Source organism: Cetorhinus maximus, chromosome 23, assembly GCF_964194155.1.
Source record: "Cetorhinus maximus chromosome 23, sCetMax3.hap1.1, whole genome shotgun sequence".
Taxonomy (NCBI): Eukaryota; Metazoa; Chordata; class Chondrichthyes; order Lamniformes; family Cetorhinidae; genus Cetorhinus; species Cetorhinus maximus.
Window position 1 is genome coordinate 51,293,005 of NC_135901.1, and position 72,089 is coordinate 51,365,093.

Sequence of the window (72,089 nt, forward strand, 5' to 3'; positions counted from 1 at the left end):
CATGCTCAGTCTGCGGGAAGTGCTATAAAAGTTACCAGGACCTGATCTTGCATCAACGTGTTCACACTGACGAGAGACCGTTCAGGTTCTCTCACTGCAGGACTGGGTTCAGGCGATCATCTGACCTCATTGTACATCAGCGGTCACCCCGGGGAGAGGCCGTTCATCTGTTCCATGTGTGGGAAGGGATTCACTCAGTCATCCAACCTGCTGAGACACCAGTGAATCCACACTGGAGAAGGGGCTGCTCACTCGCCCTGACTGTAGGAAGGGATTCATTAATTCAACCTACCCACTGAAACACCACCGAGTTCACACTGGGGAGAGACCAGTCAGCTAGTCTGTGTGTGGAAAGGGATTCACTCAGTCATTTATGCTGCTGAGACACCAGCGAGTTGACAAGTAACAGTAAGTCCCGTTCACCCTTCAACCCTGTAGCCATTGACCTAAATTGGCTCCTGTTCAATTTTAAAATTCGTAACCTTGTTTACAAATCCCTGCATGGTCACGTCCCTCCCTATCTCTGTAACTTCCAGTCGCACACCCACTGAGATACCTGTGCTATCTCATTCCGTACTCTTTAGCATCCCTGATTTTAATTACTGCACCATTGGTGGCCGTGCCTACGTGCAAAGTTCTGGAATTTCCTCCCGAAACCACTACAGCTCTCTCTCCTGATTAAAGAGGCTTGTTAATATCTGCCTCTCCAATCAAGGTTCTGTCATTGACCCGAATATCTCCCCATGTCACTCGATGTCAAATGTTTCTTTATGAGAGTCCTGTGAAGCACCTTGGCACGTTTTGTTACATTAAACGTGTTTTATAAATACAAGTTGTTTCTGTTTCTTGACAGCCAGTTTGTGCACAGTAAGATTCCACAAACAGCAATCAGACTAACTGATTAATCTAGTATTTTTGGTGCTGTTAGTTAAAGCACGAATGTTGGTCCCACTGCACCAGGAGAACTCCCCTGTGGACAGGATGTGGAATTGTTGAGCTCTCCTGAGCTGAGAGTGGAGCTGATTGAGCTGTCGGGCCTGCAATGTACCTTGAAGAGCCGCTGTCTGGGATCTTTCCTACAAATTCACTGACTCCCAGCTGAAATTGTTGCTGCAGTTAAATAGCTAACTTTGAATATCAATCCCAATTTAATCTTCGGAGCAAAATCTGCAACTTTAAATCAGCTGTAAAAGAGAAAGAAATTTCTTGTGTTCATTTAACATCTTTCACACCCCAGAACATCCCAAAGTGATTCACAGTCAATGATGTATTTTGGATGGAAGAATGAGGAGAAGCAGAATAAAGTAAATGGTACAATTTTAAACAGAGTGCAGCAACAGAGTGACTTAAGAGTGTATGTACATAAATATTTATATGTGACAGGACAAGTTGACCAAGCTGTTTAATAAAAAGCTAATGGGGTCCTCAGTTTATTCATGGAGACATGGAGAACAAAAGCACGAAAGTTATCCTGAATCCTTACAAATCAATGATTATTCCTCAGCTGAAATATTGTGTTCAGTTCTGAGCACCACACTTTAGGAAAGATGTCAAGGCCTTGAAGAGGGTGCGGGGAAAATTTCCCAGAATAGTACCAGTGATAAGGGGTTTCATTTCTGTGGAGAGACTGGAGAAGCCAGGATTATTCTCTTTTGAGCAGAGAAGGTTAAGAGGTGATTTAATTGAAGTGTGGACATTTTTGAGGAGTTTCCCTCCACATAGGGAGAAGTAGTTTTGATTGGCAGGATGGTTGGTAACCGCTGATCACAGCTTTAAAATAACACTGTGTCTCCTGTCAATGTAAAATGTCTGTCTGCACATGCTCAGTGGTCCATGCAGATGTCACTCTGCCGCTCCCAGTCTGTCAGAAAGCCTCTAAATAGAAACATGTGTATCCATCAGAAAGAGCAGCTTCCCACTTTGTTACACAGCACAAGGGAGGAAAAATAGAGAGTGTGGAGTGAGAGACAGTTTCAGAGTGAGTCAGGGCTGAGTCACAGATGGTCAGACAAAGTATCGGTTCCAGAAAACCCTGTAAAGCCTGGTTTCGCCTAGAAAACCTCTATTGGAGAGACAGAAGATGCAGTCTCATCTCTGACTGATATTGTATCAGAGACAAACATAGTCAGGGACAGGGCCAGCCAGTGATAAAATGTCCCATATTTGACCCTCTCTTACCTGTTGTAATACCTGCTGATTTCGGAAAGAAAGGTATTTCATTCACAAATCCAAACCTGCGCTAGACATGGCCCCTCCCCCACTCTCTGCAAAAAACAGAGGGAATGTCCCTGTCTCTTCGGAACCCGGGATGTGTCCGGGTGCAGTCAAAGTTTCTGTTCATTTCCTTTTTCGCAGATTCAGGGTGAGAGTCTGCAAAACAGTGAACATGGTGGAGAAACAGTGCATATGCGGCATTGGCAGCAAACACAGCCTTAAAATAACTGGCAATAAATCCAGGGTGGAGATGAGGTGAAATGCCTCAGGAAGTGGCCAGACTGACAAATGACATTTGCTTCAGAAGTTCAGGATCAAGGATACGAGCCTGTCCAAGAGAAGGATAGCTTCATCGACACCTTCCTGACTGTTACTGGAATGCCCATGGATGCCAGTTTTTCTTTATTCTTTCATTTTCATCAAGGTCAGCATTTGTTACCCATCCCTAATTGAACTGAATGCCTTGCTCGGGAAGTTAAGCAGCAACCCCATGTAGGCCAGACCAGGTGAGGATGGCAGATTTCTTTCTGAGGACATTAGTGAAGCAGATGGTAGCTGAGACCATTTCCCAGAATCAATTAATTTAAGTTAAATTCCACCAGCTGCTATGTTGGGATTTGAGCCCATGTCCCTAGAGAGATTGTTACTCCAGTGACGTTACCACTGCACCAGTATCTCCCTCGAGGATTGATTTATTCAACTGAGCAACACCCAGGGTAAGTTATTTCAATTCCAAGTTGGTAATGTGATTTTATTCGAAGTGGGGCATCCCATTAATTACCATTCTATCTCATTCATGAGCCCTAGAGGAACCTCACTGATTAATTCAATTTTCAGAGTACTGTTTGAAGATCAGAGACAGAAGTAGTTGCAATCTCCCGTTCTCAAGCACTTTACCTTGAAAGATAACAAATGGAATGAAGCCAAATTTTTAAAGTGGCAAAGTCTGTAGTTTAAATTGTCAACGTACTGTCAATGGAAAGGGTTAACTTCTCTGCTTCTTTGCAAAAGGGTGGATCAAACATTCACAAATATGCACAATTGTGACAACTTTACATAACTTTATTTTCAGGTCAAAGATGAACCAGACACCATTTTAAGCTGCTTTTAAAATCTTTTGCTTTTTTCTCAGCATTTCTTCAGGCATCTTTCCAAGTAAGTGTAAAAAAAAACCTGAAGAAAAGTAGAACTGGAAAAGTTTCCTTTCACAGATAAACAAAAACTTCAACTTTCTGAGACTGAAAAGAGTTAAAGGGGTTGGAGTGTCCCACAGCTTGTGAGCTCCAGATCATAACCTCAAGGCTGAAGCTTATATTTAGGGAATCAAACTCTTCGATGCCTTTTACAATTGTACAAGTTCGTTGTAATTCATACTTAAAGGTTTACTTTCACTCAGTAATTATAACCTTTCACTTTTCTCAGCACAGAAGCTGACAGCATTTTAGATTCAATCCCAATTGTACACTTCTCTTGTAGCTGGCGTATGGAGAAGATCATGTCCACTGTAGATCTGCCAGCACAGAAACCACACTGTGCTTCTGGATACACTCGGTCTGCAAGTAGATGGAGTCTTTTAAGCCTGACCCTAGTGAAGGTCATCCCTGTGATGCTGAGGAGTGAGATGTCCCTGTAGTTGTTGCAATCTCCTCTGTCACTCTTGTTTTTGTATAATGTGAGGATCTTTGCATCATTCGTGTCGTGTGGAATGGATCCTACCTCCCAACAGAGAAGGAGGAGGTTATGAAGCTATGACAGTAGATGGGAGTTTCCGGGTTGGGGCATTTCAGCTGGAATTCCATCCTTGCTGAGTGTCTTTCCGCTTGCTAAACAATCAATGGCCTTTTCGAGCTCAGGTGATGAGGGTTCCTCATCCAACTCAACCTTGCAGGAAGCTGCAAGAGAGAGTCAAATGGAGACTGGGAGATGTCTGTTCGACAGGAACACAGCTCACAGTCGTGTTCACCCCAGTGGACATCTATTTACTTCTGTCAGTGAGAACTTTGCCATCTGCTTATTTCAGGGGCAACTTTGGTGATGGTCGGGCCAAGCGCCCTCCTGATCCCATCATACACAGCACGTAGATTTCCATTGTCACAGGCAGTTTGGATTTCTTTACGTTGGCTGATCCAGTGTTTATTTGTACATATCTCCCTGTCTTTTACACAACTGTCTCAGCTAATTACACAATGCTCTTGCTGTTGGGTTTATGTTGTAATCAGGTAGACTTTGCTTTTTGCTTCAATGACAGATTCATCTCTGCTGAGTAGGTCTCAAGCCAGTCTTTGTTGTGGGTTCCACCTTTACCAAATGTTGCTGCTGCTGGGTCAGAAATGATTAAACTCAGCGACTTCCAAGATTCACCAATATCAATGTTGTTTGATGAAGCTTTTGTCGATGTACCTGTAAATATTTCACTATTTTGTTTATGTTCCTTGATAATTAAGTTTCACCAATATAAAATGCAATATAAAAGTAGGGAAGTTTTACAGCAGCTGTACAGGGCCTTGATGAGCCACGTTTGGAATATTGTGTACAGCTGTGGTCTCCTTATTAGAAATAGATATAATTGCATTGAAAATATTCAGAGAAGGTTCACTCAACTCATCCCTGAATCTTCTGAAGTAAATTTGACCTTTACCCATTGGAGTTTAGAAAAATGAGAGGTGATCATATTGAAACAGATAAAATCCTAAGGGCACAAAAACAAAAAATGCTCACAAAACTCAGCAGGTCTGACAGCATCTGTGGAGAGAAAGACAGAGATAAAGTTTCGAGTCCATATGACTCTTCAAATCCTGAGGGGATTTGATAGGGTAGATAGCAGGAGGATGATTCAGCTTGTGGGACACACTAGAACGAGGGGACACAGTTTAAGAATATGTGGCCTACAATTTAAGATGGAGTTGATGAAAAATGTTCTCTCAAGGGGTCATTGTTATGTGGAATTATTTTCTCCAGAAAGCAATGGGGGCTAAATCATTGAATGTATTCAGAGCTGAGTTAGACACATTATTGATAAACAACAGAGTCAAGACTATGGGGGACAGACAGGAAAGTGGAGTTGATACCACAACCAGATCAGCCATGGTCTAATTGAAGGCTGAAGCAAACTCAAAGAGCTGAATGGCCTCCTTCTGCTCCTCAGTCTTATGTTCCTATTTGTCTCTATAATGGAGGTATCACTGTGAGTAATGTGCAAGTCAGTAAGAATTGTCAGCAAGGATTAATCAGCACTTTCTAATTGGAGATGTTCATCAGTGGAACCTCTCAGACGCTGAATTGTAGAATTTGCACGAAAGATCAATTTAAGATTGAATGACAAGTTCATAACTTTATTGAAACCGAGTTCCTGTCGAGAATTCCTGAATTAAGGGGCGAGATCTCAGATGGTGCTTTCAGAAAGCAACAATGCGGCCCCGAAAATCAATGACATACCCAGAGTATTAAACTCCAGCCAGTTATAGGGTGGATAACGTCAACACAAACAGACCAGTCACACTCAGACTATCAGTCCTGCATGTGATTAAGACCAGCACTAACAACAGAATCCAACCCTTACCCCTGCTGGTGTTTCAGCAGCTGGATAACCAATGGAATCCCTTCCCACACAAACTGCAAGTGAACGGCCTCTCTCCAGTGTGAACTCGCTGGTGGGCTATGAGGTTGCCTGAATGCCTGAACCTCTTTTCACAGGAAGTGCAGCTGAATGGCTTCTCCTCAGTGTGAATTCGCTGGTGATTTACTTGTCGCAGGATTCCTAGCCTCTGACCTGGAATTGCAGCCACAGTATTTATTTGGCTATTCCAGATCAGTCTCTGGTCAAGTTACCCTCAGGATGTTGATAGCGGTGGACTCAGTGATGATAATGCTATTGAACATCAAAGGGCGATGGTTGGATTCTCTCTTGTTGGAGATGATCATTGCCTGGCACTTGTCTGGCACGAATGTTACTTGCCACTTCTCAGCCCAAGCCTGGATATTCTCCTGGTCTTGTGGCATTTGGACATGGACTGCTTCAGCATCTGAGGAGCCACGAATGGTGTGGAACATTGTGCAATCATCAGCGAACATCCCCACTTCTGACCTTATGATGGAAGGAAGGTCATTGATGAAGCTGTTGAAGATGGTTTAGCTGAGGACATTACCCTGAGGAACTCCTGCAGTGATGTCCTGGAACTGAGATGACTCTCCTTCAACAATGGCAATAATCTCCCTTTGTGCTAGGTATGACTCCAAACAGCAGAGTTTTCCCCCTTATTGCATTGACTCCAGTGTTGCTAGGGCTCATTGATGGCATACTCAGTCAAATGCTGCCTTGATGCCAAAGACAGTCACTCTCACCTCATCTTTGGAGCTCAGCTTTTTTCCCCATGTTTGAACCATGGCTGTAATGAGGACAGGAGCTAAGTGGCCCTGGCGGAACCTAAACTGAGCATCAATGAGCAGATTATTGCTGAGCAAGTGCCGCTTGACAACACTATTGATGTCCCCTTCCTGGATGTGACAGGACTGCAGAGCTTAGATCTGATCCATTGGCTGTGGGATTGCCTAGCTTTGCCTATCACTTGCTGCTTATGCTGTTTGGCATGCAAGTAGTCCTGTGTTATAGCTTCACCAGCTTGACACCTCGTTTTTAGGTATGCTCGGTGCTGCTCCTGGCATGCCCTCCTACACTCTTCATTGAACCAGGGTTGATTCCCTGGCTCTATGACAATGTTAGAGAGGGGGATATGCCGGGCCATGAGGTTACAGATTGTGATTCAGTACATTGCTGCTGCCAATGATGGCCCACAGCACTTCATGGCTGCCCAGTCTGTTTGAAATATATTCTATTTAGCATGGTGATAGTGTCACACAACACGATGGAGGGTATTCTCAATGTAAAGACCGGACTTCATCTCCACAAGGACTGTGTGGTGGTTACTCTTACAGGTACTGTCATGGACAGATGCCTCTGCGGTTGACAGGTTGGTGACGATGTATGTTTTTCCCTCCTGTTTGTTCACTCAGCACCAGCCGCAGACCCAGTCTAGCAGCTATGTCCTTTCGGACTCGCCCAGCTCAGTGTGTAGTGGGGCTACTGAGCCACTCTTGGTGATGGACACTGAAGTCCCCCACCCAGAGTACATTCTGCACCCTTGCCACCCTCAGCGCTTTCTCCAAGTGGTGTTCAACATGGAGGAGCACTGATTCATCAGCTGAGGGAGGGTGGTACATGAGAATCAGCAGGAGGTCTCCTTGGCCATGTTTCACCTGATGCCACGAGACTTCATGGGGTGTGGAGTCGATGTTGAGAACTCCCAGGGCAACTCCCTCCCGACTGTATATCACTGTCCTGCCACCTCTGCTAGGTCTGTCCTGCATCTGGGACAGGACAAACCCAGGGATGGTGAGGTGGAATGTGTTTGTGTTTCAGAGCATCTACTTTGATTTAAAATCTCTTTCACAGGCAGAACTTTGAAACGGTTTCTTATCAGAATGAACAGGTTGATGTGTAGTCAAGTGGGATGACTGAGTGAATCTCTCCCACACACGGAACAGGTGAACAGTCTCTCCCCAGTGTGAGTGTGCTGGTAGATACTGAGTTCACATGATCACCTGAACCCAGTTCCACAGCAAGAGCACCTGAACGGTCTCTTGTCAGTGTGAACATGTTGATAGCACGTCAGCTCCAGAGAACCTTTATAACACTTCCCACAATCCAGACGTTTAAAAGATCTTTGGTGAGTGTGAACTCACTGATGTGCCAACAGGTTAGATGAATCTGTGAATCCCTCCCCACACATGGAGCAGGTGAATGACCTCTCCCCAGTGTGAACTCACTGGTGTTGCAGCAGGACGGACAATCACCTGAACCTCTACCCGCAGTGAGAGCAGGTGAATGGAGTGGAACCGGAGAGAATGCACTGGTGAACCATCAATGAATGTGGGTTTTTAAAGCTCTTGATACATCCAAGCATTTAACCCTCTCTCTGCCGTCTGAACTTGCTGAGCATGTGGAGGCTGGATGGAGAAAGATGTGGGTTCAGGGCTCAGACAAGGGGGGAGTTAAGAGACAGTTTGTCTCAGTGGGCTAGTGGAAGGGAGGGAAGCAGCAGAAGCAGCTGATTGGATTGTCTCAATCTTAGTGACAAAGAAGCTCCATGAGCTCCTCACACTTGTTGTTGAGGGTGGAGGAGACAGGAGAGAGGGAGAGCCCTTCAAAAGGAACTAACTTGTGTTAGAGATATTAAAGAGGCTCAACACTGTCTGTTGAACACAAAACTTATTTATTTCATTTTTATTCATAATATTAACACCTATAATTGTGCTGGAGTTTATTAACATCAGCCAAAGCAGACCCCAATGAACATGGGGTTCAGTTCTGCATGTGAGTAAGAGCAAAATCCAATTACTGTTGTTGCTTGTGAACTCGCTGGTGTGTCAGCAGGTGAGATGACTGAGTGAATCCCTTCCCACACTTGGAGCAGGTGAATGGTCTCTCCCCAGTGTGAGTACGCAGATGTACAGTGAGGTGAGATGAATGCCTGAACCCAGCCCCACACTGAGAGCACTTGAATGGTCTCTCGTCAGTGTGAACACGTTGATGGGATATCAATTCCCTGGGACTTTTAAAGCAATTTCCGCAGTCTGGGCATTTAAAAGGTCTCTCAGCAGTATGAACATGCTGGTGTCTCAGCAGGTTAAATGACTGGGTGAATCCTTTCCCACACTCGGAGCAGGAGAATGGTCTCTCCCCAGTGTGAGTTCGCTGGTGCACAGTGAGTTGAGATGGCCACCTGAACCCAGTCCCACACAGAGAGCACCTGAACGGTCTCTCATCAGTGTGAACACGTTGATGAGATATCAGCTCTCCGGAACTCTTAAAACACATTTCGCAGTCTGGACATTGAAAAGGTCTCTCCCCAGTGTGAACTCGCTGGTGTTTCTGTAGGGTGGATGAATCAGTGAATGCATTCCCACACTCAGGGCAGGCGAACTCTCCAGTGTGAACTCGCTGGTGTTTCGACAAGATAGATGAGGTCGTGAATCCCTTTCCGCACTCAGGGCAGGTAAATGGCCTCTCCCCAGCATGAACTCGCTGGTGTTGCAGCAGGGTGGATGACCGAGTGAATCTCTTCCCACATTTGGAGCAGGTGAATGGTGTCTCCCCTGTGTGAACTTGCTGGTGTCTCAGCAGGTTGGATGATCGGGTGAATCCTTTCCCACACTTGGAGCAGGTGAACAGCCTCTCCCCAGTGTGAACTCGCTGGTGTGTCAGCAGGGTGGATAAGTGAATGAATCGCTTCCCACACTCAGAGCAGGTGAACGGCCTCTCCCCGGTGTGACTGCGCTGATGAATTTCCAGCTCCGAAGGGGTTCTGAATCCCTTCCCACAGTCCCCACATTTCCACGGTTTTCCCCTGTTGTGACTGTGCTTATGCCTCAACAGGCCAGATGATTGGCTGAAGCCTCGTCCACACACAGAACACATGTACGGTTTCTCCCCACTGTGAACACTGCTTTTTCCTTCCATGTTCAAAATCCATTGATGTTCAGGATCTGATGAACTAAGTGACTCTGTCAGATTTGGTTGGTGTTTCCTGCCTCAAATTCCAGATCTTCAAAAATCCTGTAAAAAAAAATCATCACTGTAGGTTCAGGATTAAATATTCAGAAGAAACAAACATTACTCCTGGTTTGAATTTGCTGTGTGTAAATCCTCCCCTTCTAACCCCCTGGAAAAGGAGTTTCCAAAATCCATCCCTGTCAGTCCAGGATAGAAATGAACAACATTCTTTCCTCCTGCTACCTGGACTAGATTAACTGCGCATGCGCCCTGCTGCACATTGACCCCTATAAAGATGGCGGCCGTTACCCCGGGCCTGAGACCTGAAGAGTCTCAGTTGTCGTTTTAGCGCAAACGCTGGACCGAAAGTTTCTAATTCGGGTCCGGAGGCCTGCACCGGGTGTTTATAAAGTTTCCGAGTCCACACTGACTCCATTTCTCTCCTGCACTCGGCTGTTACTTACCCTTTCCCGCCTCCTTCCTCCTACAGCTCCCGCACTCCCCGGGCTTCAGGTATAACGACACTGCGCTTGCGCGGGTCGTCAGCTCTCGAGCCCCGCCCCTCGTTCACTCTGATTAGTTGGAGGACTAGCCGCTCCCGCTCGGTCCTCCAGTCCCGCCCCCTTCTTCCTATTGGTCCGGAGCTGCCGTCAATCAGCCGGGCATTGTGACGGTTTCAGATGGTGAGCGCGGCCACAGACTCAGCCTGACTTGCTGATTCTTGGCAGTATTTTCTGTTTGGGAATTAGAGCTAGAGATGGATGGTCAGTTCCCCTCTGTCCGGGGGGGATTCACACTCATTTCCCTAGTGCACTGATTATCACCTTTACTTTACATGAGAAAGTCCCCGGTTCAATCCCGGCTGGAAGCTTTGTGTTTACAATTGTTACTGAGGAGGAACTAACAGTGAGTTTAGTTTCATGTCGAACAGGGGGACAGTTATTGTCTCATTATTTAAAATCCCCTTCTTCACCTTTAAACAGGGAACGGTAATTCAGGGAAAATTGATCCACTGTGACCCTGAAACAAGATACTGCAGATGCTGGAAATCCGACCTCAAAACAGAAAATGTTGGAAACTCTCAGCAGGTCAAACAGCTTCTATGGAGAGGGAAACAGTGAATGTTTCAGGTCACTGACCTTTTATCCAAACTGGAAAAATTTAGAAACGGGGACAATGTGTCAGGAGATGGGGACAGTGTGCCGGGAGATAGGACATATATACTCGACATGTTGTTCATCTTCATAATTCATAACACTATTCCTGATGTTCATGAGCTGCCTCACTTTCTTTCCCATTAATTCCATTTGCTGATCTATCAGTAATGGACTTGCTGCCATCTCAAACAAAACTGTTTTCACCACTAAGGCTCCGCTGGTATTTAATAGTCTTCATGACATCATCGCACTGGGACTGGATGACATCCTAAGAGTCCATTGTTTCTTAATGACCCACATCAATAACAAGAGGAAATATTAATAAACCTGAGCACATTATCTAGGCTGACACTCCAGGGTGACACTGAGGGACTGCTGCACTGTCAGAGACAGCATCCTTCACATGGAACTTGTCGAGGCTCTGGTCACAATCTTCCAATCCTCCTTATATAGTAGTGGTGCCAAAGGACTGACAGATTGTAAATGTTACACCCCTGTTCAAAAACACAGCTATTCCAGGACAATCAGCTTCACATCAATGGTGGGGAAAGGTTGGAGACAACAATCCGGGAGAAAATCAATTGGCACTTGGAAAAGCATGGATTAATAAATGAAAAAAATCCATGGATTTGTTAAAGACAAATAATTTTTGACCAACTTGATGAAGTAATGGGAGGGTGTGTGAGGGGAATGGGGTTGATACCTTTCACATGGGCATTCAAATGATGTTTAATATGGTACCACACAATAGCCTTGTCAGCAAAGCTGAAACCCATGAGTTTCAGCCTGGGTATAAAATTGGCTCAGAGACAGGAAGCAGAAAAGTTTGTTTTTCAGAATGGATGGGAGTTTACAGCAGTGTGACCCCAGGGTCTAGTGTTGGCACTGCTGATCTCTTTGATATATGTTACTGACCTGGACATGGAGATATGGGCAGAATTTCAAATTTGCACATAACACAAAACTGGGAAATACAGGAAACAGTGAGGAAGATAGTAACAAATGTCAGGAGGACATAGAGGGACTGGTGAAAATGGCAGGCACACAGCAGATACAGTATATATACCATGCTGCTTGACACATTCCATATCCTTACCAACTTTGGGAACAATGCCTGAATAGTCAGAATGGAGAGACATAAAGCAGATAGGAAACAGATTTAGAAACAGTAAAGTGAAGAAAATAATAGTGACAATACCAGTGAGAAGTATCCATGGAAATGAGAATGGGATCGGCTGAATGCAGGAGCAATAGAAACAAACTGGGAGACAGGGAAGACTCGTTATTAAGATTGTTGGAAGAAATTTGTCTGGGAGACAATCAGCTCTGAGACATTGGACTAAAATAAATGTATGTGATGTCACTGACATGAAATAGACAAACAATTGCTGTTTATTTTATATTCCTAGCAGGTCAACCAAGGCATGGATCATACTGAGTCAGAGGATCTGTGGTTTTCCAACTGTAAGGTTGTTACACAATGTTATAGAACATTTCTCAGAGCCACTGGTTTATGTCAGTAAAATCTGTGCATTCCTGTTTTTTGTATGGAAATTACAGCAGTCTTTTAGAGATTCAATTGGAGACATGAGCACAGAGTTGTCAAGAAACCATCATGTTAATATGGGGACTGTTACCACTCCTGTGAAGCAGTTTGGGGCATTTTTACTACTGTTAAGGTGCTATGTCAATGCAAGATGTTGAATGTGGGAAGGGACCGAATTCCAGTCTGAGCTGGAAACTCGTGGATCACTCACACTGCAGACTGATCACTCAGCAGCTGGATGTGGGAAGAGATGAAGTCGGTTATCCCATTTACTGACAGAGCAACACAGTCACACTGGAGAGTGACCGCCCCAATATTTCATGTGAGCGAGGGCATCTCCTCGTTTTTCCAATTGTTCACACCCTAATTTTTGGGTTTAGAAGGTGCTCACCAAGTCTTTTTAGACAGCACCTTCCAAAACCATGACTACTACCATCTAGAAAGGCAAAGGCAGCAGACACATGGGAGCACCACCACCTGGAAATTCCCCTCCAAGCCACTCACCATCCTGACTTGGAAATATATCACTGTTCCTTCTCTGTCACTGGGTGTTATAACACAGCAGTTGGTAAAGACTGAGTTGTTTAAATCCGAGAGGGAAACTTGAGCAACTGTCATAACCTATATTTTTAATTGGTATGTTTGAGATGCAGCTCTGAATTCAGGAATAAGACCACTAAGCCTCAAAAGGTTTTTTTATATATAAAACTAAATTAATCATTTATTAATTTAACAAGTTAAACACATACACATGTCTACAAATTACAACCATAATAGTTTTTAAACAAATCCCCAAATTAATCACTCCAGGTAAATCTTCACCAAGGCAACAATAACCCATAGAGTTTAAACAGACAACAGGCAAAGCACATTTGACCTTACAAATTAAATATGAGGTTCCTTTCAATTTGGTTCCTTTGCAGACACAGTTGTAGGCTTACAGGCTGGTTAGATCTTAAATGCCTCTGCCCTACACACACAAATTCCTTTCTGTTTATACCTAGCTTCCCATTTCAATGTAAATTTTCCATTGCATCCTAGGTTTTTAACATCACATCTTCGAACAATAACATTTTCATCCCACTAATTTTATTAGTTATTTAAACACATTGCTTGGCGTCTCCCAGCTAGGTGCAAGGTTTTACTCCCACTCTTGAATGCTGTATTGAACAAATGCAAATTTACACTTTACCTCTTAACTTCCTTACGTTTATCTAATTAACATCTCAAAAGTATTATACATCAAAACACCCAGACTAGCTGTCTTTAAACCCCAACTGTCAGAATGAACATGGTTCAGTCCTGGATGTGATTCACAGCAGCAATAACAGCAAAATCGGACTCCTGCAGTCAGTTGTGAACTCGCTGGTGTTTCAGCAGGTTGGATGACTGAGTGAATCCCTTCCCATACTCGGAGCAGGTGAATGGTCTCTCTCTAGTGTGAACTCGCTGGTGTTTCAGCAAGTTGGATGACTGAGTGAATCCCTTCCCACACTTGGAGCAGGCAAATGGCTTCTCTCCAGTGTGAACCCGCTGGTGTATCAGCAGGTTGAATGACTGAGTGAATCCTTTCTCACACTCGGAGCAGGTGAATGGTCTCTCTCCAGTGTGAACTCGCTGGTGTACTTTGAGGTTGGACCAGGACCTGAATCTCTTTCCACAGGAAGTACAGGGGAATGGCTTCTCCTCAGTGTGAATTCGCTGGTGGTTCAGCAAGTCAGAGGACCCAGTGAAGCCTTTCCCACATACAGGGCAGGTGAACGGCTTCTCCCCAGTGTGAAGCCGCTAGTGAATTAGCAGGTAGGATGACTGAGTGAATCCCTTCCCACACTCAGAGCAGGTGAATGGCCTCTCCCCAGTGTGAACTCTCTGGTGTCTCAGCAGGCTGGATGACCAAGTGAATCCCTTCCCACACTTGGAGCAGGTGAACAGTCTCTCTCCAGTGTGAGTACGTCGGTGGATTTCCAGTGAAGATGGGTAATTGAATCCCTTCCCACAGTCCTCACATTTCCACGGTTTATCCATGGTGTAGGTTTCCCTGTGTCTCTCCAGGTTTGATAATCAGTTGAAGCCTCCTCCACACAGAGAACACGGTATGGTTTCTCCCCGCTGTGAATGGTGTGATGTTTTTTCAGGCTGTGTAACTGGTTAAAGCTCTTTCCACAGTCAGTTCACTGGAACACTCTCACTCGGGTGTGTGTGCGTCTTGGTGCTTTTCCAGTCACACTGATGTATGAAATCTTTTCCCACAGACAGAACAGACAAACATTTCTCCCTTCACATTCAAATTCCGATGATATTCAAGTCCTGATGAATTGAGTGACTGTCAGATCTTGAAGTGATGTTTGGTTTGAGTTTCCCATCTGCAAATTATCCCCTTCTAATTATCTGTAAAAGGAGTTTATAAAAGTCATCACTGTAAGAACAGGATAGAAATTCAGAACAGGCAATTCTAGTTTCTATGGAACATTATTTCCTCTCTTGTTCCCCCAAAGCTGCAAATCCCCGTCCCACACACTCTCCCTCCTCCCTGTGCTGAAATCCAGACAGAGTTTTGGACAATTCTTTCTGTATCTTTTTAACAAATTTGTACAACTGGAGATAACAACTTTTTTGACCATTCATTTCAGTCATTACTTGTGACAAAACATTAATCTGAAACCCCCTGACCGACCAGACAGAATAGCAGACGTTAACCTTGTGTCCAAAACTTACTGTGTGGAGATTTAATGAACGATTATGAAGGTGGTTTCTCCAAATCTCCCAGAGTTTCCTTCCTTCCTTCTCTCCCTCTCTAACTAAGTTAAACCTGGGATCAGTCTCATGGCCCATTCCGGTTCCTGCTTCTCTTCCTGATGATTAATTAACCCCAATTAAACACTGAGAAGTCTGAAGACACTGTTTTCAGTCCCTGCTCCAATCTCCATTTCCAAGATACCAACTCCATCCCTCTCCCTGGGAACAGTCTGAGATTAAACCAGTCTGTTCACAACCTCGGTGTTAAAATTGATTTCGAGATGAGTTTCTGACCTCATATCTGTGCCATCACTAAGATTGCCTGTTTCCCCCTCTGTAACTTCACCCAACCTCACCCTGTCTCAGTGAATCTGCTGCTGAAATCCTCATCGCTGTCATTGTTACCTCCAGACTCGACTATTCCAACACACTCCTGGCTGGTCTCCCACGTTACCCTCTGCAAACTTAACACCATCCAAAAGTCTTCTGTCCATGTCTTCACTCACAGTGAGGCCCATTTCCCTTACATCCCTCTGCTTCCTGACCTGCCTTGGCTCCCAGTCAAGCAACAACTTGATTCTAAAATTCTCATCCTTGTTTTCAATTCCCACCCTGGCATCGCCCCTCCCTATCTCTGTAATCTCCTCCAGCCCCATGACCCTCTGAGATATTTACACTGCTCTAATTCTGGCCTTGTACATTCCCTATTTTAATCGCTCCACCATTAGTGACCGTGCCTTCAGTTCCCTTGTCCCCAAGCTCTGAGATTCTCTCCCTTCACCTCTCCCTCTGTCTACCACACTTTCCCCCTTTAATGCACTTGAGTATTGTTAAAAAAAAGAGACATTCTGTCAAAACATTTAATCTTGTACTCATCAGGACAGACACAAGAACATCAAATTTCAAAGATTATCAGTCAGGCTTGTAAAGTGTCTCACTTACATTTGCTAGAAGCTACATATATACATACACAGGGACCTGTCCTCTGCAGGCAGAAGGAACAAGTCCAGGCATGGCACCTCTTGTTGAATTAAACAAAAGCACATGATGATAACGACCTGGAACATTCTCCATAGCAATGACCAATCAGGACTGACTGGCCAGCCAATCAGCACCCTTTTCTCATGCAGTATAAACTGTTGTTCCCTCTGAAATTTGGTTTATTTTCGGCCCTGCACTCTATTTCCTTTTTGAATGACTCCTACCGCTCTGATGTAGATTTTCCTGCAAGTAGCTGCTCCCAGTCCACTTTGTCCAGATCTTGTCTTATCATATTAAAATCAGCCTTCGCCCAACTCAGAATCTTTATTTCCAGATCATCTTTGGCCTTTTCCATAACTACCTTAAATCTTACTCAATTATGGTTACTATCACCAAAATGCTCCCCCACAGACACTCCTACCACTTGCCCGGCTTCGGACTGCTGCCTCACTCGTAGGACTTCCTTAAAAACCTCTCTTGGGTATATTTTAAGAACTCATCCCCCTCTAAGCCTTTCACACTTTGTTGATCCCAGTTAATATTGGGGAAGTTGAAATCCCCTTCTATTATTACCCTATCATTTTTACACTTCTCTGAGATTTGCCTACATATCTGCCCTTCCATCTCTCACTGTCTGTTTGGGGGTCTATAGTACACTCCCAGCAATGTGATTTCCCCCTTTTTGTTTTTAGGTTCTACCTATATGGCCTCATTTGAGGAACCTTCTAAGATATCATCCCTCCTTATTGCCGTAATTGACTCCTTGATCAATATTGTGATCCCACCTCGTCTTTTACACCCCCACCCCCGTCTCACCCAAAGATTCCACACCACAAAGTATTGAGCTGTGAGTCCTGCCCCTCCCTCAACCATGTCTCCATTATAGCAATGATATCATATCCCCATGTGTTCATCAACACCCTCAACTCATCGGCCTTACTTGCAAGACTCATTGCATTAAAATAGTTGCCATCCAGCCTTGCCATGCTGCCTTTTGCCTTAACTTGACAATATATGCTCTGCCTTCCAGACTGACTTGATTATTTCCTTCTATACTTGTCTGTGCATCACGCCTAGTACACCTCCACTCTGTAACCCATCCCCCTGCTAAGTTAGTTTAACCCCCCACCCACAGCATTAGCAACCCCCTCGCAAGGATGTTGGTCCTGTTCCAGCCCAGGTGCAACCTGTCAGACTTGTATTGGCCCAAACCTCCCCAGAAATGGGCCCATTGATCCAGGAATCTAAAGCCCTCCCTCCTGCACCAACCCTTGGATAGTGATGGAATTTTTGGAATCTCCTTTTTCCAGCATTTTATTTTAATTCATTCATGGGATGCGAGCATCGCTGGCTGCTCCAGCATTTCTTGCCTATGCCTCGTTGCCCTTGAGAAGGTGGTGGGGAGCTGCCTTCTTGAACCGCTGCAGTCCATGTGGTGTAGGTACACCCACAGTGCTGTTGGGAAGGGAATTCCAGGATTTTGACCCAGCGACATTGATGGAACGGAGATATATTTCCAAGTCAGGATGGTGAGTGACTTGGAGGGGAATTTACAAGTGATGGTGTTCCCAAGTATCTGCTGCCCTTGTCCTTCTAGATGGAGGTGGTCGTGCGTTTGGAAGCTGCTGCCTAAGGAGCCTTGATGAGGATTTGCAGACGGGAAATTCAAACCAAACATCACATCAAGATTGGACAGATTCACTCCATTCAACAGAACCTGAACATCATTGTTCCACCTGCTTCACCCCTCATAAACAGTGTGAAGTCCATGATATTTCTACTTCTCCTTAGCTCTGAAGAAGAGTCATGCGGACTCGAGACTTTAACTCTGCCTCTCTCTCCACAGATGCTGTCAGACCTGCTGAGCTTTTGCAACATTTTGATCTTTTGCCCCCAATAAAGATGGCGACGGCGCGTGCGCCCTGATGCACTTTGCCCCTAATAAAGATGGCGGTCGTCACCCCGGGTCTGTAACTGGGAGAAAGTTGCGGCCTCGCTCGGTGCAAATGGGGAAACGCTTACCCCGAGGACCGGAAAGTTATTTTTCAGGGATTTCTGTTTACATAACATGTTTCCAAAGCCTCCCCGCCCACCCGCCGGATCCATCGCTCCCTCCGCCCCGCCATTCACACACTCACCGATTCCGGATCCGAAAAAGAAGCATCTCTCAGTCGCCATTACTCGCACTGCGCATGCTTCACTCCCAGCCCGGCCCCGCCCCTCATTCATTCCGATTGGCTGGAGGATCAGCGCGGTCCTCCAGGCACATCCCGTCTTGCTATTGGCCCGGAGCTGCCGTCAATCAGCCGGGCATTGTGACGGTTTCAAATGGTGAGAGCGGCCACAGACTCAGCCTGACTTGCTGATTCTTAGCAGCATTTTCTGTTTGGGAATTAGAGCTAGAGATGGATGGTCAGTTCCCCTCTGTCCGGGGGGGATTCACACTCATTTCCCTAATGCACTGATTATCACCTTTACTTTACATGAGAAAGTCCCCGGTTCAATCCCGGCTGGAAGCTTTGTGTTTACAATTGATTTTTAAAAATTCATTCATGAGATGCTGGGATTTTGAAGGATTTTGAAGGGTTCAAGGATTTTGACCCAGTGACATTGAAGAAACGGCGATATTTCCAAGCCAGGATGGCGAGTGACTAGGAGGGGAACTTCCAGGTGCTGGTGTTCCCATGTGTTTGCTGCCCTTGTCCTTCTAGATGGTAGTGGTCGTGGGTTTGGAAGGTGCTGCCTAAGGAACCTTGGTGAGTTTCTGCAGTGCATCTTGGAGATACTGCTGCGACTGTGCGTTGGTGGTGGGTAGAATAAATGTTTGTGGATGTGGTGCCAATCCAGTGCATTGCTTTGTCCTGGATGGTGTTGAGCTCTTGAGTGTTTTTGGAGCTGCACTCATCCTGGCAAGTAGAGAGTGTTCCATCGCACTCCTGACTTGTGCCTTGTAGATTGTGGACAGGCTTTGGGGAGTCAGGAGGTGAGATATTCGCCGCAGGAATCCTCGCCTCTGACTGGATCTTGTAGCCGGACTATGTATATGGCTGGTCCAATTCAGTTTCTGGTAAATGGTAACCTCAGGATGTTGATAATGGGAGATTAAATGGTAGTAATGCATTTGAATGTCAAGGGGAGTTGCTTAGCTTCTCTCTTGTTGGAGATAGTCATAGCCTGGCACTTATGTGGCATGAATGTTACTTACCACTTGCCAGACCAAGCCTGGGTATTGTCCATAAGACCATAAGATTTAGGAGCAGAAGCTGGCCATTTGGCCCATCGAGTCTGCTCTGCCATTCATCTGATAATCCTCAACTCCACTTACCTGCCTTGTCCCCATAACCTTGATTTCCTTACTGATTAAAAATCTGTCTATCTCAGCCTTGAATATACTTAATGACCCAGCCTCTACAGCCCTCTATGGTAAAGAATTCCACAGATTCACTACCCTCTGAGAGAAGAAATTCTGCCTCATCTATTTTTTAAATGGGCACCCCCTAACTCTGAGATTATGCCCTCTAGTCCTGGACTCTCTCACAAAGAGAAACAACCTCTCAGCATCTACACTGTCAAGCCCTCGAAGAATCTTATATGTTTCAATAAGGTCGCCCCTCATTCTTCTAAACTCCAATGAGTACAGGCCCAACCTACTCAACCTCTCCTCAAAAGAAAATCCCTCCATACCTGGGATCAACAGAATGAATCTTCTCCGGGCTGCCTCCAGTGCCAGAATATCTTTCCTTAGATAAGGGGACCAAAATTGTTCACAGTATTCTCGGGGCGGTCTAACTGCTGCCTTGTATAGTTTTGGCAAGACTTCCCTTTTTTTATACTCCATTCCCTTTGAAATTAAGACCAACATTCTATTTCCCTTCCCTATTACCTGCTGAACGTTTATGTTAGCTTTTTGGGATTCATGCACAAGGACTCCCAAATCCTTCTGTGCTGCAGCCTTCTGCAGTCTTTCTCCACTTAAATAATATTCAGCTCCTCTATCCTTCCCGTCAAATAGCATACTCTCACATATTCCCTAATTATATTCCATCCGCCAAGTTTTTCCAGGTCTTGGAACATTTGGACATGGATTATTTCAGGACCTGAGGAGTCACGAATGGTGCTGAACATTGTGCAATCATCAGAGAACATCCCCACTTCTGACCTTATGATGGAAGGAAGGCCATTGATGAAGCAGCTAAAGATGGTTGGGCCGAGGACACTATCCTGAGGAACTCCTGCAACGATGTCCTGAGTTGAGATGATTGACCTCCAACAACCACAACCCAGGACTCAAACCAGTGGAGAGTTTCCCCCCTCATTTCCATTGACTCCCGTTTTGCTAGGGCTCTTTGATGCCACAATCGGTCACGTGCTGCCTTGATGTCAAGGGCAGTTACGCTGACCTTATGTCCGGAGTTCAACTGTTTTGTCCATGTTTGAATGAAGGCTGTAATGAGGTCAGGAGCTGAGTGATCCTGGCAAAACCCAAATTGAGCACCAGTGACCTGATTATTGCTAAGCAAGTTCAACTTGATTGCACTGTTGATGACCCCTTTCATTACATTGTTGATGATCGAGAGTAGAATGATAGAGCAGTAATTGGTCCGATTGGGTTTATCATGCCTTGTGTACAGGACACACCCAGGCCATTTTCCACATTGCTGGGGACATGCGAGTGTTATGGCTGTACTGGAACAGCTTGGCTATGGGTGCAGCGAGTTCTGGAGTCCAGGTTTTCAGTACTAATGGGGATATTTGTAGAGCCTCCTCCTCTAGTGAGTTGTTAAATTGTCCACCGCCATTCACAACTGAGTGTGGCAGGACTGCAGAGCTTAGATCTGATCCATTGGTTGTGGAATCGCTTAGATCTGTCTGTCACATATCATTTACATTGTTTGGTCTGCAAGTAGTCCTATGTTGCAGCTTCACCAGGTTGACATCTCATTTTTGTGTATGTCAGATGCTGCTCCTGGCATGCCCTCCTGCACTCTTAATTGAACCAGGGTTGATCCCCTGGCTTAATGGTACTGGTAGAGTTGGGGGGGTTTGCCAGGCCATAAGGTTACAGATTACAGTTGAGTGCAATTCTGCTGCTGCCGTTGGTCCACAGCGCCCCAAGGATGCCCAGCCTTGAGTTTCTAGATCTGTTCGAAACCTATGTTATTTAGCACGATGGTAATGCCTCACCATATGATGGAGGGCGTCCTCAATGTGAAGATGGGACTTCGTCTCCACAACGACTTCGTAGGAGGTGACTCCTACTGATGCTATCATGGAAAGGTGCGTCTGCAGCAGACGGAGTGATGAGGATGAGGTCAAGTATATTTTTCCCTCTTGAAAAGTCTCTCACGACTTGTCACAGACCCAGTCTAGCAGCTATTTCTTTTAGGAATCGACCAGCTTGGTCAGTAGTAGTGCTATTGATCTACTCCCTGTTATTGAGGAGGAATTAATCATGAGTTTAGTTTCATGTTGACCAAGCGGACGGAATGTTTTAGGTCGCTGACCTTTTTCATTGTGTCACCTGGAAAGTGTGTTTGGGGACCTGGAATGTGGGAAGGGAAGAGGTGAAGAGCGGGCCCTGCATCTGCTGTGTTTGTATGGAAATGATTCACAGCGATGTTCATAAGAAAACAAGAAATAGGAGCTGGGGTAGACCGTATGGCTCTTTGAGCCTGTTCCACCATTAAATGATCTTTCAGCTCAACTCCACTTTCCCGCCCCATTCCCATATCCATTGATTCCCTTAGTGTCCAAATATTCTAGTGCGATAATCTCTCAAATAGAGGATGATGAATAACAGTCATCTCGAGACCACAGTCCTCTCTCCCACTGCCATACCGATCCTTCCAACATACAGGAATTTGGGGCAATAGTGATGTTGATGCTCAGATTAGCCCTGTCTCCGTATGTTGAATTGGATCGAGAAGCACTGGGGAAGGTGCAAAACAGATTTACTGGAATGATGCCAGAATTGGAAAGTTATATCAATCAACAAAGATTCAACAGTTTGCAAAGATTTTGTTTGGAGAAGAGAGTGAGAGATGACCTGACCGAGAACTTTAGGATAGTGAAAGGGTTTGACAGGATGGACACGTGGAAGATGTTTCCACTAGTGAATGGATGGAAATAAATATAAGTTAGTCACTAATAAATCTAATGTGTAAATCATGATCAATTTTCATTCACCAGAGATAATGCAGAATGTGCCAGAAACACTCAGCACATCTAGGAGCATCTGCATTGAAAAAGAATTACGTTTTCAGGACTGTTCACTGATGCTATATTCCTCACTGTACCGGTACTACCAGATCTGCTAAAAATTTCAGCATTTTCCATTTTAATTTCAGATTCACAGCACCCGCTATTTGATAACTGTAGATTTTTGAGAATGTGGAACTCATTATCCGATGGGTTTGAGATCCCCGTGTGAGCTGGAAACTTATGGGTAAAATCACACCGTGAAATGATCGTTCACCAGCTGAGTGGTTACATTCTTACTGATGACAGAATTTAAATGTTCTGTGTATGGAATGAAAAATCACTTGTTCACATGGCCTCCTGAGATTCCAGTGAGTTCACATTTAACGAGGGATTTGTTCTGCTGTTAATTACACCTGGCACAGAACTATGGCGGAAGACCAGTGCACTTTATTAAGTCAATTGATATCAAAAAACATTGTTATATCTTGGTCCTGTGGCTTCAATCGTCACTGGATCACAAATAATAATTTCCTATTCAGAAATAAGGACTTTCAATGGCAGCGGGGCTACCCAGCATTCAAAGGGGAGCAGAATGTGTCCTATCCTCACAACAGGAGCTCCCTGTACATGCGTATTACGGTGTATGCTGGGGCATGCGCATTGCGGTATGTTTCATGAGCGTGCGCAGTACTGGACTGAAGCAGCTCAGAACGGGTGAGAGAATGACGAGTGGAGCAAACTAACAGAGTTAGTGGGTATGTGAGGAGGAATGGAGCCAGCTGAGTGGGCAGGGAGGCTTCATAAAGACACAGTGCAGGCCGGAGCGCCCAAATAACAAGGTACGGGTTTTGTATTTGCAGAGAACGGACCGAAAAAGTCTGGATTTCTCCCTTCGCCAGGCCCGGGGTAACGGCCGCCATCTTTATAGGGGGCAATGTGCAGCAGGGCGCATGCGCAGTCATCCTGGTCCAAATAGCAGGAGGAGAGTATGTTGTGTATTTCTATCCAGGACTGACAGGGATGGATTTTGGAAACTCCTTTTACAGGGGGCCAGAAGGGGAGGTTTTACAGACTGGAATGTCAAGACCAACATCACATTTAGATATGATAGAGTCACTCGATTCATCAGGACCTGGATCATCCTTTTATAATGCTCTGTATATACCATTTCCCAAACATGTCACTGTCAGTCCAGGATAGAAATTCAGGACCTGGATATTATCGGCCTCTGAGTGCAATCATTGACTTTCAGGTCATTACCACTCACTATGTAAAATTTCTTCCTCACTCCTCCTACAGATCTTGCCCAAAATCTTTAATCTGTGTCCCATAATCATTTTACAATCAGTTAATTGGAACAGCTTTTCGTTAACTATCGTTATCATTAGGGACCAAGAGGGCAATCTATGGGTGGAGCCAGAGGACATTGCTAGAGTGTTGAACGAATACTTCACATCTGTCTTCACCCAGGAGAATGAGGATGAAGGTATGGAACTCAGGGAGAGAGACTGTGAGGTTCTTGAGCAAATTGATATAGGGAGTGACAAGGTATTGGAGGTGTTGGCAGGCTCAAAAGTAGACAAATCTCTAGGTCCGGATGATTTGTATCCCAGACTGCTGAGGGAGCCAAGGGAGGAGATCACAGAGGCTCTGACCCAAAATTTTAATTCCCCTCTGGGGGAGGTGCCAGAGGACTGGAGAACAGTTAATATGGTTCCGCTATTTAAGAAGGGTTGTAGAGATAAGCCAGGGAACTACAGTCCAGTGAGTCACACGTCAGTGGCAGGGAAAATATTGGAGAAAATTCTGGAGGAGAGAATCTATCTCCACTTGGAGAGGCAAGGTTTGATCAGGGAAAGTCAGCATAGCTTTGTCAGAGGGAGGTCATGCCTAACAAATTTGTTTGAATTTTTTGAGGAGGTGACCAGGTGTGTAGACGAGGATAGTGAGGTTGATGTAGTTTATATGGATTTCAAAAAAGCCTTTGACAAGGTCCCACATGGGAGACTTATAAAGAAGGCAAATGCACATGGGAGACAGGGTAATCTGATAAGTTGGATTCAAAATTGGCTTAGTTGTAGGAGACAGAGGGTGATGACAGAAGGCTGCTTTAGTGGCTGGAAGCCAGTGGCGTACCACAGGGACGTGTGCTTGGTCCCCTATTATTCGTCATTTATATAAACGACATGTGGGGATTAAGATTAGTAAATTTGCGGATGACACAAAGATTGGCCGGGTGGTTAACTGAGGTTGAGTGTCTTGGGCTACAGGAAGATAAGTGGCAGATGGAATTTAGCCCTGAAAAGTGTGAGGCAATACACTTTTTAAGGAGTAATTTGACAAGGAAGTATTCAATGAATGGCATGACAGCAAGAAGTTCTGAGGAACAAAGGGACCTTGGCGTATGTGTCCATAGATCTCTGAAGGCGGAGGGACATCTTAGTGGGGTGGTGAAAAAGGCATATGGGACACTTGCCTTCATCAATCGAGGCATAGAATAAAAAAGTTGGGAGGTCATGTTGGAGTTGTATAGAACCTTGGTGAGGCCACAGCTGGAGTACTGTGTGCATTTCTGGTCACCACATTGTAGGTAGGATGTGATTGCACTGGATGGTGTGCAGAGGAGATTCACCAGGATGTTGCCTGGGATGAAACATTTAAGTTATGAAGAGAGGTCAGATAGACTTGGGTTGTTTTCGTTGGAGCAGAGAAGACTGAGGGGCGACCTGATTGAGGTGTACAAGATTATGAGGGGCATCAACAGGTGGATAGGGAGCAGCCGTTCCCCTTAGTTGAAGGGTCAGTCACGAGGGGACACAAGTTCAAGGTGAGGGGCAGGAGGTTTGGGGGGATGTGAGGAAAAACTTTTTTACCCAGAGGGTTGTGACGGTCTGGAATGCATTGCCTGAGAGGGTGGTGGAGGCAGGCTGCCTCACATCCTCTTGAAAAGTACTTGGATGAGCACTTGACACGTCATAACATTCAAGGCTATGGGCCAAGTGCTGGTAAATGGGATTAGGTAGGTAGATCAGGTGTTTCTCACGTGTTGGTGCAGACTCGATGGGCCAAAGGGCCTCTTCTGCACTGTGTGATTCTGTGTGATCTACCTTATCTAAACCTATCATAATCTTGTACACCTTTATTAAATTCCCTCAATCTCCTTTGCTTGAAGGAGAACAAAACCTTCTAGCTCATATCCCACTTCCCTCGACCCATTCTGGTAAATCTCCTCTGTCCCCTCTCAAGGACCCTCACATCCTTCATAATGTGTGGTGATCACTGGTTTGCACAGACCCAGATGTTCTGTGTCTGTGTGTGTGACATCATCACACATCGATAGTTACACTGTGACATCATCACACATCGACAATTACACGGTGACATCACCCCGCTCCCCGGGTATTTCCTCAACTGGGAGATTTTTCTCTGACTCCAGTGCTTCTGATTTCTTTCCAGCTGCAGGCTCCAGCAGGAGAGTTTAAAGTTGAACCTTGAAATTGTTTCACAGGTGAGTATTTTTGACTATTCATCTACAATTTAAAGATTTTGGTTTTATGCTCTGTTGCCTATGCTCTGTTATCTATGCAAAGTTCCATGGCTCTGAGGTTGGTGTGAATGCCTTCTCAGTTACATTGTTAAGGTTTGTTAATGTCAATGAGATTGTTAAGGTAAACAGGTGATGGGTATTTGAACACAATGAAGTAGGGGATAGCTGGGACACTGGGTGTGGGTGAGCAGTGTTGACAGTGAGGCAAGTCAACAAACTATCTCAGCAAGAAAAGGCCCTGTGTCTTAGTTTTGACTTCACCAATTGGTGTGGATCCTGTTAACGGCTGGTGTGGCTTCTTTCCTGTGGATCTGAATCCCATGTATATTGTTATGATTCTTGGCCAGACACAGATGCGATCGGGTGAGGGATCAATAGCATTTTGTTTAAAGTAGATGAAGGTTGAGATTTAAGACACCTACTTTTGGAATAAGGCCACAAGTTTCCATGGGTTTTGAACAACAATAAAACAAAATTTACCGTACAAGTTCAGAAAGATAAAACAATTTACAATATGTACCTGATACTCGAACATTCAAGGTAAGTATGAGGTACATGTGAATTAACAGATGAACTGTGATGAGACACACCACATTACAGAGTAAATGACAGATGCAACCAAAAGAGATTCCATGGATTTCACAACAATCACCCAGACATTAGTCCCACTGTGAGTCAACCAATCTCACTGAAACTTAGTCTTTCTCAAGAGGGTTTCCGATCTCCAGCTTCGAAGATCTCACCTGGAATTCTCTCCAAAAGTCACTCCCACTCAGACGGCTTTAACAATGGCCCACCTCGCAGAGTTTCAGTCTCGCTTTCCAAGATTCCATCTCCCTGGATTCCCAAGTACAATCAAACACTAGCTTGCACTAGCTGAGATTTATGGCCATGCCAAGCAGAACACCATTGCTCCAAAGGGGTACCTTTGCTTCAACAGCCCTCTTTAGTTAAAGTCTGCTCCCTGCAGCCATTTCTCTAAATTTTTAACTCAGCTTAACTGGGACCTCTACCTGTTCCTGTGGCACCTATTGCCTGGCAACTCCCGGAAATAACTGCCTCAAGAAGAGCTGTTCACTGACCCGAGAACTGATCTGGTGACCTATCAAAATACTCCCAGAGGATCCCACCCTTGTTACTAGACAGGAACCAATGTAACAAGCATTGGAACATCCTGTACCTTAAATGTTATAATCTCCACAGGTTGCTAATTTAGCAGGGACCCAGGATGAATTGAATTTATAACACAATCCATTGCTCTGTTTCAGCTCTGTCCGCTGCTATTGTCCAATTCCTCTGCCTCTAATACTGGGTGTATTTTAGGTACGTTTAGTATTTAATTGTTACTTTTGCTGACTGTGTCTCAATGAGGTTACCTCCGCTGCCCATCTCCTGACCATGTGCTGCTGTCTTCCCAGCTTTATCTTCCCGCAGTACCTTTCGTAAGTCAGGAATTGTTTTTCCTGCACTATAGTCCATTTCTCTTCTGCCTCTGAGCTGATGTTGACCATCAAATTCTGCATCATTTTTAGTCCCTTTAATTCATTCTGCACACCCTGAAATGTTTATTCTGTTTGCCTCTCCACAGATAGGAGCATATTTTGCCAATCCCCAGTTGCCTGTGGAGAAAATGATGTTTGACCTTCTTGAACCGCTGCAGTCCGTGTGGTGAAGGTGCTCCCACAATGCTGTTAGGTAAGGAGTTACAGGTTATTCACCCAGTGATGATGAAGGAACAGTGATATATGTCCAAATCAACAACAACAATTTTTGTTTCTATCACACTTTTAATGTGATATAATGTTCCAAGGCATTTCACAGACATGTCACAAAGTAACATTTGACACTGAGCCACATGAGGAGATATTAGGGCAGGTGACCAAAAGCTTGGTCAAAGTGGTCACTCTTAAAGGGAATCTTCTTAATTCTTCCAAGCGATGTGGACTTCGCTGGCTGGGCCAACATTACTGACCATCCCTAATTGCTCTTGAGAAGGTGGTGGTGAGCTGCCTTCTTGAACCACTGGAGTTCACATGGTGTAGGTACACCCATAGTGTTGTTAGGGAAGGAATCCCAGCATTTTGACCCAATGACAGTGAAGCAACAGCCGATATATTTCCAAGTCAGGATGGCGAGTGGCTTGGAGGGGAGCTTCCAGGTGATGGTGTCCCCATGTGTCTGTTGCCCTTGTCCTTCTAGATGCTAGTGGTCGTAGGTTTGTAAGACACTCTCTAAGGACCCTTGGTGAATTCCTACAATGCATCTTGTAGATGGTGGAAAGGTTTTGGGGAGTCAGGAGGTGAGTTACTCACCACAGGATTCCTAGCCTCTGACCTGGTCTTGTAGCCACAGTATTTATATGGCTGGTCCAGTTGAATTTCAGGTCAATAGTAACCCCCAGGATGTTGATAGTGGGGGATTCAGCGATGGTAATGCCATTGAATGTCAAGGGATGATAGTTAGATTCTCTCTTGTTGGAGATGGTCATAGCCTGGCACTTGTGTGGGGTGAATGTTACTTGCCACTTGTCAGCCCAAGCCTGGATGTCACCCAGATCTTGCTGCATTTGAAGATGGAGTTATTCAGGATCTGAGGAGTCATGAATGGTGCTGAACATTGTGCAATGATCAGAAAATGCCCCCACTTCTGACCTTATAATGGAAAGAAGGTCATTGATAAAGCAGCTGAAGATGGTTGGGCTGAGGACACTACCCTGAGGAACTCCTGCAGTGATATCCTGGAACTGAGATGACTGACCTCCAACAACCACAACCATCTTCCTTTGTGCTAGGTATGACTCCAACCAGCGGAGAATTTTCCCCCCGATTCCTACCAACTCCAGTTTTGCTAGGGCCCCCTGATGCCACACTCGGTCTTATGCAGCATTGATGTCAAGGCCAGTAACTCTCGCCTCACCTCGGGAGTTCAACTCTTTTGTGCATGCTTGAACCAAGGCTGCAATGAGGTCAGGAGCTGAGTGGCCCTGGCGGAACCCAAACTGGGCGTCAGTGAATAGGTTATTGCTAAGCAAGTGCCGCTTGATAGCACTGTTAATGACCATTACTTTACTGATAATGGAGAATAGGCTGATGCGGCGGAAATTGGCCGGGTTAGATTTGTCCTGCTTTTTGTGTACAGGACATACCTGGGCAATTTTCCACTTGCCGGGTAGATACCAGTGTTGTAGCTGTACTGGAACAGCTTGGCTAGGGGTGCAGCAAGTTCCGGAGCACAAGTTTTCAGTACTATTGGCCAAATATTGTCAGGGCCCATAGCCTTTGCAGTGTCCAGTGTCTTCAGTCATTTCTTGATATCACGTGGAGTGAATGGAATTAGCTGAGGATTGACATCTGTGACACCGGGGACTTCCGAAGGTAGAGAGGTTTAGGGAGGAAATTCGAGAGCTTGGGGCCTTGGAAACTGACAAATGGCTGTCAGTGGTGGAGTGATTAAAATCAGGAATGCTCAGGAGGCTGGAATCAGAGGAGTACAGATATCTCGGAGGGTTGTGATACTGATGGAGATTTTTGAGTTCGGGAGCGGCCATGGAAAAATGTGAAAGTAAGGATAAGAAATTGAACATTTTGGTGTTTCTTAACCTGGAAACCTTGTCAGTCAGTGAGCACAGGGGTGATGGGTGAACAAGACTCAGTGAGAGTAATCACACGGGCAGCAGAGTTTTGGATGACCTCAAGATTACAGGGAGGCTGAATGTGGGAGGCCGGCTGGGAGTGCGTTAGGATAGTTAAGCCTAGAGGGAACAAAGGAATGGATGAGAGTTTCAGCAGCAGATGAGCTGAGACTGGGATGGAGTTGGGCGATGTTACTGAGGTGGAAATAGGCGGTCTTGGTGATGATGTGGATATGTGGTTGGAAGCTCATCTTGGGGTGAAATATTTCACCATGGTTGTGAACAGTCTGGTTCAGTCTCAGACAGTTTCCAGGGAGAGGGATGGAGTCGGTGATCAGGGAGTGGAGTTTGTAGTGGGGACTGAAGACAATGGCTTCAGTCTACCCAATATTTAAATAAAGGGAATTTCTGCTTATCCAGTACCGGATGTCAGACAAGTCAGGATGGTGTGTGACATGAAGGGGAAGTTGGAGGTGATGATGTTCACACACACCTGCTACCCTGGTCCTTCTGGGTGGTGGAGGTTGAGGGTTTGGGAGATTCTGTCCAAGTTCTGGTTGAATTGTAGAAATATAAATCCCGTCTGCTTCACCAATTCCGAAGGAGTGTAATACAGTCTCGAAACTTTAACTCTGTTTCTCTCTCCACAGATGCTGCCAGATCTGCAGAGATTTTCCAGCACTTTGTTTTTATCCCTCTCCTTCACCCCCTGCCTTTCCCTCTCTCGCTCTCACCCACTCCCATCTTTCTCTCTCTCTCTCTCCTCCAATCGAGGCCAGAGTCTTGTGTTGGCCCAGACCGAGTGGCAGGTTCCCTTCCCTGAAGGACATTAGTGAACCAGTTGGGTTTTTATGACAATCCAGCAGTTTTCATGGTCACTTTTTCCTAGTGCCGGCCCCACCAATTCCCAGATTCATTCAGCTCAATTTCACAACCTGCCTTTGTGTTTTTGTGGGTTCTCTCTCACTCCCTTTTTTCTGTTTTAAATCAATTTCACAGGGTATTAGAAGGGGAGGATTTGCAGTCGGGAAACTGAAACTAAACATCACATCAGGATCTGACAGAATTTCCCAGTCTATCGTAAGCTGAAGATCATCGGATTTCGAACATGGAAGGAAAAAGCACCGTTTACACTGGGGAGAAGGCGTGGAAATGTGGGGATTGTAGGAAGGAATTTAACTACCCGTCTGAGCTGGAAACTCATCGGAGCACTCACACTGGAGAGAGACCATTCACCTGTGCCATGTGTGGGAAGGGATTCAGTCATGCATCCTGCCTGCAAACACACTAGCGAGTTCACACAGGGGAGAGACCATTCACCAGCTCCCAGTGTGGGAAGAGATTCATTCAGGCATCCAACCTGCTGATGCACCAGCGAGTTCACACTGGGGAGAGACCATTCATCTGCTCTGCATGCGGGAAGGGATTCACTCAGGCATCCAACCTTCTGATGCACCAGCGAGTTCACACTGGGGAGAGACTGTCCACCTGCTACGTGTGTGGAAAGGGATTCACTCGATCATCCAACCTGCTGAGACACCAGCGAGTTCACACTGGGGAGAGACCGTTCACCTGTTCCGAGTGTGGGAAGGGATTCATTACCTCATCCCACCTGCTGAGACACCAGCGCGTTCATGAGTCATGAAGTGATTGGATTTTGCTGTTAATCACGTCCAAGACTGAACCATGTTCATTGAGATCTGTTCCTGCTGATGTTTATACACTCCAGATAAAATTCAAATAAAACAGCTTTGTGTTAAACACAAAGTGCTGAGTCTATTAATCCAGCGCTTCCCAAACCTTTCCCTGTAAGACCCCATTTTAATGTCTCAGACTTGGTGTGACCCTAGAGTGAAAATCTGGGGATTACAGGAGATGTTGAGCGGGAAAGAGGCTTCAGGCAAAGATTGGACAATTGTTATTCTGCAGAAAGTACTTCAAGCAGCTAAATATTTGCAATTGCTCAATGAAAAATTAGCATATTGTAAAGTCTACATTGTAAATTGGACTCATGTATAATTAACTCAATAATTCTCTTAACTCTCTATAATTCCTCACTAAATAAAATCTTGAAATTCCAATTCTGCGTGTGCAGGATATTTCATATAAATGACTTTCAATTACACACAGATACAGCTTTTATCATAATCACTACAATAGGGTTTTAGTTATATACAACAGAAGCTATTAGCGCGATATACAGTCAGAAAGGTGCTTTCACCTCTACAAATATTTAATGGCTCATAAAACTTTTAGTAATCCTAAAAATATACTTTTCAAAACGGTGAATGGACATCCCTCAAATTCAGACTGATCCTCCTTTTGTCTGCTGAAATGACAGAAGAGGTAGAAAGCTTTTTTAAATCTATCTTAATCCCCAGGATATGTGTTTGTCTTAGTTTGGTAATGACGAATGAATTGGGGGAGTTGATGAACAGAAAACAAACACCTACCTTTTCACGGGCGTCTTATGCAGCAATCAAGCCTCAGATAGCAGCCATTAGAGCTGGTCCACCAATAGGAAAAGGTGAGGATTTAAGGGGCCCTCGTATCTGTCAGGGGACAGTCCAAGCTCCCTGGCAGCCATGGATGCCTCAGAGCTCGCGAGCCCAAAATCTCATCACTGGGGATCACGAGCCACAATTTGGGACGACCTGTTTTAATATCTTGAAGACAAGTTAGTTTATTTTGAAATGCTCCCCTCTCCCCTGTCACCTCCATCCTCACCTCCAAGAACAAGTGTGAGGAGCTCATTGAGCTTCTTTGTCACTAAGATTGAGACAATTCGATCAGCTGCCTCTGCTGCTTCTTTCCCTTCCAATAGCCCACCAGGACAAACTATCTCCAAAGTTCCCCTTGTTCAAACCTGAACTCACATCTTTCTTTAGTTTCTCTCCCATCTCCCCTCTTGGCCTCTCAGTGCTCATCTTGTCCATGAGACCCACCTCCTGCTATCAACCCTATTCCCAATAAACTGCTGATCAGCCAACTTCCCCATGTTTACCGACATTATTAACAGTTCTCTCTCTTCAGCTATTGCCCCCCTCTCCTTCTAATCATCATTCCTTTCCTCAATAAATAAATCCTTGACCCCACCATCCTTGAAAACTACTACACCATTTCCAACCTCTCTTTCCTTTCCAAAGTCCTTGAAAATGTTGTCACGTCTCAAATCCATTCCCATCTTTCCCAGAACTCCCTGTTTGAATCCCTCCAATAAGGTTTCTGCCCCTGACGCAGTATTGAAACAGCTCTGATCAAAGCACCAATGACATCCTATGTGACTGGGACAAAGGTAAACTATCCCTTCTCGTCCTTCTCAATGTGTCTGCAGCCCTTGACAAGGTTAACCACACCATTCTGCTCCAATATCTCTCCACTGTCGTCCAGCTGGGTGGGGCTGTTCTCTCCTGGTTCCATTTTTCTCTGTCTAATCATAGCCAGAGAATCACTTGTAATGACTTCCCTTCCCACTCCCACAGTTACCTCTGGTGTCCCCAGAGGATCCAGCCTTGGCCTCTTTTTATTTCTCATCAACATGCTCCCCACAACGACATCATCTGAAAACAGTGTCAGTTATCACATGTACACTGACAGTGCCCAGCTCTACCTCACCACCACCTCTCTCCACTTTTGTTAACTTATCAGACTGTTTGTCTAATATCCAGTGGTGGATGTGCAAAAATGTCCTCCAATTGAATATTGGGAAGACTGAAACCATTGTTTTTATTCCCTAGCTACCAACTCCATTCCTCTCCCTGGCAACTGACTGAATGTAAACCAGACTTTTTGCACACGTGATGTCAGGTTTGACCCCGAGATGTGATTCTGACTCGGGTGTGTGTGTGCTGGTGATTTTCCAGTCACACTGATTATTTTTTTTTCCCCCACAGACAGAACAGACAAACATTTCTCCTTCGATAATCAGAGGCTGATCATGTATGAATTCAGTGATTCTATAAGATCTTGAGATTTTTGCTTTGAGTTTTTCATTTGAAAATCCTCTCCCTCTAATACCCTGTAAACAGAGTTGACAAAAGCCATCACTGTCAGTACAGGATAGAAATTCAGAACAGACAATTCTAGTTTCTATGGAATATTCTTTCTCCTTTCATTCCCCCAAATCTATAATTCCCTGTCCCACACACTCCTCTCCCTCTCTGCTCATTGTTACAGATTCAGTGCCTGGTCTCCTACTAATTCTTTTCTCCTCTCCAGATTCCCTCTCTTCCTATCCTTAAAGTGGTGTCTCAGGCTGTGGGTCAATCCCACTCCTTCACTCTAATTCTACCAAATAATTCAGCTCACAACAGATGTTCTTTAATGGCTTTGTGGTAATTTTGAATGTTTGGAAAGAATCATCTTTTCCCAACTGTGACACAAGCTGTGTTTATCCGAGTTACATTAAATAGACTCATTCACTCAGTAAGTGATCAGATCTCACTGAACTATGCCACAAGCTGTGTCTATCCAAGTTATATTGATACAGACTTACTCACTCAGTAAGTGATCAGATCTCACTGAACTATGACACAAGCTGTGTCTATCTGAGTTACATTTATACAGACTCTCTCACTCAGTAAGTGATCAGATCTCACTGAACTATGACACAAGCTGCGTCTATCTGAGTTACATTGATACAGACTCAGTCACTCAGTAAATGATCAGATCTCACTGAACTATGTCACAAGATGTGTCTATCTGAGTTACATTGATACAGACTCACTCACTCAGTGAGTGATCAGATCTCACTGAACTATGACACAAGCTGTGTCTATCTGAGTTACATTGAAACAGACTCACTCACTCAGTAAGTGATCAGATCTCACTGAACTATGACACAAGATGTGTCTATCTGAGTTACATTGATACAGACTCACTCACTCAGTAAGTGAACAGTTCTCACTGAACTACAAAAACAACTACAACAACTTAAATTTATATCGGGCTTCTAACATAATAAATTGTCCCAAGGAGTTTCATCGGGGCATAAAGATATATTAGGTCAGATAACCAAAAGCTTGGCCAAAGAGGTCGGTTATAAGGAGTGTCTGTAAGGAGGGAAGTGAATGAGAAAGGTGGAGAGGTTTAGGGAGGAAATTCCACAGCTTAGGGTCCAGGCAGCTGAAGGCCCGGCCACCAATGGTGGAGTGATTAAAATCGGGGATGAAGGACATCCGGTAATGGTGCTCCATGTATGTGGGCCCCATAGCCCAGGCTCAAGGCCCTAATCTGAACTTTGGGACATAATTTGACTGTCCTGGGTTTCAGAGAAAAACACAGCAGGTCAAACATCATTGGAAAGTGAGAAATGAATGGTCACTGTTTCAGGTGGGACTCTTTCAGAATGAACACTTCCCACCACCAGCACCAACCCCCCCTCCCCCATCCCCCTCCCTGTGAACTGAACATTCCTTCAGCCACTCATCCACCCATTGCACATCCACCCAATGGCTCCCAGCCTGGATTGACATTCAGCATGAACCCAGTGAGAGGGTGAGCTGGCCCACGGGATGTCAGAATGGACAAGAGCTGGAAGTGGTTCCAATCAATGCGTTTTATGTTTCATTGTTATAAACAGGAAACTTAATATTTTGTTAAACCCCCATGTTCACACCCTTGGTGAATTACAATTTCTCACCCAGTCCTTCCCTCTGGCTTCAACATGGTGCATCCTGTGTGGGTTCAGCAGAGGTAGAGACAGGCTGCTCGTGAGATGGGGGCAGAGTGTCGGGAGATGGGGCAGAGTGTCGGGAGATGGGGGCAGAGTGTCGGGAGATGGGGGCAGAGTGTCGGGAGATGGGGGCAGAGTGTCGGGAGATGGGGCAGAGTGAGGGGAGATGGGGGCAGATTGTCGGGAGATGGGGGCAGAGTGTCAGGAGATGGGACATATACTGTATATGTTTCTCATCCTCATAGTTTACAACACTATTCCTGATGTTCATGAGCTGCCTCACTTTCTTTCCCATTCACTCCATTTGCTGATCTATCAGTAATGGACTCGCTGCCATCTCGAACAAAACTGTTTTCACCACTAAGGCTCCGCTGGTATTTAATAGTCTTCATGACATCATCGCACTGGGACTGGATGACATTATCGCACTGGGACTGGATGACATCATCGCACTGGGACTGGATGACATCATAAGTGTCCATTGTTTCTTAATGACCCACATCAATAACAAGAGGAAATATTAATAAACCTGAGCACATTATCTAGGCTGACACTCCAGGGTGACACTGAGGGACTGCTGCACTGTCAGAGACAGCATCCTTCACATGGAACTTGTGGAGGCTCTGGTCACAATCTTCCAACCCTCCTTATATAGTAGTGGTGTCAAAGGACTGACAGATTGTAAATGTTACACCCCTGTTCAAACACACAGCAATTCCAGGACAATCAGCTTCACATCAGTGGTGGGGAAAGGCTGGAGACAATAATCTGGGACAAAATCAATTGGCATTTGGAAAAGTATTGGTTATTTCCAGCATTTTCTGTTTTTAACACTGATACTTCCCTGGATCCCAAGGCTCTCTGGGAGGTGTGGGGAGCTGGGACGTATCCATGAGAGTAACCAAAGGTCTGAGAACTGAAAGAATCTAGGGTTAGAGAGGAGACCAGATCCAAAAATGGAGCAGTTGGCAACAGGACATCAATCAGTCTCCTCTTATCCTGGAGAAATCAAGGACTCGACATTCTGAGAGTTTGAAACAAAACTGATTTATTTAACAGACATCAAGATATTAAACTTCAGCCCAGTTACAGGGATTATTAACATCAATAGAAACAAACCACGACTATTAGAATGAACGTGGTTCAGTTCTGGATGTGATTAACAGCAGCAATAACAGCAGAATCCAAACCCTGCTGTCACTTGTGAACTCACTGTTGTCTGAGCAGGTGGGATGACCAAGTGAATCCCTTCCTACATTCGGAGAAGGTGAACAGCATCTTCCCAGTGTGAACTCGCTAGTGTGTCAACAGGTTGGACAAATGAGTGAACCCCTTTCCACACTCGGAGCAGGTGAACGCTCTCTCTCCAATGTGAATTCACTGGCGTACACTGAGGTGGAATGAAGGCTGAATCTCTTTACACAGGAAGTACAGCAGAACGGCCTCTCCTTGTGTGAATTCGCTGGTGTTTCAGCAGGGTGGATAACTGAGTGAATCCCTTCCCACACTGGGAGCAGGTGAATGGTCTCTCCCCAGTGTGAACTCGCTGGTGTCTCAGCAGGTGGGATAACTGAGTGAATCCCTTCCCACACTGGGAGCAGGTGAATGGTCTCTCCCCAGTGTGAACTCGCTGGTGTGTCAGTAGGTGGGATGACTGAGTGAATCCCTTCCCACACTCGGAGCAGGTGAAAGGCATCTCTCCAGTGTGAATTCGCTGGTGCACTTTGAGGTTCGATAAAGTCCTGAATCTCGTTCCACAGGAAGTACAACTGAATGGCCTGTCCTCAGTGTGAATTCGCTGGTGCTTCAGCAGGTTAGAGGACCCAGGGAATCCTTTCCCACATACCGTGCAGTTGAATGGTCTCTCTCCAGTGTGAACTCGCTGGTGTGTCAGCAGGCTTGATGACCGAGTGAATCCCTTCCCACACACGGAGCAGGTGAATGGTCTTTCCCCTGTGTGAATTCGCTGGTGTGTGCGCAGGTTTGATGACTGAGTGAATTCCTTCCCACACTGGGAGCAGGTGAACGGTCTCTCCCCAGTGTGAACTCGCTGGTGTGTCAGCAGGTGGGATAACCGCTTGAATCCCTTCCCACACTCGGAGCAGGTGAACGGCCTCTCCCCAGTGTGACTGCGTCGATGGGTTTCCAGTTCGGATGGACGATTGAATCCTTTCTCACAGTCCTTACATTTCCACGGTTTCTCCATGGTCCAGGTGTCCCTGTGTCTCTCTAAGTTTGATGATCAGTTGAAGCCTCGTCCACACAGAGAACACGTGTACAGTTTCTCCCCACTGTGAATGGTGTGATGTTATTTCAGGCTGTGTGACTGGTTAAAGCTCTTTCCACAGTCAGTTCACTGGGATACTCTCACTCGGGTGTGTGTGTGTCTCGGTGCTTTTCCAGTCACACTGATGTTTGAAATCTTTTCCCACAGACAGAACAGACAAACGTTTCTCCGTCCACATTCAAAGGTGATGATATTCAGGTCCTGATGAATCGAGTGACTGTGTCAGATCTTGATGTGATGTTTGGTTTGAGTTTCCTGCCTGAAAATCCTCCCCTTCTAATTATCTGTAAAAGGAGTTTACAAGAGCCATCACTGTAAGAACAGGATAGAAATTCAGAACAGACAATTCTATGGAACATTTTTTCCTCTCTTGTTCCCCCAAAGCTGCAAATCCCCATCCCACACACTCTCCCTCCTCCCTGTGCTGAAATCCAGACAGAGTTTTGGACAATTCTTTCTGTATCTTTTTAACAAATTTCTATAATTGGAGTTGACAATATGTCTGATCATTCACCTCAGTGATTACTCGTGACAAAACATTAATCTGAAACCCCCTGACCGACCAGACAGAATAGCAGATGTTAACCTTGTGTTCAAAACTTACTGTGTGGAGATTTAATGAGCGATTATGAAGGTGGTTTCTCCCAATGTCCCAGAGTTTCCTTCCTTCCTTCTCTCCCTCTCTGAGTTAAACCTGGGATCAGTCTCATGGCCCATTCTGGTTCCTGCTTCTCTTCCTGATGACTAATTAACTCCAATTAAACACTGAGAAGACTGAAGACACTGTTTTCAGTCCCTGCTCCAATCTCCATTTCCCAGATACCAACTCCATCCCTTTCCCTGGGAACGGTCTGAGATTAAACCAGTCTGTTCACAACCTCGGTGTCACATTTGATCTCGAAATGAGCTGCTGACCTCATGTCTGTGCCATTACTAAGATCGCCTGTTTCCACCTCCGTAATATCACCCGACCTCACCCCTGTCTCAGGAGTGTCTCATCTGCTGCTGAAACCCTTATCACGGCCATTTTTACCTCCAGACTTGACCATTCCAACACACTCCTGGCTGGTCTCCCACATTCTACCCTCCGTAACCTTGAAGACATCCATATTTTTGCTGTCTGTGTCTTCACTCACAGCTAGGCCCATTCCCTGACCTTCCTTGGCTCCCGTTCAAGGAGCAACTCGATTTTAAAATTCTCATCCTTGTTTTCAAATCCCCCAATGGCCTCCTCTCTGTGGCTCCTGCAGACCCACAACCCTCTATGATATCTGCACTGCTCTAATTCTAGCATTCCCTGTTTTAATTGCTCCACCATTAGTGTCCGTGCCTTCAGTTCCCTCGACCCCAAGCTCTGAGATTCTCTCCCTGTGTCTACCACACTTTCCCCCTTTAAGACAATTGAGTATTAATAAAAAAAGACATTCTGTCAAAACATTTTATCTTGTCCTCATCAGGATAGAGGGAAGAATACCAAATTTCAAAAATTATCAGTCAGGCTTGTAATGTGTCTCACTTGCACTTGCTAGAAGCTACGTATGTTCATCCACAGGGACCTGTCCTCTGCAGGCAGTAGGAACATGTCCAGGCACGGGGTCTTTTGTGGAATTAAACAAAAGTAGAGGGGATTACAGCTCCTGACTGTATTGGCCATGGCAACAACCAATCAGAGCCAACGGGCCAACCAATCAGCACCCTTTTCTCGTGCAGTATAAATTGTGGTTCCCTTTGAAATTTGGGATTCTTGCATTTGTCCTGGTGAGTGCAACAGGAAAATCTTTGACAGCTTGTCTCTTTTTTCGTTAATAATCAAATTCTGTACAAACAAGTGACTATTTAAGTATTTTGGTCACCTCTTTCTGTGTCTGAATGTTATACTTTATTTTATGATTTTCCTGTGAAGCTCACTGGGATGATGTATGATGTTAATAGAAGTTGTTGTTGTTTCTGACTGTTACCCTGATCTCCTGTTTTACAACAACCCATTGATTTCACACCAAACTCTATCTCTGATTTATTGTCCTTCCTGCAGGTCATTCATCTGGGCCTGCAGCCTCTGTAAAAATGGCGACCACGCATGCTCCCTGTTGGACATTGCCCCCTATAAAGATGGTGACCGCACATGCGCTCTGCTGCTTCTCGCCCTCTACAAAGATGGTGACCGCACATGCACTCTGCTGCCCTTTGCCCCATATAAAGATGGTGACCGCACATGCGCTCTGCTTCTCCTTGGATAAGGATGGTTCCTTATTGAGGGCTTAGGACAGAGACCGTGAATTCATAAAGCCTCCCAACTCACCCGCCAGCCCTATCTATGCTCACGGGTCTTTTTTCCAGCTCTCAGTCCGCACTCGGTCTTTGTAAATCCCGCATTTTAAATCCGCTCGCTCCAGCTCTCCTCACGCCTGATTTCACGCGCTACACATGCTCCAGCTCACAATGGTTGACGGCAGCTCCAGACCAATAGGGACAGGGGGCGGGCATGGAGGTCCGGCGGGAGCGGCTGTTCCTCCGGCCAATCGGAGTGAATGAGGGGCGTGACCGGGCTTGAATTGGAGCATGCGCAGCGCGGGTGCGGGATCGGGATCAAGGCGGTCGGGTTGAAAGTCCAGCGGGTGAGAAAGGGCCGAGTGCAGGAGAGGAATGGAGCCGGAGGGTGGACTGGGAGGATTCACAAACACCCGGTGTAGGACTCCAAACCCGGATTACAAACTCCCGGAGCCCAGTTTACACCGAGTGTTTGGAAACTCCTTTTACAGGGGGTTAGAAGGGGAGGATTTACACACAGAAAACTCCAACCCAGAGAAATGTTTGTCTCTTAATTTCTATCCTGGACTGACAGGGATGGATTTTTTATAATCTCCTTTTTACAGGATTTTCAATGTGATGGACTTGGAGACGGGGAAACTCAAACCAAACATCACATCAAAATCTGACAGAGTCACTCGATTCCTCAGGACCTGAATATCATCGGACTTTGATTGTGGAAGGAAAAAGGTTTGTCTGTTCTGTTTGTGGGAAAAGCACCGACATTTTCAAAATCCTGGTTAGACTGCACCTGAACCACTGTCATAAAAATAAAAAATGCTGGAAGTACTCAGCAGGCCTGGCAGCATCTGTGGAGAGAAACAGAGTTAATGTTTCGAGTCAACATGACCTTTCATCAGGACAGGAATACTGTGTTCAGTTCTGGGCATCACACTTTAGGAAGGATAGACCATATTGGCCTTAGTGGGAGAGCAGTGCAGATGTACCTGAATAACAACTGAACTCCAAGGGTTAAATTATGAGGAGTGGTCAAACAAATGCATCAGAATAATTACAGCACAGATAGAGGCCATTCAGCCCATTGAGTCAGTGCCAGCTCTCTGTAGAGCAATCCAGTCTGTCTCATTGCCCCACTGTGTCTTCAACCCCCTGCATGTTTATTTCTCTTAAATGCTGGTCCAATTTAATTTCAAAGCATTTATCATGTCTGCTTCCAGCCTGCTCGTCGGCAGTGAGTTCTGGGTTATTACCACTTGTTGTGTAAAATGTTCCTCCCTGCATTTTCCCTGTATCTATTGCCCATAACCTTCAATCTGTGTCCCCCTAATCCTTGTCCCATCACCAGATGGAAACAACATTTTCTTTGTCCACCTTATCTGAACCTGTCACAATCCTGTTCACCTCTATCCAATCTCCCCTCAACTCTGTAACTCCAAGAACAACTTCAGCTTCTCCGATCTCCCTTTGTAACCGAATTCCCTTTTTCCTGGAACCATTCTGGTAAATTGCCTCTGCATCCTCTCAAGGACCCTCACCCCTTTCCTAAAGTGTGGAGACCCGAACTGGATGCAATACTCCTGTTGTGACCTAACCAGAGCCTTATGACGGGTCAGCTTATTTTCCATGCGTTTATACACATTAAATCTGCTTATGAATCCCACGATCTCAAATATTTTGCAAACTGCTCTCTCAATATGTCCTTTTGCCTTCAAATGTGTATGCACATCAACCCCCAGTTCCCCCAGTCCCTACAGACTCTTTAGGACTGTACCATTGAGTACCCTATTCATTCTGCCAATATTCATCATCTCACGGTGAGGTTTGTATTCCCTGGAATTTAGAAGATTGAGGAGGATTTTCTCGAAGTTTTCATGACATAAATTGGAAATGGTGTGGTAGATAGAGGGGAACAATTTCCATTGGTTGGGGAATCCAGGACTGAGGAACATAGTCTAAAACTTAGAGCCAGAACTTTCAGGAGCGAGATTAGGAAAATCTTCTTCAGATAAAGTTGGGAGAAGTTTGGAATTCTCTTCCTGAATTAGCAGTTCATGCTTGATCAATGTTCAGTTTCAATCTGGCATTGATAGATCCTTCCTAACACAAGGTATAAATCAAGGGACAGGAGACAAAGGGTCACAGATCAGCCGTGATCTGATTGCATGGTGGGACAGACTCGAGGGGCTAAATGGCCAACTCCTAGAATCATTGAAACTCAGAGCACAGAAGGAGGCCATTCAACCCTTTGTGCTTGTGCTGCCTCTTTGAAAGAGCAGTCGTGTTTAGTCCCACACGCCCACTTTCTGTTTGTAACCCTGTAAGTTCCTCAATCCCAAATCCCTGTCAACTCCCTTTTAAATTTCCTGACAGAGTCAGGTTCCAGCACCTTTTCAGGTAGAATATTCCAGATCCTGACAACTCTCTGTTGGTGCAGAAACTGCTGAACTCGATGCTGAGTCCAGAAGGTTGTAAAGTGCCGAATTGAAAGATGAGCTGCTGTTCCTCAAGCCACCATTGAGCTTCATTGGAAAAGTGCAGGAGGCCGAGGACAGAGAGGTCAGAGTGGGAGTGGGGCAGAGAATTAAAATGACAAGTGATCGGAAGCTCAGGGTCAAGCTCACAGACTGAACGGAGGTTGTTCCACAAAGTGATCACCCAATCTGTGTTTGGTCTTCCCAATGTAGAGCAGATCGCATCGTGAGCAGTGAATACAGTAACTAAACTGCAAGAAGTACAAATAAATCACTGTTTGGTTTCATCTTGCACAACCTTGAGAACAGCCTGAATGAAGATACTTTACTTGAAGAATAAAGGTTAAAATATAATTACATTGTCTATCTCAGGGTGTAATCCAAGAACAACATCTTGTATTTACAGGAAGGGTTGTGGGGCTGGAGGAGGTTACAGAGATACTGAGGATCCGGTTGACATTGTCTATCTCACCGGTGTCAAATTCATTTTCCATGGTGGCTCTGATCCAATATCCTGACACTGGGCAAGGGCCACATTCAGCAGGATTTATAAAAATGGAACTAGATACAAATAAACTATATCAGTATTTACTGACACCTCGGTTTTATTTATTGTTCCTGCTGCTCCCGGTACCCGGCATCTCTTCGCTTGAACCATCACATCAACACTCGGGGCAAATGACTGGGCTGAGGCCTGTCTCAGATAAAAACACGAGGACCACTTGTCACCACAGAATCATAGAAATTATAGCACAGAGGAGGCAATTCAGCCCATTATATCTGTACTGGCTGAAAATGAGCAATCCAGTCTAATCCCGCTTCCCAGCTCTTGGTCCGTAATCCTGTAGGTTACAGAACATCCAGTGTATATCCCAGAAGTTTTTAAATCTGTGTATTTCTGCCTCCACCACCCTTTCAGTCAGTGAGTTCCAAGACCCACCACACTCTGGGTAAAAGCATTATTGAACTCCCCTCTAATCCTTCCACTAATTACTTTAAATCTCTATCCTCTTGGTTCTGGCCTCTGTAAATGAAATAGGTCCTACCTATCTGGGACTCTCATAATTTTTACACCTCAATTAAATCTCCCCTCTTCCTCCCCTGTCCCAAAGAAAACAACCCCAGCCTCTCCAATCTTTCCTCAGAGTTAAAATTCTGCAGTCCTGCCAACATCTAGGTAAATCTCTTCTGCGCCCGCTCTAGTGTGATCACATCCTTCCTGTAATGTGCTGACTACAACTGGACTCAGTACTCTAGCTGTGCTCTAACTAGTGTTTTTTATAGCTCCAGAATAACCGTGCTCTCACCTTCCATTAACTTCAATGTGATAGAAACTGACAGCTGGAATCTGTCAGCATTTGAAAGATATTTACAAATGATTCGAGGGTTTCTTGCAGTTGGGATCTTTCTCTGTTCTGTCCATTCGAGGTGTTAGATAACAGACTTTCTCCTGTGAATATCAAGCTGGTGTTTTGGGCCGTGATGTGTTTCCTTGTTCATCTTGTTGACTCTAAATGATGAATCTTGTGGATTCAGACACCAGATAATCAAGCTCACAACAGATTGTCTCACGCTGACTTTATTAACAGCACCACAGTAATACAGACAGGGTATAGTTCCCCGATCCAGAGAACAGGGATAATGTTGGGGTAGACTCTTCATTTTTCGAGTGCCCAAACTGTAAATGATTTAATCATTTCCTGTGGGTCCTGTCCTGACTGAAGAGTTCAGTGTGGGATCGACATAGACATCCACAGAACTGACCATTCATATTGTTGTTGGTGGTGCTTGGGTTAACTTCTGCAGCTGCGGCACCTCTGACCTTCCTGTGGGCACGTCAGATGTGGAGTTTGGTGTAGATCATCCTCGAAACACACTGAACCAAATTTCAGTGCTTGCCTCCACATATACACTCATAGAGCACAGGAGAAGGCCATTTGGCCCATTGTGTCCACACTGCTCACAAAGTTCTGACTACACTAATCCCATTATCCAGCGCTTGGCCCATAGCCCTGGAGGCTAAGGCAATGCCAGTGAATATTTAAATACTTCTAAAATGTTACAAGAGTTTCTGACTCAACCACCCAAATCATTTACACCCTTTCAGGCAGTGAGTTCTAGACTCCCACTACCCTCTGGGTGAAAAAACAATTCTCCTGAACTCCCCTCTTAGCCTTCTACCTCTTACCTTAAATCTATGCCCCCCGGGTTATTGACCCCTCTACTAATGTAAAAAGTGCCTTCCTATCCACCCAACTATGCCCCTCATAATCTTATACACCTCTATCAGGATCCCTTCGCTGCTCTAGGGAAAACAACCCCAGCATATCCAATCTTTCCTCATAGCTCAGACCCTCCAGCTCGGGCAGTATCCTGGTAAATCTCCTCTGCACCCTCTCCAGTGCTATCACATCCTTCCTATAATGTAGAGACCAGAACTCGGCTAGACGACTGCAGTGTTTTCCAAGGAGAGACGATCTGCAATGCAAGAGTTTGTGAGGCTCGTTTTTTAGGGTGTCCTTGTATCGATTGTATTGAGCACCTTGATGTTGTTTGCCCTGATACAGTTCCCCATGGAAGATCAGCTTGGGAATTCTGTGATTGTCCATGTGGGAACATGGCCTGGCCATCGGAGCTGAATTTTCTGGAGGGTGGTCTCCAAGCTGTTGAACCCAGTGTGATGGAGAACCTCGTTGTTTGTGATTTTTGTCCTGCCATCTAATTCTCAGGATGGACCTCGGGTGTCTTTGCTGGAAGTGTTCCAGAGCTTTGATGTGGCTCCAAGAGCAGACCCAGGATTCTGCTCCATACAGCAGGGTGGTCAGGACAATGGCCTGGTAAAGTTTGATTTTAGTTTTCAGTTTAATGCCATGCTGCTTCCAGACAGATAATACCATGGATTTAGACTAGATTGCACAGGAGGTCACGGGATATACAGCAGAGAACCAGGCCATTCAGCCCAATCAGTCCATGCTGGTGTTTACGCTCCACTCGAGCCTCCTCCCATTTTTTCTCAGCTAAATCTACCAATGTAATCATCTATTCCCTTCTTTCTCATAGAGCTATCCATTTCCCCCTGAAATGCACCTATTTTATTCACTTCCTGATGCAAATTCTATGCAATTCACCCCTGTCCCAAGAGGATGGATCTTTGGTCCAGTGGGCTAGTGGAAGGGAGGGAAGCAGCAGAGGCAGCTGATCAGATTGTCTCAATCTTAGTGACAAAGAAGCTCCATGAGCTCCTCACACTTGTTGTTGGAGGTGTGGATGGAGGAGACAGGGGAGAAGGAGAGTCTTTCAAAAGGAAATAACTTGTGTTAAAGGTACTAAAAAGACTCAATACACTGTATTTAACACACAGCACTTCAAAAATACAAATGGCCCCCTATAACTGGGCTGGAGTTTATGAAGATCAATAGAAACCGACTCCATTGAATATAGTTCAGTCCTGGATGTGATTATCAGCAAATCCCAATCACTGTAGTTACTTGTGAACGTGTTGGTGCCTCAGCAGGTTGGATGATCGAGTCAATCCCTTCCCACACTCCATACAGGTGAACGGTCTCTCCCCAGTGTGAATTCTTTGGTGTACCATAAGGTCAGATGACCATCTGAACCCAGTCCCACAGTGAGAGCACCTGAACGGTCTCTCGTCAGTGTGAACACGTTGATGGGACATCAGGTTCCCGGAACTTTTGAAGCACTTCCCGCAGTCTGGGCATTTAAAAGTTTTCTCCCCAGTGTGAACTCGCTGGTGTTTCAGCAGGATGGATGGATCAATGAATCCCTTACCACACTCGGAGCAGCTGAATGGTCTCTCCCCAGTTTGTATTCGCTGGTGTCTCTGCAGGCTGGATAACTGAGTGAATCTCTTCCCACACTCTGAGCAGGTGAAGGGTATTTCCCCAGTGTGAGTTTGTTGGTGTCTCAGCAGGTTAGATACACTGATGAATCCCTTCCCACACTCAGAGCAGTTGAAAGGCCTCTCCCCAGTGTGAATTCGCTGATGTGTCAGGAGGTGGTGTAACTGAGTGAAGCACTTCCCACACTCGGAGCAGGTGAACGGTCTCTCCCCATGGTGAATTCGTTGATGTGTCAGGAGGTGGTGTAACTGAGTGAATCCCTTCTCACACTCGGAGCAGGTGAATGGTCTCTCCCCGTTGTGAACTCGCTGCTGTCTCAGCAGGGTGGATAACTGAGTAAATCCCTTCCCGCACTCGGAGCAGGTGAACGGTCTCTCCCCAGTGTGACTGCGTCGATGAGTTTCCAGGTCACGCTCCCACTATCAAAGGTAAACTAACCATTGCCTTGGGTGGTAACTGCTCCAAATTAGAACATAACAAACAGGAGCAGGGATTGACCATTTTGCACCTCGAGCACCTCATCGTGTCAGAGAATCAGAGCTAAGGGGAGGCCATTCAGCCCGGGTCATAGGAACAAAGGACTCAGGGGCAGGAGTAGGCCATTCAGCTCCTTGACCCTGCTTCACCATTCATTGAGGTCATGGCTGATCTGGTTGTGGCCTCAACTCCACTTTCCTGTCTGCCCCCCATAACCTTCGACCCCCTTGTCTATAAAAAATCTGTCTAATTCAGCCTTGTGTAAATTCAATGACCAAACCTCTGATGAAAATAAGTCCACAGGCTAATGACCCACTGAGGAAAAAAAATCTCCTTAACTCCATCGGAAAAGGGAGATCTCTTACTCTTCTGGAAACTAACTAACCTGCATTTCCCCGCGTTTTCCCCGGAGACCTGCATTTTCTGTCCAATTCTCCTTTGAAATCCGTGATTGAATCTGCCTCCCCCACACTCTCAGGTAGTGCATTCCAGATCCTAACCACTCGCTGTGTAACAGAGAAACCCCTTTAGAATTATTGGCTTCGGGACAATCATAATACTTGGTAACAGAAAAACACCGAGAGGCTCGAAGGGAGACGGCAACAGTTGTAGGGGAGCTGGTTCCTGGGGACATGGATGTGTCTGCAGTGGGTGGGATCAGACTGTTTCCATGTATTCACAATGAATGTCCCACCCTTTATTTGGGAAGAGTAAAACTGATAGGGAATAATTGTCATTGCTTTTCAGCAATCTGAAGCTTTCACTCGCTGAGCCATTGCTTTAGGATACCTTACAGAGCGCAGGTACTTTTATTAAGTCTCTGTGGCGCAATTGGTCAGCGCGTTCGGCTGTTAACTGAAAGGTTGGTGGTTCGAGACCACCCAGGGACGAAACTGCCACTGTTTTCTCCCCATCATCACTCATTAACGCTCTGCTTTGTTCTGGGGCCCTGAAACCACAAAAAAAATCCCCCAGCCTCACGTTGAAAACTCGGCTGTCGCCCATTGAGTTCCCACACCAAGCTCTGTTTATGGATATTCATTTCAGATATAACAAAGAATATGAACGATAATGTACCCCCATCTAAATCAATAGAGATCTATGAGGCTATTGGTTGAAACAAACACATCAATTAATCGCCTCTTCCTTAGCTCCACGGTGAGTGAGACAGGAAAAAGTAACAATATTCCAGCCCCACACTCTCCAATCACCCGCTGCCAGTGGAAACATCTTATTTTGCTGAATGTTATCTTCAGAAATGGTGAAGAGCGAATCTAATGTGGCTGCAAGATCCAGCATTCAGTTCACATTCAACAACAAACAGGAATGGGAGCGATACAACTTCTCCACACAACTGGGAGATAATGTTTTTCCCTTGCATTGAGATAACCACTGCACTACAGAAACAATGGGCAGAACCACAGGGACTGACTTAGAATATCAAACCGTGCAGTCTTACTGCGCTTCCAAACCCTGTTTTGTGGAAGTACAATTCGGCTAAAAAACATAACCATGCGGCAGAAAAAATGACCTGACATTAGAATCATAAAATGACAGAGCACATCAGCAGGTCATTCAACACTTCACACATGTGTGAACTATCTCACTGCAATTCGTCTCATTTATTTTCTCTTTCTCATAAACGTGCCTTTTGGAGAAATTTATTCAAAGCCTGGGGAAGTGCCAATGTCACATGGCTGTGAGATAATGTATTTGGCTATTATTTGCCAACAAGCGGGAATTGTGCAGCTTCTCATAATTAGATGATCCAGTTTTGATAATATTTTTGCCAGTTTTCGAGCTGGCGACCTTGCACATGTGAAGCGAATGTGATAATCACTATTTGTTTCTTTATTCATTTATGGGATGTGGGCATCGCTGGCTAGGTCACTACACCACAGAAACAATTTGTGAGAAAAAGTCAAAGGGACTTGTATTGAATTTCAAACTGTGTAGACCTGCTGCACTGCAAAATCCTGTTTTACAGGAATAGAACTGGGATGGGACATTTTGGAATGCTGCAGAGAAATTGATCTAATTGTAAACTGACACAGCTCATCAGGTGGCCATTCGACCCATCGGGTGTGTGCTTTCTTCAAAGAGCTTTCCACTTAGTTCCAATATCATTCTCTTCCTTCTTAAAGCTGCAGGGTTTTTTTCCATTTCAAATAAGTACCCAATCCCCTTTTGAAAACTCTGAGTTAAGAAAACTAATGCTGAAGGAGGTGCAGGAGCTTCTGCAGTGTCCATGCTCAGTGTGTGAAAATTAACAAAGCTTCCCTGACTCAATGACACGGAGAGTTGGACTGGGGATTCATGTGTTGTCTTCGAAATAAAAATAAATATTTATTTGTGCAATTGACATCACATTGAATATTTGAAAGAAGTTCATTCTGACCAAGCATCTCCTCATTTTTCTCAGTCAATATATACAATCTAACTCCCCGTGCTAGACAACCTGTGACAGAGGCTGTTATAGAAAAGAGGGAAAGTTTTGCTGCAGCTATACAAATCCCTGGTTAGATCACACCTGGAGGACTGTGTATAGTTCTGGGAACCGCACCTTATAAAAGGATTAATATTGGTCTTGGAAACAGGGCAGTGCTGATCCAGCAGAATGCCAGTCCTGGAATGTAAGTGGACTTTCTCCCCTCCGTAAATTGAGGTCATCCAAAACTGCTGCCCGTGTCTTCACTCACAGGAAGTCCCATTCCCCTCTCACCCCTCTGCTCGCTGACCGACATTGGCTCCCGGTCAAATAATTTATCTACTTCAAAATTTCTTATCCTTGTGTTCAATTCCCTCCTTCCTCTCGCCCCTCACTATCTCTGTGATCTCCTCGAACCCCACAAGCCTCTGAGATGCCTGTGCTCCTTTAATTCTGGCCTCTTGTACATTCTGAATCAGAATCGCTCCATCATTGGTGACCGTGGTTTCATTTAACGAGGCTCTGGAATTCCCTCCCTAAACCTCTCCGCCTCTACCTCACTTTCCTCCTTTAAGACTCTTCTTAAAACCTTCCTCTTTGACCAAGCTTTTGGTCATCTGGCCTAACATCTCCTTATGTGTGTCAGTGTCAGGCTCTGTTAGATAATGACCCTGTGAACCATCTTTGGAGGTTTCATTGAAGGTGCTATCTAAATATAAGCTGTTGTTGTAATGGGGCACACAGAGAACGAGAAAAGTTCCTCTTGTACCTTTCACCCTGATAGTTTTTGATCTGAAGTTGCACAACTAAAGTGAATAAAGTTTGTTCTGTTAAAAATGTGTCCATTCCCTTGGGTACTGAACCACATTGACACACATAGACCAACGGAAAGAAGAAACCATGGGAGTGTTTGTCTGTTTTTGATGCCATTTATCCAATAATTAATTCCACTGGCATATTATCAAAATCAGTAATGATGAGAACTGGAGCCGGTAGGATTTGTACCTCTGTGAGGAGACTCCACAGGATTCCAGCCCCATCCCCTTATCCACTCCGCCGTGAACACAGGACCGATTCTGACATCATTGCTATTTGTATAAAGTCAGAGACGGATACATTAGACGGTCATTCACTTGCCGACCCTCTGGAAGAGCAACTCAGCAACTATAATTCCACATCCCGCCTTTACCAATATTTCTTTCGTCTCCTCGTTCTTCCTGTCAGAATACAACACCGCACACTCAACGTGACGTGATATCTGTTTGTCTATCTGGGGCTGCTAAATATTTGGCAGCGGTGAGACTAGAGCCTTAATCCAGCGGCTTAGACCACTCGGCCACGCTACCACATCGCTGAAGTTTGTTAATCATTTCCTTAACTGGTGTTGAAATAGAACAAAAGCAACAGAGCAGGAATTGACCATTCGGAATCTGGAGACAGCTCCATTAGTTAATCAGATCATCCTGCACTTTGTAACAAACAGAAATTATCTCCACTCAAAAGCACAATGAGCTGCAGTGAAGGGTTGGCACCATTTAAACTGTCATTCAACTGGTCTGGTTCCAAATCTCCTGCTGCAAATGACAAGAAAACTTCTCACTGAATTCATTCCGGGTCTTGACTTCAGGAGGACAGGACACAAGGTAATAAAGTACATTTCGATAGATGGGTTATAATATGGAAGAATAACCGGGAAAGAGCATCCGTGGTATTGGGGAACATAAAGTTATATAAAGTTACAGGAAAGAAAGAGGCCATTCGGCCTGGCGTGCTGCTGTCAAAGAGCAGTTGTGATTGGTTGATCAGGAGTGGTCAATTACTCTTCCATTTCCAATTGCGAATTTAGTGAATGTTTGCTGATAACATAAATAAGAAACAGGGGGTATTTGGATAGTTTTTATTCCAACTAACCGATAATTAATTCTGCAGACCGTCAGTTAAAATCATTTGGCAACAACTGCTTAGTGAAATTGATATGTTGTTTGTATAAAATAATAGAATGGATACAGGGAGTAACAGAGAAAAAAGACTTTCAGTCCCTGCCATTAACCCAACTTAGACTGACTCTCCCCATTCTCCCAACCAAAATGCAACACAGATCAGCCGTTCCTTAGCCGCGCAGAGGATTTTTTAGAAGCGTCTCAAAAACAAACCACCGGAAAGTTTAACAACCGCGGGAGTAGAGCCCAAATCACAGGAACCTCGACCAGCACCTCAGTCCATTCGGCCACTCAACCACAGTCAGAGCAGAAACAACCATCACCTTGACCGGCATTGGCACTGAATTAGAATATACAAACCTATGATCAGCAATAGGCCATTCGGCCCCTCGAGCATTCTCAGCTACTTAATAAGATCATGTGACAACTTCAATCATCCTCCGCTTTGTAACATGCAGCATTTAGCAGGTGAACACTCTCCGCTCAAAAATAAGCAGAAAGAAATATCCTCTTGCATCTTTGAAAACTGCTCTTTTTTTTCCATCTGGACCATCTTAATATGAAGCCGCAGAACTAAGGTGAATAATGTTTGGATGGTAAAAATGAGGTGATGAACCACATTGACACACACAGAGGAACACACACAGACATATACACAGAGAGTGACAGAGGACAAGGGTTTGTCTCTAAGGAGAGTCATACACCCAGAAAGCAAGCATCACACCAACCTGGCTCCGTATTTGTTCCATTTCCAACTGCAAATTTCGTGAATGAACAGAAATTGGAAAACTCCCGAGCGTTTGCATCAATTTGATTCAATGTATCCGATAATTAACTCTGTAGACACAGAGTTAAAACCAGGAATAATGAGAAGTGGGAAACCCCAATGGATTTGGGCTCCATCGCCTTAACCACTCGGCCATGATCACTGGCCCTATGCACAGGATGATGTTGTTAGTATAAAATCATAGATGCCTACAGCAGAGAAGGAGTACATTGGGCCCATCGTGTCCGTGCCGGCTCTGTGGGAGGGCAACTTAACGAATTCCATTATCCCACCTTTTTCCTCACAGCAATTTATATTGATTCTGTCAATCTGAGCTGGCACTTGTTCGACCCGCTGTTCAAGCTGCTCATGTACAACTTTCAATTTCCAAAACCCACCAACCTCATCACTGCAGCTCCTGTGAAACTGACAAGGTGACACAGCAGAAATTCAGCACTGATGAGAGAAGATCTAATTGAGGTATATAAGATGCTATAGGGGATAGACAAACTAGATGTGGAGTGGATGTTTCTCCTTTTGGGGCATTCTAGAACGAGAGGCCATAGTTTTAGGCAAAGGGGTGGTAGATTTAACTCAGAGATGAGGAGGAATTACTTTTCTCAAAGGGCCGTGAATCTGTGGAATTCACTACCTCAGAGTGCAATGGATGCCGGGACGCTGAATAAATTTGAGGAGGTAGACAGATTTTTAATTAGTAACAGGTTGAAAGGTTATGGGGAGAGGGCGGGAAATTGGAGTTGAGGCCTAAATGAGATCAGGCATGATCGTATTTAATGGCGGGGCAGGCTCGAGGGGCTGAATTTCCTACTCCTGCTCCTAGTTCTTATTTTCGTATGTAAGGTACATAACAGGCTGATGATAACAGTGCCTGTTTAAACAGTGAGAGACAGTGAAGGACTGGCACCGATAAAAGTGTCCTTCAACTAGCCTGGTTCCAAAATCTCATTCGAGAAATGACAAGAAAACACATTGAATTTGCTCTATGTCTTGACTTCAAACGAACAGGATACAAGGTAAAAAAATATATTTCGCTGGATTGGTTTATAAAATGGCAGAATGAGCGTGAAAAAACAACCGTGCTGTTGGGAAATATAAAATTATAGAATGTTATACTTCTCGGTTTGGCGTGCTGCTTTGAAATAGTGGCTGCGATTGTTTGAGCAGGAGTGATATTTCTGCCGGTTTGAACATCAAGCAGAAAAACTTATCCCTTTACCACCCACATTTAGCCTCGCAGCATCATCCCTTTAGTCAGTTTATTCCTTGTGCCTTGCATCCTATCACTGTCCATCAGTAACAGAAACGGAATGAGGATAACTGCAATTATTGGCTACAATCCGAAACTTCGGCTTGTTAATACCAGCTTTAGGGTATCTTGCAACTCACCTTGGTACATGTTCCTGTGGTGTAATTAGTTACTACATTTAAGAATTGCATGAGAGGTTGGTAGATCGAGAACAGCCATATTATGTTCTCTTTTGACACCCTTGCATATTGAGGCTGCACAGTTCCAGGCTTTTTTATGACACATAAACTGCCAGAAAATATTCCCTAAAATTTGCCAATGCTGCTGTTATCCATTAACTCTTCAGCTAAAAAATACCTTGTTTTTTTCCCCCCAAATGGGACATGGAGAAAACTTGGTTGTGACGATTCAAACCCGCGTTCAAATTCAGAAATGAGGAAGTACAGCTTAGTTCATAGACCGAAGAATCTAAGGTTGTTCTTCTGAAGGCCGAGAAGGAAAAACAGGAATTGTGATTGCACTGATTAAAATCATGAAAGGTTCAGATAGAGAAATTAAAGAGAAACTGCTTCAAATGGATGAAGGGTCGATTACCAGATTGCACCGATTTAAGGTGAGTATCGGAAGTACCAGAGGCAATAAGGTGTTTTATTTAAAATTGAAATTGATTTATTGGAAATCACTGACTAATGGGATGATGCAAACAGAATGAATTTCAGCCTTGAAAAGGGAAGACGAGAAGGAGGAAAATCTGCAGCATTGTGGGGAAAGGGTGCGGATGTGGGTCTGGTTGCACAGCTCTTGCAGACACAGTGGGTCAAACCATTTCCTCCTGTAGGGGGAAAGGGTGGGGAAGTGGGACTGGTTGCTCTGCCCTTGTAGGCACAGTGGGTCAAACCATCTCCTCTTGTGCTTTCCTATGACTCCGCGATTTGACTCACTTCTGAAAAGTGGATCAAACCATTTCAGAAAGTTAGAGTCAATTCACTATTAAGCTCTCGGCATAAAATTCATCTCACTTTCATCCTTCATTCACTTTCAGCTGCCGAGGCTCCAAGTGATAGAATTCACTCCCTCAAACTCTCCACCTTTGACCACTCTCTCTCCACTCCTTTAATATGCTCCTTAAAACTTACCCTTTTTACCACGTTCCTGGCCACCCATCCTCATATCTCCTTCTGGGTGGGTCACGATCAAACTTTGGGAATGCTCCTGTGAAGTGCTTTGCAGTGTTTTATTGGATTAAATGTCAATCAGTGAAAATTGTTTTTCAGCTCCACACGGTGGGATTGGAGCTGAGGAGACAGAAAGGATGCAGCTCAGTCAGTGGCATTCTGCCTCGTGTGTGGAAGTACAGCGAGGGAGAGATACTTGAACATTTGGGCTCTATTCCTGAGTTGGATGAGTTGTTTTCTCCATGGAGGCTATGAAATGTATTAGCAGAGTCAATGATTGAAGCAGAGACCAGGGCAACATAGAAGAAAATGTTAAAAAGGTGATGGGAAGACACGGGGAGAAAGAGCGTGGTAGATTAGCGGGTCTGTGAGATTAAGACTAATTCTGTTGGGGAATCTAAACATCGACTTGTTGGAGGTGACAGTCTGTTTCTGTTTGGTAATATTTCTGAAACTTTTGAATGTCAAAAACGCATCAATGGATAAATGGCAGCATGAAATATTGGGTACAATAGATGAAGCTTCACTAAGAAATTAACCTCCCACTATTGTGAGAAATTTATCATTCACATGGATTGGGACAGGCTTTGGTAAACTGAGACGTCATGGGAATGTGTTAATTATTAATATCACCCATGGTGATTCCAGGTTAAATTACCACCAGGAAATCAGTTACTTAGCGCATTTTTTCTTATTCTTATTTAATTTATTTTGCTTATTTATTGTTATTTATCAGTCACATGTAGGCCAGATCAGGTGAGGATGGCAAATTTCCTTCCCTAAAGGACATGAGTGATCAGATGTGTTTTTACGAAAACTGATGATAGTCTCATTGCTTGTGATTGCAGATTTATTAATTGAATTTAAATTCCACCAGCTGCCGTGATGGGATTTGAACCTGTGTGCTCAGAGCATGAGCCACCCTCTGGATTACTCGTACGGATGTCCCGGCTTTAGAAAGACAGCTCATCCTGAAAACAGCCCCAACTTTGCATTCAAAATAAGAAAACGAACACTAGGTGGTTAGTGCACCAATCATTATAAAACAGACCAGCATTTACCTTTACAAATATGCATAAAGCATTGGAGCCAGTGTCCATAAGTTACAAGTCAAACGTCACACAACAAATGTCACATGTGTTAAAAAAAACAATTCCAGCTACTGACCTGGAGCCTGATATTTACAAACAGTTACAACTATCACCTTAGTTGGATTTCTCCATTTAGAGCAGTGATATTAAACTCAGAAGCCATCTTAACAGTTAAATGTTACAAATGTGCCGCAGACTTCAGAGGACACGTGCGCAATAATTAAGATTATCCAGTTAAGATGGGATGGAAGTCACTTCCATTTAATAAAATGTCTTCCTTTGGATTGTATGAAGTCTGCTTAGCACAAAAAAAAATCACCTGATTCTGAAAGGGGGTGAATATAAAGTTCGAGTTTGCTGATTTAAATTTGATTGCTTTCTTTGCTCGACTGGAGTCTTCAAAAGATGGGTTGGAAAACACAGGTGGAGCAGCGCACACAGGTTAAAAAATCAATGAAATAGACGCGTATTATATCAGCACATGAAAAAATATCATGTTTCAGTACCTTATAAGTAACATTTTGCTTTCATTTCTCCTCTTAATATATTTGAGCCAAGTTTAATTATTGGCTCTGAAAGGTTGTATCCTAATTACAACACTGTGGGTGTATCTACACCACAAGGACTACAGCCGTTCAAGAAGGCAGCTCACTACCACCTTCTCAAGGGCAAGTAGGGATTGGCAATAAATGCTGTCTCACATTCTGTGCATGGATACACAAAACAGAAAAAATACTAATCACAAATTGAAAACAAGCCTGGGATCAATTGAAATACAGATCTATAAAAATAATAATTGCAGAAGATGAATCTTGAAATTTAAAAGTAAAAAAACAAAGCTGGAAGCACTCAGCAAAATCAGCAGCTGGGGGTGCATGATTCATCAGAACTGCTCAGAACTCCAGTTCCCAACAATGTATCAACATGAAGCAGGAAACTCTCTCCTCCCTGCTCCCACTGCTCCTTACTGAGCCTGAACTGGGTACAATATGTCAACATGAAGCAGAAAACTCTCTTCTCTCTGCTCCCACTGCCCCTCACTGAGCCTGAACTGGGTACAATATATCAACATGAAGCAGAAAACTCTCTCCTCCCTGCTCCCACTCTCCCTCACTGAGTGTGAACTGGGTACAATGTGTCAACATGAAGCAGGAAACTCTCTTCTCTCTGCTCCCACTCCTCCTCACTGAGTCTGAACTGGGTACAATGTGTCAACATGAAGCAGGAAACTCTCTTCTCCCTGCTCTTACTCCCGTCACTGAGTGTGAACTGGGTACAATGTGTCAACATGAAGCAGAAAACTCTCTTCTCTCTGCTCCCACTCCTCCTCACTGAGTCTGAACTGGGTACAATATATCAACATGAAGCAGAAAACTCTCTCCTCCCTGCTCCCACTCTCCCTCACTGAGTGTGAACTGGGTACAATGTGTCAACATGAAGCAGGAAACTCTCTTCTCTCTGCTCCCACTCCTCCTCACTGAGTCTGAACTGGGTACAATGTGTCAACATGAAGCAGGAAACTCTCTTCTCCCTGCTCTTACTCCCGTCACTGAGTCTGAACTGGGTACAATGTGTCAACATGAAGCAGAAAACTCTCTTCTCTCTGCTCCCACTGCCCCTCACTGAGTCTGAACTGGGTATAATGCACAAGGAGCCATTACTGTGTCCAGAGTTTCCTAAAATTATTATTTATAAATAACGTTCAAAGTAGTGTTACTATTAGTTATGTTAGATGGGTTAACACAACCGTTTAAACTACCCTCTGGGAAGCTTGGACACGTGCTCCTTGTAGACAGGGCATCATTTCACTTCACAAGGTATCAGAGGGAGGATTAGCATACTCCCATCCCATCAGCATTTCCTTCTCATTTCAACATTCCAGCAGATAAATAATGTTTCAATCTGCTAATATAATTTTGGAAAATAAACTATAACTGTTAAACTCAATCCCAGACGAGAGTGTGCAATGCGCTGAAATCAACTCATTTTGCTCACCACAAGTGTGAACAGTTTGCGTTTGCTAGACCACCGCTTGTCTGGGGAAACTCCATTAGCTTTGCGCAGTGGCATTATTAGAATAAATAAGGTTTAACTGAGGTGTCACTTTAATAGTTGACACAGCAGCAGTCACATCTGATGAAGAAAACTCTGTGAAGGGATTTTCTCAGTTTGGCCACCTGTTAACAATCCAGCTTTAAAAGTTCAAAGGATTTAATTCGCAACAGTCACGTTCTGAATGACAAAGCAGAGTTTAAATGCTCGGCGTATGGAAGGAAAAATCACTTCTTCACCCGGACTGCTGAGAATCCAGTGAATTCACCTCTAACTGTTGGGGTTTGTTCCATTGTTAATTACACCCAGGACAGAACTATGGTACTTTGTACTATGGCCCGTGTACTTTGGCTGTTCTATTAATCGAATTAATAATTTTAAATTTTCTCTCCAAGCGTCCGATCATCATCGGAACATGAAACATAATTTTACATGCAAGAATATCGGTCTCCAATGGCGGACCTATCACCCAGCATTCAGAGCGGGACAGAAGGTGTTCGACCCAGAACGCCAAGGCCTTGCGCATGCGCACAGCGAAGAGTAATTGGCACCCGCGCATTGCAGTCTCCTACCTGAGCATGCGCAGTGCTGTCCCGTGACCGGAGCCGGCGACCTGGTAAGAAAATGGCGACTGCAGCAGAATAGCAGAGTTAGTAGGTGTTGCGGGAGGAATGGAGCCAGCGGTGTGGACAGGGAGGTTTCATAAACACTTGGTGCAGGCCGCAGAGCCTTAATATAAAACTACCGGTCCCGCGTTTGCGGTGAACAGACCGGAAATGGCTGGGTCTCTCCCTCTGCTCGGCCCGTGGGCAGCGGCTGTGCAGCAGGGCGCATGCGCGGTCATCCTGATCCAGATAGCAGGAGGAGAGAATATTGTGTATCCTGGACTGACAGGGATGGATTTTGGAAACTCCTGTTAAAGTTAGAAGGGGAGGATTTACACACAGCAAACGCAAACAAAGAGAAATATTTGTCTCTTCGCAATTTCTATCCTAGACTGGCAGTGACAGAGTTTTTTTATAATCTCCTTTTTACAGGATGTTGAATGGGAAGGATTTGTAGACGGGAAACTCAAACCAAACATCACATCAAGAGCTGACAGAGTCACTTGATTCATCAGGACCTGAATATTATCGGCCTCTGAGTGTAAGCACTGAGTTCCGGATCACTCAATCACTCACTGTGTAAAATTTTTTCTTCACATCCCCCCTATAGATCTTGCCTCAAATCTTAAGTCTGTGTCCGTAAACCTTTTATGATCAACTAATGTGAACATCTTCATGTTTCTTATCTGAACCTATCATAAACTTATACATCTCCATCAAATCTCCCCTCAATCCACTTACTCCAAGGAGAACAACCCCAGTTTCTCCAAACTAACCTTACAACTAAAATCCCTCATCCCTGACCCTGGTAAATCTCCTCTGCACTTTCTCAAGGACCCTCACGTCTTTCACAATGTGTGGTGATCACTGGTTTGCACAGACCCGGATGTTCTGTGTTCGTGTCTATGACATCATCACACACCGACAATTACACTGTGACATCATCACACATCGACAATTACACGGTGACATCACTCCGCTCCCCGGGTATTTCCTCAACTGGGAGATTTTTCTCTGACTCCAGTGCTTCTGATATCTTTCCAGCTGCGGGATCCAGCAGGAGATTTTAAATTTAAAAACTGTAATTATTTCAGAGTTGAGTATTTTTGATTATTCATCAACAGTTTAGGGCTTTTAGTGCTGTTCTCTGTTATCTATGAGAGATTTCATGGCTCTGGGGCTGGCGTGACTCCTTTACTGTGGATCTGAATCCATGTCCATCTATTGCTCTGTTTCATCCTCTGCTCTCCCTGATCACCTCTCTGCCATTGTCTAACTTCCTCTGTCTCTAATAATGGATGTATTTTAACTATGTTTAGGATTTTAATGTTCCTTCTGCCAAATGTGTCTAAATGAGGTTTCCACTGCTGCCCATCCCCTGACCATGTGCTGCTGGCTCCCCAGCTTTATCTTCCCACAGTATCTTTCAGGAGTTGTTTATCCTGCGCTATAGTCCATCTCTCTTCCACTTTAGTGCCTAAGTTGACCAACAGATTCTGCCCACCCTAAAATGGTAATGAATTAATTCTATTGTGTAATGGAATGTACCAAGGTATTTCACAGGAGTGTTAGAAAGCAACATTTGATACTGAGCCACCTGAAGAGATATCAGGGCAGATGCACAAAAATTCACTGAAAGATGTAGGTTTTATGGATTATCTTAAAGGAGGAAAGTGAGGTAGAGAGGTTTAAGGGGGATATTCCAGAGCTTGTGGCCTTGGCAGCTGCTGGGGGAGACACAAAAGGTGCAGCAGTTAAAATCAGGAACTCTGAGCAGGTCGGAATTAGAGAAGTGTAGATATCTCAGAGGGCTGTGAGGCTGGAGGAGATTACAGAGGTAGGGAGTGAGAGACCATGGACGGATTTGAAAACGAGTATGTGAAATTTCAAATTGAGGTCCTCCTTAACCCAGAGGCTTTGTAAGTCGGTGAGTACAGGGGTGATGGGTGAACAAGGCTTGGTGTGAGTAAGCAGAGTTTTGTATTACAGGGAGGCTGAATATGGGAAGCCGGCCGGGTGTGTGTTCGGAGAGTTAAATCTAGACGGAACAAAGGAATGGATGACAGGTTGAGCAATTACATACAGGGATATATGGAGGGTGTGGGAAAGGACTTTGATCAGATTGAATGTTGGAGCAGGCTCAACGGTCTGAATGGCCTATTCCTGCTCCTATGTCCCTATAAATGTCTGATTCAGCCTCAGACAGTTGTCAGGGCGAGGGATGGAGCCAGTGGTCAGGAAGTGGAGTTTGTAGTGGGGACTGAAGACAATGGCTTCAGTCTTCCCAATATTGAAATGGAGGAAATTTCTGTTCATCCAGACAAGTCAGGACAGTGTGTGACTTGGAGGGGATTTTGGAGGTGATGGTGTTCACATACACCTGCTACCCTAGTCCTTTCGGTGGTGGAGGTTGAGGTTTCTGGAGACTTTGTCAAAGTTCTTGTTGTGTTGTAGGTATCCCTTCACACCCTGCCTCTCCCACCTCTCTCTCCCTCTCCTCCCTTGTGGGCCAGAGTCTTGCGTAGGCCCAGACTGGGTGACAGGTTCCCTTCCCTGAAGGACATTAGTGAACCAGTTGGGTTTTTATGACAATCCAGCAGTTTTCATAGTCACATTTTCCTAGTGCCGACCCCACAAATTCCCAGATTCATTCAGCTCAATTTCACAACCTGCCTTTGTGTTTTTGTGGGTTATCTCTCACTCCCTTTTTTCTGTTTTAAATCAGTTTCACTGGTTTTTAGAAGAGGAGGATTTGCAGTCGGGAAACTGAAACTAAACATCACATCAGCCTCTGATGGTGTCGCCCAATTTACCGTAACATGAATATCATCGGATTTTGAACATGGAAGGAAAAGGCACAGCTCAGAGTGGGGAGAAACCGTGGAAATGTGGGGATTGTGGAATGGGATTCAGATTCCCATCTGAGCTGGAAACTCATCGCCGCAGTCACACTGGGGAGAGGCCATTCACCTGCTCCAAGTGTGGGAAAGGATTCAGTCAGTCATCCAGCCTGAAGACACACCAGCGAGTTCACACTGATAAGAGGCCTTTTAAATGCTCAGACTGTGGGAAGTGCTGTAAAAGTTCTGAGGAACTAATGTGCCATCAACGTGTTCAGACTGACGATAGACCGTTCAGGTGCTCTCACTGTGGGACTGGGTTCAGACGTTCATCTCATCTCACTGTACACCAGCGAATTCACACTGGAGAGAGACCGTTCACCTGCTCCCAGTGTGGGAAGGACTTCATTACCTCATCCAATCTACTGATAGACCAGCGAGTGCACACTGGGGAGAGGCCTTTTCAATGTCCAGAGTGTGGAAAATGCTATAAAAGTTCCGGGGAACTGATGTCCCATCAACATGTTCACACTGACGAGAGACCGTTCAGGTGCTCTCACTGTGGGGCTGGGTTCAGGCGATCATCTCAACTCACTAAACACCAGCGAATTCACACTGGGGAGAGACCGTTCATCTGCTCTGAGTGTGGGAAGGGATTCACTCAGTCATCCCGCCTGCTGAGACACCAGCGAGTTCACACTGACAAGCAACCCTTTAAATGCCCAGACTGCGGGAAATGCTATAAAAGTTCCGGGGAACTGATGTCCCATCAACGTGTTCACACTGATGAGAGACCGTTCAGGTGCTCTCAGTGCGGGACTGGGTTCAGGCGATCATCTCAACTCACTGTACACCAGCGAGTTCACACTGGGGAGAGACCTTTCACCTGCTCCGAGTGTGGGAAGGGATTCACTCAGTCATCCCGCCTGCTGACACACCAGCGAGTTCACACTGGGGAGAGACCGTTCACCTGCTCTGAGTGTGGGAAGGGATTCACTCAGTCATCCTACCTGCTGAGACACCAGCGAGTTCACACTGGGGAGAGACCGTTCACCTGCTCTGAGTGTGGGAAGGGATTCACTCAGTCATCCTACCTGCTGACACACCAGCAAGTTCACACTGGGGAGAGGCCGTTCACCTGTTCAGGGTGTGGGAAAGGATTCACTCGCTTGTACCATTTACAGAGACACCAGCAAGTTCACAAGTAACTACAGTGATTGGATGTTGTTGTGAAATCACATCCAGGACTGAACCATGTTCATTGGGGTCTCTTTCTGCTAATGTTAATAAACTCCAGGTCAGTTATAGGGAGTAATATACTGGATAAAAGTCCAATAAATCAGCTTTGTGTTAAACTCACCCTGTGTCAAGTGTTTTCAATCTCTCAAACACAAGTTAGTTCCTTTTGAAGGGCTCTTCCTCACCCCCGTCTCCTCCTTCCTCACCTCCAACAACAAGTGTGAGGAGCTCATGGGGCAGAAAATTACACTCGGTGGGTGAGCATCCCGACGTCATCGCGCAGTCCCGCAATATTTCACCAACAATTAAGAAGCCTGTAAGGCCACTAAGAAGTTAATTAAATTCAAATTTACGCTGCCCATTGAACCTAATGGTTGGCGGGCGGGCAAAAAGACCAAGCGGCCTTTACCTTTTTCAGGAAACCTCATCCACGGGCAGGACGAGGTCACCTGAAGCAAATCAAATTTTACACTTGAATTAAAAACATGAAACAAAAACAGAAAATGCTGGAAAAACTTTGCAGGTCCAGCAGCATCTCTGGAGAGACAAAGAGTGTTTTGCTTTTTTGCAAAAGTATTTTGCAGTATTTTGCTTTTATCTTATTTAATTCACTGCCACTTCTCTTCCATGAATGCTGACCTTGAAGAAGTACGGCCCTGCAGTATTTTGCTTTTATTTTATTAATTAAAAACATGTCCCTGATCATGTGACAGAGTGACATGAGGGGACATGTTTCATAACCTGTATAAAATTTTTAACTTCTTTTTCAAATCAATCCATCTCCCTGAGACAGCTCTCTGCCTCAGGGAGATTATGTAGCTCGCTCTCGCGTGCATGCACAAAGGTCACACTCGCCCAGCTCGCACTCCTCCCCCCGCCCGCACAGGCAGGGCTGAGCACTGCTGTTCACGTTTCACGCAGCGCAGGCCTTAATTGGCCCCCAGCATGAAATTGCCTTCCGGGCCTGATTGCAGGCACCGGTCAGCTTCCCAACTGCCCCACTCGCCCCACCGAGCCCGCACGCCAAGGGCAAAATTCTGCCCATGGAGCTTCTTTGTCACTAAGATTGAGAAAATCCGATCAGCTGCCTCTGCTGCTTCCCTCCCTTCCACTAGCCCACCGGGACAAACTGTCTGAACCCTGAACCCACATTTTCTCCAGTTTATCTCCCATCTCCCCTCATGCCCTCTCAGTGCTCATCTTGTCCATGAGACTCACTTTCTGCTGTACTGACCCCACTCTCACTGATCTACTGATAACCTAACTTCTCCATGTTAGCTGATATTATTCACAAATTTGTCTCTCCTGGTAATGTCCCTCTCACCTTTTAATCCACCATCCTGACCCAACCTAAAAACAGGATGTCTCTTTGCCCCCTCCTATTTCTCATCTCCATGCTACCACTAGGTGACATCATCCAAAAGCACCGTGTTACTTTATACATGTACACTGACAACGCCCAGCTCTACCTCACCGCCATCCCTCTTCATTCCTCCACTGTTACTAAATTATCAAACTGCTTATCCCACATCCAGTACTGGATGAGCAGAAATTTCCGACAATTAAAAATTGAAGACAAAAGCCATTGTCTTCAATCACCACTACAAATTCCATCCCATAACTACTGAGACCATCCCGATGAGTTATCATAAGGGTACGTTGTCCTATGTTTATCAACCCAGGAATCTTTCTTTCTAAACAAGGAAGAGAGAGAGAGAGAACTATTTCTGTAATGTTCATTAAATTTCTGAAGATTTTATAACGTTAATTAAACAGTTATTTCTCACAGATCTCTCCACCTTGAGAAGGGAATATCCTTTCTGACTTCTCACAACTGATTTCTGACTAACCTCACTATTTCTAAGCTACGAGCTTGTTTTCCTAATTTCTTGATGACAAACTGTAGATAACATACTAAAGCTACTAGAATGATCAGAATCAGCAACACAAACAGTTGAGCTGCCAACAATAAATGTCAAAACTTTTCCGCTAAAATGTGATAACTATTGACTTAGATTCATCCTCCCCATCTGCTGATCATCCCACACAATTCTAAATTATTGACATGTTGTAATTACATCTGGTTCAAACAAAAGTTTATGCACAGACTTTAAAGATTCTTCAGCTCTCTGTTAACCTACATCCTCTTCGTGGATATTTTCTAAATCCAGATTATATTTCCTTCTTCAAATTAATTTGACTCACTTTGATATGTTCAATGTGTTTAATTCTTTCCTGAATGTTTGAGAGACAATTTTTATCTGGAATAGGTCTTACTGTACTGATAATTTAAAACGTTGTTTCATTCTACTGGCCACAATAATCACTCATGCCCTGTTTTTCCTTCTTCATTCATGGGATATGGGCTTCGCTGGCTGGGCCAGCATTTATTGCCCACCGCTAGTTCCACTTGAGAAGGTGGTGATGAGCTGCCTTCTTGAACCACTGCAGTCCATGTGGTGTAGCTACACCCACAGTGCTGTTAGGAAGGGACTTCTAGGATTTTGAACCAACGACAGTGAAGGAATGGCAATATATTTCCCTTTCAGGATGATGAGTGACTTGGAGGGGAATTTCCAGGTGGTTGTGTTCCCATCTATCTGCTGCCCTTATCCTTCTAGATGGTAGTGATCATGGGTTTGGATGGTGCTGTCGAAGGAGCCTTGGTGAATTCCTGCAGTGGTCATCATCAAAGCCCATCTCCTCTCATCCATCTTCCACCACTTGGCCCGTAGCCCTGTAAGCTGTGGTGTTTCAAGTGTTCATCTAAATACTTCTTAACTGTTGTGAGGGTTCCTGCCTCTACCACTCCCTCAGGCACTGAGTCCCACATTTCACCTGGGCCTGGGGATTTATCCACTTTTAGAGACTGAGTCTCAGTTAATCATTGTCTGAATCTGGGGATGGGAGGGGCAGATTCTGTTAGCAAATGGATTGAAAAATAAAAAAGACCAAGTTCCAGCTCGTACCATTCGCACCTTATGATAACATAGTTATGGGTAATCTTGAGGATGGATAGAGTTGTATTAGAAGCATTTCAGGGAAGGTTCACTCAGTTGATTTCTGGGATGAAAGCGTTGTCTTTCTTTTAAAATTCATTCATGGAATGTAGGCTTCACCGGCAGGTTCCAGATAGACCCCACCCTCTGGGTGAAAAGAAAATCCTCAAACCCCCTCTAAACCTTCTGCCCTTACCTTAAATCTATGCCCCCCTGAGTATTGACCCCTCCACTAAAGAGAAAAATGTCTTCCTATCCACCCTATCTATGCCCCTCATAATTTTGTGCACCTCTATCAGGTCCCCCCTCAGCCTTCTCTGCTCCAAGGAAAACAACCCCAGCCTATCTAGTCTCTCTTCATTGCTGAAATGCTCCAGCCGAGGCAACATCATGAGTGAATCTCCTCTCTCTGCACCCTCTCCAGTGCAATCACATCCTTCCTATAGTGTAGCAAACAGAACTGCACAGAGTACATCAAATGTGGCCTAACTAATTCTTTATACTGCTCCATCATAACGTCCCTGCTCTTGCATTCAATGCCTCGACTAATATGTCGACAATGTTTGACACAAAGCTGATTGATTTAACCTTTATCCAGGATATTAAACTCCAGCCCAATGACAGGGATTATTAGCATCAGCAGAAACAAACCCCAACTGTCGGAAAGGGCATGGTTCAGTCCTGGATGTGATTTGCAGCTACAATAACAGCAGAATCCAACCCCGGGAGTCACTTGTGAATACATTGGTCTGTCTGCAGGGTGGATTAATGACTGAATCCCTTCCCACACACGGAGCAGGTGGATGGCCTTTCTCCAGTGTGAACTCGCTGGTGTGTCAGCCGGAGGGATGGGTGAATGAATCCCTTCTCACACATGGAGCAAGTGAAAGGCCTGTCTCCAGTGTGAACTCGCTGGTGTGTCAGCAGACCCATTTTGCTTTTATAGCTTTTCACACAGTCGGCACGTTTAAAAAGTTTCTTTTCAGAGTGAACACGTTGATGTGATGTGAACTGGGTTAGTTGAGTGAATTTCTTCCCACACTTGGAGCAGTTGAATGGTTTCTGCCCAGTGTGAACTTGCTGGTGTGTCAGCAGAATCTTTCTGCTTTTGAAGCACTTTTCACAGTTAGAACATTTAAAAGATCTCTAGTCAGAGTGAACAATTTGATGTGAAGGGAGGGTACTTATCTGAGTGAATCCCTTCCCACAGTCAGAGCAGGTTAATGGCCTCTTCCCAGTGTGAATTCGCTGGTGTATCAGCAGATTCCTTTTGCTTTTAAAGCTCTTCTCATAGTTGCAACATTCAAAAGGTCTCATGTCAGAGTGAACAAGTTGATGTGAAGTGAGGTGGGTTAGTAGAGTGAATCCCTTCCCACACTCGGAGCAGATGAAAGGCCTCTTCCCAGTGTGAGGGCGCTGATGAGTTTCCAGCACAGATGGGGATCTGAATCCCTTCCCAAGGTCCCCATATTTCCACGGTTTCTCCATGGTGTCTGTGTCCCCGTGTCTCTCCATGTTGGACGATCAGTTGAATCCTTGCCCACATACAGAACACTTGCACAGTTTCTCCCCGCTGTGAATGGTGAGATGTTTTTTTCAGACAGTGTAATAGGTTAAAGCTCTTTCCACAGTCAGTTCACTGGAGCACTCTCAGTCGGGCGTATCTGTGTGTCGGTGCTTTCCCAGTCACACTGACGTTTGAAATCTTTTCCCACAGACAGAAAAGACAAATATTTCTCCTTCCACAGTCAAAGATCAATGATATTCAGGTCCAACGTCGGGAATTATAGACCAGTCAGCCTGACGTCAGTAGTGCGGAAAATTCTAGAGTCCATTATAAAAGATTTAATAGCTGAGCACTTGGAAAAATAAAGTGGCAGAATGGCACAGAGTCAGCGTGGATTTATGAAAGGGAAATCATGCTTGAAAAATCTACTGGAATGTTCCGAGGATGAAACTAGTAGAGTTGATGAGGGGGAGCCAGTGGATGTGGTTTATTTGGACTTTCAGAAGGCTTTCGACAAAGTCCCACATAAGAGATCAGCATGTAAAATTAGAGCACATAGGATTGGAGGTCGTGTATTGAGGGGTATAGAAAACTGGTTGGCAGACAGGAAACAAACAGTTGGAATAAATGGGTCTTTTTCCAAATGGCAGGCAGGCAGTCACTAGTGGGGTGGCGCAGGGATAGGTACTGGGACCCCAGTTATTCACAATATATATCAATGATTTAGATGAGGGAATTAAATGTAATATCTCCAAATTTGCAGATGACACAAAGCTAGGTGGGAGGGTGAGCGGTGAGGAGGATGCAGAGATGCTTCAGTGTGATTTGGACAAGCTGAGTGAATAGGCAAATGCATGGCAGATGCAGTATAATTTGGAAAAATGTGAGGTTATCCACTTTGGTAGCAAAAACAAGAAGGAATATTATTATCTGAATGGCTATAAATTGAGAGAGGGGAATGTGCAATGAGACGTGGGTGTCCTCGTACACCAGTTGCTGAAGGTAAGCATACAGGTGCAGCAGGCAGTAAAGAAGGCAAATGGTATGTTGGCCTTCATAGCGAAAGCATTCAAGCAGAGGAGCAGGGATGTCTTGCTGCAATTATACGGGGCCTTGGTGAGACCATACCTGGAATATTGTGTGCAGTTTTAGTCTCCTTATCTGAGGTAGGATGTTCTTGCTATAGAGAGAGTGCAGCGAAGGTTTACCAGACTGATTCCTGGGATGGCAGGACTGACATAAGAGGAGAGATGGAGTTAGTTAGGATTAAATTCGCTGGAGTGCAGGAGAATGAGGCGGGATCTCATAGAAATCTATAAAATTCTCACAGGACAAGGCAGGGGAGATGCAGGAAGGATGTTCCCGATGGTGGGGGAGTCCAGAACCAGGGGTCACAGTCTGAGGATATGGGGTAGACCATTTAGGACTGAGATGAGGAGAAGATTCTTCACCCAGAGAGTGGTGAGCCTATCGAATTCGCTACCACGGGAAGTAGTTGAGGCCAAAACCTTGAATGTTTTCAAGAAGGAGTTACAAATAGCTCTTGGAGCGAAAGGGATCAAAGGATATGGGGAGAAAGCAGTAGCAGGTTATTTAGTTGGATGATCAGCCATGATCATAATGAATGGTGGAGCAGGCTCGAAGGGCCGAATGGCCTGCTCCTGCTCCTATTTTCTATGTTTCCTGCTGAATCAAGTGACTCTGTCAGATCTTGATGTGATGTTTGGTTTGAGTTTCCTATTTGCAAATCATCTCCCTCTTGTACCCTGTAAAAGGAGTTTACAAAAATATTCACTGTATGTACAGGATAGAAATACAAAGCAGAAAATTGGAGTTTCTTTGGTACATTCTTCACCCAAACATGTGGTCCAATCAAACTGAAAGAAATTCAAATCAGCAACAAAGTCCCAGCAAAAGCAAAGGGAGCCTTCCTAAATAAACCAGAATGTTGTTTCCAGTGTCTATGAGACACTCTGTACCCTGAGGTGCCCACCGGTTGTGGGAGGTATCAAGCGTACCGGTGGATAATGCATGTTCCCTCACCAGGGACCCGCGGGCACGGACAAGACCATGGAAGAGAGGTCGGCAGCCAGTGTGACCAGACCCATCCTGGATCTAGAAATCCCTGTGTTAAACAGGCCCATGAACAGTTACAGGAGAAGATTCTCTGATTTAACAAACCCACCACCCCGCCCCCATCCCACCCCCCCACCCCCACCCCCCCTTTACACTGGGCAGCCAGAGATTAGGATTGTGGGGTTGAAGTATCGCCAGAGGTTGAGGATCAGCACATCTCACCCTGAATATATAAATGTCCCATGGACTCACTCACTGTTACATCCACAAGAAGGCCATGCATGCGCCCTGCTCCCTGCTGAAACAGGATGGCGGCCGTTACCCTGGGTCTGGGTTTCGGGGAAAATAAATATATCAAAACTCAATAAAATTAGCGATCAATTTATAGAGAAACCTAAATGTAACTTAGCATCCATTATCCACCAGAAAGATGGGGAGCGGGAATTGTCCATCTCAGTATCGTCAATAGATACTTAATGAGGGGACATTATTCTCTGTGTCTTTCCCGGACCTGGAGATGGAAAAGGGGCAAATGAATGAACTTTAAACATCTCGTCCACTTGGCACAGAAACTGTCTGAAACTCAGAATAGAAACCACATGGAACAAAATACTGACAAATACTCAACTGTTGGCTAAAAATAAATAAAAATATATATTGGGGGAGATGGTGGGAATGTCACTGGGCTAATAATCCAGAAAACCAGCTTGATGCTCTGGGGACAGGGGTTCAAATCCCACCACAGCAACTGGTGGGATTTAAAATCAGTTATTAAATCTGGAATTGAAAGCGAGTCTCAATAAAGGCGACAATTCAACCATTGTCGATTGTCATAAAAACCCACCTGGTTCACTAATGCCCTTTCGGGAAGGAAATCTGTCGTCCTTACCTGGTCTTACATGTGACTTCAGATCCACATTGAAATCTGGTTACTCTTAATAACCCTCTGAAATGGTGTGGCAAGCACTTGCTTCAAGGGCAACAAATGCTGTCCCTGTCCACATTCCATGAAAGAAAGTTTTTAACACAACCGCCACTGAATGGTTACAATTTCGGAAGGAAGTGAAGACAGAGGGACCAGAAAAGATGCAAGAGAACGGTTCCCCTTCCAAGGATAACAAACCAACTTCACCTCGCCTAATTAAAGTTCCTATCTCTCGTGAATCTTTCCTGCACACTCTCACATTCTTCCTAAAGCTCAGAATTGGACACAATACTGCAGCTGGGTCCAAACCAGTGTTTTATTCAGGTTCATTCTAACTTGGTTGATTTTGTATTTTATTCCCGTATTCATAAAGCCCAGGATTCCACATGCTTTATTCACTAATTTCTCAGCCTGCCCTGCCATCTTCAATGATTTGTGCACATATAGCCTCCGATTACGCTGCTCCTTTTATAATTGTATCCTTTATTTTATATTGCCTCTCCTTGTTCTTCCTACCGAAATGAATCACTTCACACCTCTCTGAATGAAATTTTATCTGCCACCTGTCTGCCCATTCCATCATCTTGTCTGTGTCCTCTTGAGGTTTATCACCATCCTCCCCACTGTAAACACAACTTGAAAATTTGGTGTCGTTTGCAAATTTTGAAATGCAGCCCTGCATACACAAGTCTAGATCATTAATATATATCAAGAAATCAGTGGTCAGACTACCGACCCCTTGTCATCCCACTGTATACTTTTCCTCAATTTGAAAAAGCAACCGTTCACCATGCATGTTGTTGCCTGTCACAAAGCCAATGCTGCCTCTGCCCCATGGATTTTAACTCTGCTGACAAGCCTGTTACTTGGCACTGTATCAAATGCTGTTTAGCAGTTCATGTGCACATCAACCGTGTTACCCTCATCATCATTCTCTGTTGCCTTATCAAAAACTCAAGAAATTTAGTTCAACACGATTGTCCTGAAAAAATTGTACAAGTGACTTAATTTTGACCTGAATTGCCGCTTCTAAATGCTTTCCCACACAAGAGGTTAAACTGACTGGTCTGTCAATGCTGGGCTGACCCTTCCATTTAAGATTACTAAGGATTTAATATTAGTGCCAGGAAGTGTGAGGAAAACGAGAGGAGTTGTGAAATTGTAAATTTAAAGACACTGATAACTGATAAATAACTCAATAAATAATCAGTTTTCAAGACATTAAGTACAGATAAATTAATTTATGAATAACTGAATTGAATTATTAATAATGTCAGGTAGAGTGCTTGGAATGGAGAGACGAAAATTACTGCAATGCTTAAAACATGAAATGAAAAGATTAAAAACTGGAAACACTCAGCAGGTCTGGAAGAATCTGTAGAGAGAAACAGGATTAACGTTTCAGGTCTGTGAGCCATTGAAAGGGGGAGATGGAAGAGGAACAGAAGGAAAGGTCTATGAAAGGCTGCAGGGTGGGAGAGATTAACTGACAAAAGGTTTCATAATGCAAGGTCAAAGGGAGTGGTAATGGGACTATTTAAAACACAAAAGCTGTTTCTAGATTAGGTGTGAATGGCACGATAACAACAGTCTGAATGCAATGTGAAGAAAATGAAAGCAATATGAAAGGAAAACTAGGACTCAAAGAAATAAGGAACAAATGAGGGCAGAGATAATTACTTGGTTAACAGGGATCCAGGGACAAAAGCAGAAGGTGGGAATCACTTTGACTGGAGAAGCGGGAAAGAGACAAGTCAGAGAATCATAGAATGGTTGCAGCAAAAGGAGGCCATTCAGCCAGTCGTGTCTGTATTAGGCCCCTGAAGGGACAATTTACCTAATGCCACGTCCCTGCCTTTGCCCCATAGCCCTGAACAAGTCTCAAACAAAACTTGTATGAAACAAGATGTTTACGCGAAGGGGCAGAAGAAAAAAAGAAAAGCAACTTGGTTACAGAGTGTATCGGGGGTGGGGAGCAGCATAATGTACCTGTGCAGGTCAGTGAGGATCCCCAAGGTCCATCAGCCGTCTGCATGCAGTGTTTAGTGGGCCCTGGGGGAGGGGAGGATGGAACCATTTGGGACACAGCACAGGGCAGGAGGTCACCCCTCCCCCACTGTCCTGGTTACACGAAGGACTCACCTTTGACTGTCCCACACCTGGGCCGGGCGGGGTCAAGGTGCAGGAAGCTGCAAGCTGGTAGGTTGAGCTGTGAACTGGGCGGAGTTGAGGGGTTTGAGTGACAGGTCTGGGGCTATATCAGAGCAGGCACAGTCACTGCTCCCTCTTTTCCTCGTGGAAGTTTCACTGGAGTTGTGTTGGTGAGTGTTTGTAAAAGTTGAACAGGATTGTACCCTTGTAATGGTGTTTTTGAAATGGTTTGGAATGTGATTGAAGATATTTTATGAATAAAGTATATTTTTGCAAAAAAAAAGTGTTTCTAAACTCTGTCTCACTATCCCGGGAATGGAGGTGGTTTGGAGGTTGCTGTGAGTGTTGGATTATGTTGTTTCTCCTCATTCTTCCCGCTTCTCCCACTCCCAGTTCCAGGCTGCAGGTCCCGGTGATTCTGGATGC

At 44.9% G+C, this 72,089-nt stretch overlaps 1 long non-coding RNA gene and 1 other non-coding gene across 3 annotated transcripts; both read left to right on the top strand.

The window, feature by feature from the left end:
* Positions 1–23,068: 23,068 nt before the first annotated feature.
* On the top strand, positions 23,069–55,098 carry LOC144697643 (uncharacterized). 2 transcript variants are annotated; one of them, XR_013580417.1, is made up of 4 exons: positions 23,069–23,223; positions 25,841–25,892; positions 27,520–27,626; positions 30,562–31,641. It is a non-coding gene; the product is annotated as an uncharacterized LOC144697643 (long non-coding RNA). The 2 variants fall into 2 exon arrangements; XR_013580418.1 differs by lacking the exons at positions 23,069–23,223; positions 25,841–25,892; positions 30,562–31,641 and adding exons at positions 52,638–52,770; positions 55,027–55,098 and having other exon boundaries at positions 27,528–27,626.
* trnan-guu (transfer RNA asparagine (anticodon GUU)) lies at positions 47,419–47,492 on the top strand. The gene has a single exon. It is a non-coding gene; the product is annotated as a tRNA-Asn (tRNA).
* Positions 55,099–72,089: the final 16,991 nt, after the last annotated feature.